We start from the raw sequence: 60948 nt of genomic DNA on the forward strand, positions 1-60948 counted from the left end.
GATGTTAGTTATTCAAAGAGTTTCTTTTGTCTTTGCTAAACTTTGAGGTGTTTTTTTTCACTTTCTTTCTATTGTTACTAATGAAAAATATACATACGACGCAAATACAAGACGCCCAACTCACAATAATAAAGGGTGCTGAATCCTTAAAGTAGTGAGAATGAATAAAAAAGGGCTGGAACAGCAAACCTAGTTTACTTATTTTTAATTGCCACACAGACGCTTTGGGCAAGATGCCCTTTTTCAGCGTGTATTCTGGCAATCTACAATAATTAACACAGGTGGGATTAATTATATATATCCACAATTCTCTCTTTCTATTGTTACTAAAAAAGCTTAAAGAGGAGTTTTTAACCACAAATGGCACAACGGAGCATTTTTTGATGAATGCTATCTCACTGATTGACAGCTGGTGGCAGTAACACGGGGATGCAGGATGCAAAATATTGCAAGATCCACTCGTTGATCACGTCCCCTTTTGAAAGCTCTCTACAGTAAATCACTGTTCACTTTAGCGACACATTTTTCATCTAACTTCATGTCAAAGCATTTCTTCTTTATTTCACACAGTACAGTTTCACACAGTACTTTATGTCACAGTACAGTGCTGCTCTAATGACATGTCATTTGCAGCTGTACTATTAACACAGATTTGTTGTGTTTTTGTATGCTGACTTCTGTCAGCAGGACTTGAAGCTCCACAGCATGTAGATCTTTTTACCTTTGGGTGACATTTCTATGAATGAAACAAACAGAGAGGAACAGATAGCCTTGTACAGAGATTTAGGAGCATCTGTAAGTTTCTGCAGTTAAGAGGGTTTGAATCTGACTTGGAGCAGTCGTATGAGCAAGCTTCACAGAAAGCAAGAAAGTAAGAAAGGTTTTGTTAAGAATGCAAAAACGTTCCTGTGTGAGGTCCAATGTATTTTGGTGAGAAACCAGCAACAAAGCCTAACAGGGTACCTTTAACTACAAATGTGTTTAATCTTTCTAACAATCATGTCATTTGTTCACATTAATCACTGCAGTCGTTACATAATTTTCTTTTTTATTTTAATAGTTCAACTGCCAGAGGTAAAATGTGAAACAGAGCACTTTTTTAATAGGATAGATTTGGAGAGCAATCAGCCTCAAAAGTTGAATCTGGTGTTACAGTAACTAGTGCAGCAGGCCAGAGGTTGGCTGCAGGGGAATAAAAATGGACGGGGTCTCACATAGAGAGCTGGAGTCATGCAGTAGCTCCACTGTACGTATATGTAGACATCCAGAGGGAGACCAAGGTAAAGGCGTAGATGAGAGAAACTCTCCTTCCCTCCAGAGGGACTCACAGACAGGAGCTGCACTCTTGACTCACTGTAGCTCCCTATATGTATGTCGCCTCACCTCCCAGTATTTAAAACCTCTCTCATTTAAAGAGGATTTTCTTTAACGTATCCTATAGGAGCAGTAGCTTCTTACAATATATTGCTCTTCTGTCACATGTACACAATCGCCTCTCTGTGGTTTTATCTGTTCTCAGTAGATTCACAGAGGCTGTCAAAGTTTAATGCAGAGAAAGCAATCATTTTTTATACACACAGTGTCAGGGCTCTGTGTGGCACCTGTCCACCCACCAAATGCAGGTAGAATTCGGCAGTGGCATGTAACACAGTTGATCTTACTAGCCACTTTGGAGCAGCGCTGCAGATTGATCTGAGGAAAACTGCTGCCTGCCTGCCTGCCTGCCTGCTGCAGCTACGAGAGCATGGTCAGGTCACTTTAACACTCACACAGACCTTACTGGTGCATCTACACACAGTTCACATCCACTTGTGAGGATATAAACCCCTCTCTCTCTATCGCTCTCTCTCTCTCAAACACACACACAGGATTCTGACATTTTAAATTAGGAAACAATTGATTATTGTTGTTAATAAATACTTAAACAGACAAGGTTTTTCTCCTGCTAGGTTTTTTCAGTTAAGTTTTGTTCTATTCAATTAATCATCTACACCCCTGCACCACTTTTATTACATGTAATAAGAAGCTACTCTTTTTATGTCTTAATCTGTTGCATGTTTTCATACCAAAGGAGCTTTGCACAGAACCTTATCAGAGCTGAATATTTGACTGTAGTGTTATATATTTTATGTTGTCTTGATTTGGGTGTTTAGAGGGATCATTTACATTTAAAGGGTTGTAAATCAAACAAGAAAATTGTGGCTAGTGAAAATGCTGACTGGCAAGTAACTTGTCTCTTTCTCCAATCCTTCACCAACTTCTCCTCCAAAAAGGCCATCTTCACCCCTCTTATATCTCTTCCGCTCCTCCTCCTACCTCCACTCCCTTCAATTTCTTGAATATGGCATACTGTAAGTGGTGTACAGCTTCTTTTTTTTTCTTACCCTGACAAAAATGGCAGTGCTATTACTTCTCTTACTAAGGGAACAGTCACTTTTGCTTCATTTTTTTAAATCAAGTCTTGAGTATCCAGAAATTGCTTTTTGATTACCCCCAAAAATGACACTACACCACCACCACTATCATTAAAACCTTTTCTATAAAGTGAATCTCTGGTTATTTGTCTGTCAAAAATGCCTCATGGAATTTGTAATCATATATAATGGTAACTAGTGGGGAGCTTTTGCAGTGGAAGGCAATAATGTGAAAAAAGTGGGACCAACATGAACACCGCTCCTTATATGAATGTACACTTAGTTTTTAAGTAATTGCAGCAAAAGTACAAGGAGCACTCCTGTTACATATTAACAGACAGCAGTTAATGCAGTCGAAAAGTTTTATATCTTGCAGCTGTCATACACTCACAACATGACACTTCTAACTGTCCACCTATACCTCCAGGCCACACGTGCACCTGTTCTGTGTAATACGTCTGGGTATACACGTGTATCGGCACTTCCAGCAATCCAATTACATCCATGACTGGAGGTCGGCAGAGGGAACATGCACATAATGTACCAATATAATCGTCAGACAGTCATTCATATGCCCAATAACAGCAAGGCTCTCTAAACATTTAAACATTCACATATTCACATCTCATTTTGTCGAATGATAGGACATGCTCCACAGCCGCTCGGCATATATGATTATATCATGTGATATTTTAAGGCCTCATGGGAGATTAATTCCAGAATAAGTTAATATTATGGGTTATACTGTAAGGAGTTTCCAGAAGGGATTGGATACTGTATTCAAACAAGGGTTATAAATAGTTAAGAAAGTGGCGTTCAGGGATCAAATGGGAGTTCATTAGTTAGATAATTCTATAATAACCTTCAAGCACATGGGGACATCGAACAAAGAGCTACCTTTAGCCATGAGCAATGGCTAAAGAATGGCTAAAGAACAATGATTAATCGATTTTCAGTGTGGAGGTTCATTATTGTGAAAAAAAAGTGATCAATGTCGAAGGGAGAGATAATGAGGGCCATTGGAGAGAGAAAGGAAGAGGAAAAATAAGAGAGGCAGTAAAAGATTTAATTCCTACAACATGTTTTGTCTTCTTTAACCTCTTCCACTCCCCGCAGACACTGGTGTCTGCAGGTGACATTACTGTCTTTCAGAGGCTGTAGTGGGCTCATTTTTAAAGCTACAGTGAAGATACTGGTATCATATGAAACTAGACGATCTAAGGAATCATTTGGTAAAAGGAAAAGGGCTAAATAACACTCCAAATTTAGGCTAAATTTTGGCAAGGGAAAAACTGGCATGGCGAGTCTCCCCTTTTACACACATGCCAGTTTTTGCAAGCAGTATAAATGTGTTATTTTCACCTATTCTAAAAATGGTGTATTTGAATAATTCTGCATACTAGGGTCCCTAAACAGTCTTGGAATTGCATAAATTGGGTATGACTGGAAAGCTGAGACTTTGCGGATTCAGTGAGCCTGATTGTATTCATGTGTGATGATGTTAGTCCCCATAGGAGCCATTTGCCATAGTGAGACCATTTTTTGGTCTTCTTGACATCACTGTATAAAATGACCTATAGTGACCTCAAGGATAATCACAGCCTCATGAAACTTTACAACCACAGACCAGAGACCGAGGGCATTCAGAGGATGTATGGCTTTCCTAGGTTAATTGACAATAAGGGAGTTTCTGAGCAATTTCCAGAACAGAAGTACTTGCCATCCAATTGCTGAAAAAATACAATTCTTATAGAAATCTCCAAATGTCTTAATGGGGTATTTTTGTAAATTCTCAAGTGGTCAAAATGGCTAAATTTTGCACCAAATCTGTGCAACAAATGCTATCAACCCAAAAATTGCTGCAACAACTTATGAGACATAACTGAGCATGGCGATGACTGTCATATACTTCCATCATAATGTTCTAAGCTCTTATACACTCTAAACTTAAAAATTTTGAATAGGTGCCTAACCAAAACACAATGTTCATTACAGATTTATTACTAGAAAAACTTGACACACAGTGCTGCATCTCAAATTAACCTTCAGGCTCACATCTTTCAGATGATGTAAACCACTTCTATGTGTCATATACTGTTGACCTCCCCCTGAACATCCCCTGTCCCCCCTAAAAATGGATCTATAGCAGGGGAGTGGGATTGGAAGAGATTAAAGCCCCACAAGGGCTTTTTTTTAGTTATTTTGGGTGTTAGATCTTTGTTCAGGTTGAAGGTGGGCAAAACTATGCTGGAAAGTACATGAGTCTACTAGACTAATAAGAAGGGGATGTCAGTCAGCCATACTGTCTTGAGAACAGGTCTAATCTGCCAGAATAAGTAAAATCACCTGTGTGGGTGTAACATTGGTGTGCAGGGCTTTTAAAGCTGCACTAATCAATATTTTTATATTAACAATGGATCAAAAGACTCTGAGTAATGTGAAAGGAATTGCATGGAAACAAACCCACAGAGAATTACAACCAACTCTGCAGTTCCCCTCAGCTCTACAGATTGTTTTAGCCACTTTCAGCTCAATGTTTTGGATTTACGGCCCACAACCTTATTTTTTTAGTTCAGTCTCACTGTTCTCATCCACATAATTCCCAGCCAGCTAAATGCTCTGATAAACTCACAGTACAAAACCGTACAAGTGGAAATAAAAAATCACTTTGCTAATTAGAATCGTTGAATATCGTCCCAACATCATTAGCGATGGCTGTGTTTAAGTGTCCCAGTAAGCCAAGCCAGTGAGCGAGCATGCACAATACCAGGACTGGGAACTGACACATCTAAATTGAATGCAGCTATCATTAAAGGGCTGGGGTTGTGGAAAACAAGAAAAATGGGCCTTGGGATGGATTAGGCAGATGGTAGGGGGCCTCCTGTGCTTTAAAAGTATAGTCCTTTCTTCTCAGTCTTTTTATGTTATTTGAAATGTTGAAATTTGCAGCTCAAGTGTGAGTGGTGTTGAGGCGGAACACACTAGAAAGTCACACCAGAAAGTCAAATCAGATGTGCTAGGAAGTTTTAGCATGAGCCGACCCCTGCCGTAACTCCTGTAGTCGGAGTTTGCATTTCAGCCAGATAACAAGCAAAGCAGGACACTTGAAGTGTTGCTGGTTGTTCAGCAACTAAAAAGACTTAACAGCCTTCCAGACAATGGAAATTTACATCAAGAATGGCTGAAATTCAGTTTTGGAAACATTCTTCCCTCCGCATGTGGTTGTGTGTGTATGTTCCGCACATTTTACGGCCAACAGTCTGCTTAACGAAACTCAGTACGGACAAAGTTTTAAAACACAGTTCTGTTACTCAGCTAAAAGAATATATCTGGGCTAAAGCTAAGCTAGCAACCTCCAGCTATGTTTGAAATAATTACTTTTACTTTGAGAGGAAACGTAGACAATTTATCAGTTTAATTTACCTAAACATCTGGTTGAAATCTCAACTGTGTAACAGCAGGTTTTTCCCCTTTGTTCATGATCAGGCTCTAGTTCATAACCTGCTTTACTAACCCTAACCCTGCAGACATTACTCCAGGTAAAGATGTGGCAAAAGGGAACTTCCATTATTCATTAGGTAGTATTCCGATTGGCTGGGGGTGAAGGTGGGGGCCCCACCTCCAGCCAATCAGAGTGGGTGATCATTAATAATGCACATTTTATGTAAATAGCTTCCGAAACAGTCTGCCGGAGGACAGAGGGGAATCTAGGCTGTAAGGAAAGATGGATTTAGAGAAATCTAAACAACCTTTGGTGAATAAAATGTCACAGGTGTGTTTAAAATAGACTCTATTTATAAAAACGAGTCAAAAAGGGCCGCGATACCAGATCTTTAATGATATTAGCTCCACCAGGTGCCTCCAGGTGGCTGGCGACTTATAGGCCCATTTGTGTTGTTGCAATAATTTTTTTCTGTCGTGTGTGTGTGAGCCAGTGTGGCAAAAATAGACTTTGTGAGAAAAGATAGTGGAGTGAGGAAAAGAACCGGTCCCTGCAGGCTATATTGCTTTTTAAATTATGTCGAGCAGTGCCAGCTTTCCAGGTGATTTCTTTATTGTGTGTTGTATTGATGTATGAGTGTTTACTTTAACCATTAGAGAGACGTTTCCATGTTCACAGTAATGTCACTGCAGCAAACATTGTGGGACATTTAAGCAGCCAGACTAAAAACTGTATTAACTTGACAGGACAGAGGAAACTGAATTAAACTTTTAGCTTCTGAAATAACAAATAACATTTTTTTGACAGCTTTGATGGAGCTCAGGATTTATCAGGAGGACGGCTACTTTACTCCAAATGATAGTCAATAAATAATAGTCAGCACCCCTGCAACCCCAACTGAAATCATGTTGCCTCAGCTATGGCCCCTTGCATTTCCTGCTGTGACAGTATAGTGTATACTGTAGTGTGCTTTCAGTCACCGGTGAGGGGAGCTCCACTGCTTAAAGTTACTGATTTTCCTTCTTTTCTTTCTCTTTGACTTCTCAAAAGTCTCTCCTGTGTGCCCTCCCTCAGTCTGTCTCTCTCCACTCCTCAGTTGGCCGATCCATTGCTCAGTAAAGGTTTGTGACTGTGCTATATGCTCAGCTCCGAGCTAAAGAGCTAAAGCTCTGAGCAACTCAGAACAACAGAGGATATGGTGAGGAAGGAACAAGACAGTCTTCTTGGGGAAAAATGTACCTTTGTTAAAAAGTGTATAATATTATAATATATTATATTATGTTATAAAGAAAAAGAGAAAAAAAGAGCAAAGAGAGATGTTGAAATCATATTCTACAAAGTAAACTGTAGACACACACACAGATAAATATATATGCCGGAGGATTTCTTTTCCACACGGCAGCACAAGGTAAACTCTTATCTGCTCCTCTGCACTTGGCAGCTCTCCTCCTGCTTTTTTGTCTCTCTTTTCACTTCATTTACCCTCTTCTGTTTGATGAAAACCACAATAATTTCTCTGGGGATTCCTGTGAGCCCATGGCTCTGGTGCCCAAAACAACAGGACTGGGTAATGGTACACATGCACACACACACAGACACACCCTCATTAGTAAGCAGAAGCTCCACAGCTCCAATAGCAAAGTAAAGAGAATAAAGATGATGAATGGTGGGGCAGTTGAAAAATCTCAGACAATGTGTGTTTGTGTGACTGAGGGGTTGGCAGTTTCCTACTCTTTGCCATCTTTTAAAATTTCCACCAATCCGTTCTTTGCTCTGCCACATCGTTCAGTTTTTATTCTGTGTTAATAGTATTTTATGTTTTATTGACTCAAAGGTGTTTTTCATCATTAGGATTCCATGCGTATCATCAATAAACAAATGAGTCCACGATATGCTCATTTAGGTCCTAACACACTATAAACAATTTATGAACTATGAACCATAAAGTGTTTGGTGCTACAGCAAATGGTACGAATATATAATATGAAGGTCAATTGATATGTGTGTTGTGAGGATCAATACGGTCGACACATGCAAGGTCCAGGGGTTTATTTTCTCACAGCGATCAAGGCCTTGCATTGTTGGAACGTCGATGATCACAAACACACAAACACAGCCTAATTGATTGGGATTGATCTGTCACATCACACGCACACTAAAGCCATGAGGGCTGGTGGAGGGAGAGTTCTGATAACTGCTTCCTTATAAAATCACTCACAATCCACTGCACGCACAGAGCTCAAAACTTTCATTTTGTTTCACTTGAATATTTCACTGTGCCTTGTAGTGTAATTTAAAGTCATTGATTTCGCTTTCCAGCCCTAAACTCTACTATTTTGGTTCACTCTCGTCAGTTTCCAGCAGCAGGAAAACACAAAAAAGCTCTAAAAACCATGGTGACAAATTAAAATATTAATGTAAAAAACATCACAAATTTTAAAAAATAATTTCTGTAAATGTGTTATCTAAATCATGAACATGAATACAAAACTCATTCCACAAATGTAAACATTAGCTTAAAAACTGAAACTTGCAAAGCTGGTCATGTAATAATGTATCCTCTTAATTACTGTATGAAATAGCCAATTTCCATTCTCGGACTGTTTCTACGTGTCTTATCTTCCTTTGCTCTCAGTCCTCAGATTTGTTTTCGGTAAAGTTTTCTCATTCTCCCTGCTGAACCTGTTTTGATGCTTAATGCCTGTAGGCCACCAAGCAAGTGATTGACAGCGTGTGTCCCGGCACTGTGCAATAAGCTAATATTGGCCGATATATAAACCTGGCCCGTTTCCCGTCCTAACTCTTATGACTTAGAAAGTCATGAAAAATGTCCATCACAAGTTCTCAGAGCCTGAGGCAGTGTCCTAAAAGTGCTTGCATCCAACCAACTGTCCAGAACCTAAAGTTATTCCTAAACATAAAAAGAAATGCAGCAAATCATCATGCTAGCATGCTGATTTTTAGCATGCTAGCATGCTGATTGATTTTCAAAATTGTCATTGACTGATAATCTAGGAAGTGAAGCGTTAGATACTGTAAACATACATGTTCCTGGAGCTTAATCCTGTTGTGGTGCTTATTAATAATGCTGAAGAGGACAGTAATGCTGCAGTGTCAAATAAAATGATTTTGTCAAAGCTAATTAGTCAAACTTTTGTTATATTTTAATAATTAGCTCTTATCCAAAATCCGACAAGTTCCACACAACCTGGAGGGTTGTGTGGAACTTGTCGGATTTACTAAAAAACTAAATCCAGGTAGCTTGATATCCCAAGCAGTGAACTCAAGCTCAATACTCAAACTGATCAAAGAAAACTTGAAGGTGATGTGAAAAAATCCATGAACAGGGAGAGAGGTAAAAAATAATTAACTCTTTAATAAAAAATACATTTATAAATTCGGCAGCATGAACTTCTCTTGAGCATTTCCATCAACCCAGGAGGAGAAAAAACGAGAACCAACTGTACAAGTAGGCATTTCAAATAAAACACATTCTGGGAAGCAAATACATATAAATGAGACAGAAATGGCAAGTTGGATTGAAGGAAAAACAGCAAAAACAATATAAGTGACTTAAAAACGCAGACAGTTTCAGAAGAAACCGATCTGGCGAACAAAGACTAAACAGAACTGAACAGAGTTTTCTAACATCAGAGTTTCAACACCACAACAGGAGAATGTTGCTTTGGGTCGATCATAACACCACAAGGTTCACTTCAGTCCTTCTAACACATCTACAGCAGCTTGGTATAAAGAGAAACAACACATTAACAGACTGTGGAAGCAGCCCTCACATCAAGTTGTCCTTATGCACTGGTTACCAAATGGTAAAAGGACAACTTCTTTCTACTTTCGGGAGGAAAAACTGACTCACCAAACACTTTATACTGAAAATGGTATCAGACAATTGTTTCCTGTGCAACAAGGATACGTAATGACGATGAAAGCTCTATTTTCACTGGATGGCACTGATGGATGGACAGACTAGGAGGTTACAGGTTCTACAGCAGCCTTATTGCACACGGGAGGAAGCTTTTACTGAAGGTTGTCATCCAAAATCAGTACTGTACATCCTTTATAAAATATATTTCCAACACGTTTTTTTAAACTCTGTATTAACTTCTTCAGAGGCCATTTAAAGTTTCTGCCCAAACAGAACGGCTCTGGGTTTTTGTGGACATATGGAGGGGCTTGATGGTTTGGAGCAAATCCAGGGGTCTACATGTGGACATACACGCTTATAATTTAAATAGATTAGTACCAGTTGGCAAAGAAGGTTCTCGTTTCCTGTGGAGAGAAGCACCGGAGGGATTGTGTGTCTAGTATTGTTTTTCAATGATTTGTTGACCACATTAAAGTGAATTTTAGAAGTCAAAGTCCTTTCCTCTTTGAACAAAAGCCGGAAGAAAAGTTCTCTGTGTTGACTGAATTTTAAACCTTACATATTGACCATTCATTGCTGAGGGCTGTGGTGCGATAAAACCCAGACAGAAAATGTACTGTCACGTCCAGCAGTGAGTTCACCCCTAGCTGACGCGTACTCCCCAGTTTTAAATTATTGCCCCTAAAGCTGCTGACCAAAATATCACAGTTGTGGTTGTAAGTGATGATTATGGGGCTGGATCTGTGCCTGAGGGTGAATTTCACTACATTGCTCTTATTAGCTGCCAACGTAGTCTAGGTGCATGCAGAAAATACCAAGTTGGCAGGAGTTTTCAGCTGATGCACAGGAGTTCTGTGTGGGCAAAGTGCTTAGACGGAAGGAATAAGGAAAGACTAAAGACTGGGGTGAAGGAAGTTTCCACTGACTGGGTGGCCGTTTTTCTTCTTGAACCACATGAGGCAATACTCACAGATTGGTGTTTAACTCAAGTGGAGACACATTCAAATCATTTAGAGAATAGACTGACTAGCAATGGACAAAACAGTCTTCTCTGGTCTCTGAGCTTTATATTCAAAACTAAAATATACCAATATTTAATACAATTGTTGCCACACATACTGTACATACATTTAGTTTTGTAGGTAAATAAAAAGTACATTTTCTAATCTTCTTTTCCCATTAATTTTCTTGATTAAGGTCAACACTTTGAGTCTTAGGTGAGGTGTTAATACTGACTAACTCCCCACATCAAATTGTAAAAATTCATCATGACTGAAGAGGTGAGCTAAATGTGTTTACACACACACACGTTCTCACTTTCCTGCACAGGCTTTCAGCAGCAGACAGTCTTCATAATCACTATAACCATTTATCTTTATAGCCGTAAACAGGCTAAATTACTTCTACAGTATGGCCTGAACAGCCAATTAAATATCGGTTTTGTATTTTGTTGTGTTTGGATGTTGAAGAGGTAAACTATACTGAAACACCCGTTTTCAGTCAAACTGTACTATTAAATAGTTCTTGGCATATTCTGACACGATATGATGATCTCTTGGCAAAGTGTGGACCTTTTATACACAGTGCATCTGTGTATTTGTGCTATTTAACTCATTTTCACCTCTTCATTTTCACCTCAACCTGACCGTTTAATGACTTTAACAAAAAGAAAAGAGTCTTATTGTGGCAGTGATGATAGTAGTAAGTGGATCTGAGAGAGTATGGTAGCACCCAGAATCTGTGATACTGTAGGGACCTGTTAGGGTGACTCATTGACCAAATAGCCTTGAATGCACAAGGACAGTGTCATTTGTCATTTTTGAAAGATGATGAATGGTGGTATGCAATTTCTTAATAAGTGCAACAAGTCTTTTTTGCTCCCAGGCTAAGTTTCTGTATCCATGGTGAGTATAAATGGAGCTGTAATGAAGTTTGGTATTTTGTGCAAGTTGAGTGAAAATGTGCTTGATTCCTACACTCAAATAACAGTCTTCTGATTGGATGTGTGACTGAAGAGTCAAACAAGAGGGTCAGGAGCAGAGTCACCCCCTCTGATGGTATTGAGGATGAAATTCCAATCAGAGCTCAGCAGCTTGAGATTTCTGTCACCGCCTGCAAATATGAAGAAGCTTTGAATTAGACTGAGAAAATAAAACAAAAGAGACGTACTTTTCAAGAATCAAAAGCATTTCCATAATATATATCATTTCTATAGAATTGAACTGTTCAACAAAGCAGACAACTTCTTCAGTCTAACAGCTTTAGCCTTACCCAAGACTCATTAAGAAAGCAGCAACAGTGTTCTTCTATGTCTGCTGGTAAATTTTTAGGTCACTTGCAGTTAATTCATATTTGGAGGAGGGTGAAATCTGCAGCAGGTAAACCCAGCTAGGAAGCAGATTTTAAGATTAAAACCCTCTTTATTGTCATTTCTCAGCACTCACATACATGGAACGAAATTTATCCTCTTCATTTGACCCATGTGACCTGCATTTGCATTTTAATGGTATGCTTCGCAAAGACAAATGTGATGAAACTGGCCTCATGTCAGCATGTGGGGCAAGGTCGCAAGTGAATGGATTCAATTTCCGGCAACAATGACCAAACATGCACTCAATAAGCATTACTGTCACAATGCCAAAGATGCAAGATTAAAAATCTAGACTCAATGTACATTAGACACTCTGGGTGCAGCTATAGGATATATACTGTAGTTGTACCTCTGTCTTGTTGTGGATCCATAGTTATCTAACATCTGAGTGCTGGCCACCTCCAGGTTCCAGTCACACATCTCCAGCAGCTTAAGACACTCAGACCTGCTCCTCAGACCCAAACAGAACAACTGCTCCACCTGCAGAGAGACATTAAAAAGATGAAAAACTCTAAGAAGCTGGGTCCAAAGTAAGGGAGAGAGAAAGGATGAGATGGGACGATATAGTGGAGTCACAGGGTCAGATACAATAAGACAGAATAATCTTTTAACTTATTCATGTGAGTGTGATTTCAGCACCAGTAAGCACATTGTAAAATGATTACATCTTTAAACAAACACACTTCTTCTGTTTAGATTGCATTTGAGACTTTTAGATTGCATTTTCTTTATCCTCTAGACTAGCTGCTACTATTAAGGAGCACTCAAGTGTTCCCTTGCGCCTGCTGCCATCCAAACACGTTATGTATCCTGCCTCAGTGGCCCCATACACAGCCAGCTAAGAGGGTGCTGAAGACTGCTGTAGACACATTAGAGTGTCAAATGCTTTTTTATTTATAGCAGGCTCATTGCTGTAGCAATGACCTGATTTTCCTTGAGGGATCAACAGAGTAGCTCTTATCATAACCTGATATGACCCTATTAAGTAAAGATTACATTCAACAACTTTCAATGTCTACCTGTTTGCAGTTATATCCTTTATTAAGCAGAACTAGGTCAAAACTTGGTATATATATGGCTGGACCGTGTATGAAGAGGGCTTTTAGTTTGTGTGTTGCCTGGTTACTATCAGACATGGACATCACAGCATTTTTAAGATGTTTGTTTTTATGTTTTTATGAGTTTGAGTTTATTAATTTGTATTGCACTTTTCATACAGTAGTTGTAACTCAAGGTGCTTTGCGCGTAAGAAAAACATTAAAAATACTTAAAATACATTGCACCAGATTTTGGGTGTAGACTATATAGTGTTGTTGTAAGAAGGGCTGAATTAAGATTGAGGCTATTTTTTAATGTTATATATTATTTCACTTAACCACAATCCGAAAAATAGTTGCTGTAACTATCAAGATAATCATTAATAGCTAAGTGTTTAGTGACGGCGCACAGATCCTCTCTTCTCAAATAGGCGTGGATAAACTGACCACATACTGTAAATATAAATGTTATTTTCTTGCCTGGAAAAAAAAAAAGACACAGTGACATTAACAGTCCAAGAGCAAAAATTACAATAGCTTAATCTCTGCCATTGCTGTCAGTTGCTGCAAAGCACATCCTGGGATACTTGGCTTCGACAGCCTTCGGCCGACCAATGGTGTAACTTCATCACTCAGTCAGTCAGTCAGACAGTGAATGACTCAGTGATGGACAGATGGCACCACTGTTGCGGTCCAGCCAAAAAAAGCTTATTACAGAAAAGGACTCTAAGGAGCACAGCAATGTTTACCACTGAGGACTCTAGTTGTCCTTTAATAACTGCAGTGCTGCAACGTAATCACTCATCTGTATCATGGGGCTTTTATTCTCATGGAATGAAACCATGTTTGTCGTACTTATGTTGCCTGTAAAAAAGTTTGTTTTATTAAATCAGTTTGTTTTTATTGTCTGACAGCTTACTTTATTATTTAGAGACTAGTACAACTAATTTAAAATAACATAACTAACTTTGTGAGACTAATATTACTTTTATTTGCTCCTGACTTTATATGTAACCATTTATTTAATGTCTGGCATGTATTAACGCTGTTAATATATTTACTTCAATATTATGGAGGCCCAATGCTGACAAAAGGTTTTCAGATGAGTCAACAATGTAACTAAATTAAATGTAAAATAATTACTTATATTCATTTTTATTATATTTTATTTTCACAAAATAAAGCTTTTTACTTTCCCTTTAACTTCCAATCAGTTGGTAACAAAAAAGAAAAGCTTTTTCCTTATGTTGCCTCCGATCAACTTTTATGAAATAAGTTTTCAGATTATTTGACATGATGAGAAAAGAGACACCAAATCACACGCTTCTACAAAAAAATTAAGAATGAGTCCAAGACTTATTTCCATTCTGGTACAAGAGATATGCACTTGAAGATGAAGATAATGATATAAAGCTCCACTGATTTTACACACACATAAAAAACACACACACCCTTGACATCCAGCGACACATCCTCAACCTACCATCTCATTATCATATAAACATGAAGGAAATGGATAATGATGTGCAGGGAAAATAGATAGATAAATGAATGAATGTGTGCCGGTTAGAGAAAAAAAGAGCTAGTAACAGAAAAATAATAGAATAAAACAGAATGTTATTTAACTGACTGGAGGTTAAAAAAACAAAAAACAACTTAAATTTCTTATAAAACTAATTTTAATTAACAATATTATTTATTGATGTATTCAGTTATATTTTACAATCGTTGGTCAGTTTTGGGTCTCCATATGATACACTGATGAAAACTGTTGATAACTGTAATAACTATAGAATCATGGTATCATGATATGGCAAACATGGTTTTCAGTAACTGGCTGCAGTACATAAGCTTCTCCACAGCATACTAATAAATGCTCTCACCTTCAGGTAATGCACAGCTTTTTGAACATTCCAGTTGTGGTTCTGGAGGGCGGTTTGGCACTCCTCTAGTGTCACGCCGTGAACTGCCTCCTGCACCTGAATCACACAACAACTGTGTAAGTCACTTTGAACACACTCTGAATCCCCACTCCTGTTCATGGACATAAAATCATCTGTATCGTTTCAACATTCATCATTCACATACGGGCACTTCCAAAACTGACTTTCAGGTAAAAATATCCTCATACTTATTATACTTAAACAAGGTTTTTACCATTTTTGGCACTGTGAGCTGACAGCAGTGTTATGAGAGAGCTTTACTTTACTTTACTTGAAGTTTCCCCTGAAAAAGCATCACATTGCTGAAATTTGAGTATCACTGTATTTGAACAGTCACTGTATTTGAACAGTCTCCTATCTCATCACAAAAATATATTTGTTCTGTATTTTATATACACTCAAAGGCCATTTTATTAGTTACACCTGTGCAGTCTAATGCAATCCAATACAACAGCTCTCAATAATAAACAGAGTAGAATTATCACCTTTCTGACAAGGTCAACAAAAACTGAAGATGTACAAGCTTTGTAAATATAGAATTTATGGCAGAGCTCTTTTATTAGACTGCATTAGATTACACTGGTGTACCTGATGAAGTGGCCGGTGAGTATATAAGTTAACTCTAATTTCAACAAGATGATACTTGAAGTGTTTCTGAGTGTGATGGACTTTCCAGAAGAATAGCTGTGGATTTTTTTTTTTATTTGTTAACAATATTTATTTTACTAGATTGATGCCTATAGTAAAAATATTACTGCATACTGTAACCTCCTCCTGCTGCCTTTACCACAAGTACTGCAGCTAGTAAATGTCTGTTGCCTATGTCTATGCTTTGCATTGAACTCCTCTGCGGTACAGGTTTATATATGATCTCACCCTCCCGCTGCACCTAGTTTACAGCCACAGATCTCAGTATCCACCACAAAATGCCAAGTGCCTGATCAATGTACTGCACAGCCTTTGGCGATTCGGACTCCAGTTCAATCAGGTTCAATCGGTGTCAAAATCTATTGGCCGGCAAAAGAAACAAATCAAACTCTGGCCCCTTGTCTTTTAAATTCAATTCTCAGCAAAAATTAATACTGGCTTTGTCTCCAAGGAACACTGGCATATTTTCAAATAAGATAGGAGAATTTATAACATTTTTGTGCTTTTTCAGCGCGAGAGAAATGGAAAAATGCATAAATGGTTTGTATGCTACCAAGTTTGAATTGAATAGATATTCAAATGGAACTTTCTTTTAAAATGAGTCTAGTTCAACGTGTTCATAAGTACGTCTCTAGTTTTAAAATTACATTTTTCAATAACACATAAGTCATAATTTGTTTTTGATAATGAATGGAAGTTGAATGGGGAGCTAATCTGTTCAGTTCTGACAGATTTAAACGGTTAAAAACCGGTATGTGCCAGAAATGTGAAATCACTCATTTATTGTCTCTGTTTCTTACAGAGAGAGAAACACACATCTGCTCCTATGCATACACACACTTTTCCCTACAGGTTACTGACTGAGTGGACAACCTAAAAAATGACCTTGTGTTGCCCCCTTGTGTTCACTGTATGATCAAATGTAACAAACTGTACACCATAATGTTTATATACACTAAAAAGCTACATTAACTGTCACTCTCATTAAAATGTAAGATTCAGCTAAGAGGAGTCAGGCAAGCCATGCATCAAACATGCATCGCACCTTATTACATCACACTTAAAATTTTCTTCTTACTTCTTAGTGCAATATTAAGGCTAATCTAGTATAATTTGTCTGATATTTCAGTTCTTAGCTGTATGATAATGAAACCACATATTCTTAATATAGAGATAAAGTAGAGAACAGGCAGGATGGCAGTCTGAATTAGGATGGTATGTTTGGTCTAATATACAGAAAACAATCAAAAAGTAACATTCGTGAGAACAAGTATGTTCTGTAAACAGAAGATACACTTCAGTAAGTACCACACCGCAAAGGTTAGACACCCACCCTCAGAGAAAAGGTGAGAATGAGCTACACTGCTTTCCAGCACTCACTGACAACTTAGATCATAAAATGCATATACATTTCAAATAAGAAATTGCAAAAAGCATGCAATCCAAATATCTATGACCTCACCATTTTGACCCTGTCAGCTGAGTTTCCTCCTCCATCGGTCCTGGTACAGGAAGCAGTGACAACCGCCGCTGTCAGCCCATCTGAACACACACGAGGGAGACTGACTGATGTCTTCATCCCTGACCGTGTCCCACCGAGACTGCTGTTATTGTTGGAGGAGAAATTAGCTTTCAGCTCGCTCTGCTGGACGAGCCCCTGCCCCTGGGCGTGTCCCTGGAGAGTCTGGTTGCTGACCACCATGGGTCTGACGGTGGCGGTATTAGCTTGCCGCACATGCCTGTCCTCCATGCCGCTGGAAGTCAGGCTCTCTGCCTCCCTGAAGAAGCGGCCGTAGCGGTCAAGGTATGGCGGCCTCTCTGGCAGAAGGTAGTAGTGGGTATTACTGACTTTACGTCCATCACGAACGATGGGGAGGATACAGGGGCCCTTGCTGGCGGGGTCCTTCCCCTGTGCCTGGGCCTGGATCACTTTGGGTGCAGCATATTTAGGATCTGAGGCAAAGCTGTGTGTAGTAGGCATGAGTTTACCTGGAGAGGTGGAGAGGTAGGAACCGTAGGTGTGTGTGGAGGGGCAGGAGGTAAGGGGAACCTGCATGATGGTGGGGCTGACAGAGTAGACTCTCTGCTGGGGGGAGCCCACCACCAGGCCCATGGGGCTGGGAGTCCTGGAGCCTGGCTGGGACAAAGGATCCCTGGGAGGGATCTGAGGTGGTCGGTCCTGTTCTGGTCCTGAAACGTCCTCTGTGGTGTCGGCTGGCGTTGGGGACAGGGAGAGGTCCCTTGACCAGCGAGCAGATGTGTAGTCGCCCCTTTTTATGGGGCGAGGGGGTATGGGGACACGGGGAGGGATCTGGGGTTTGTCCTCAGTGGAGGAAACGTGTCCATCTTGGGTCTGAGGATATGAGGCCAAGCTCTGGGTCGGCACATTGAGCCTCCTCATGCACTCTTGCTGGAGTGCATGGAAGATCTCTGCAGACTGGGAGAAAGAGGAGGACGGGACCTGGCTCTGTTTGTTGGGGAGAAAGAGGTTGTCCTCCAGGCCTGGTCTGTCTGAACCCCTGGAGACAACAACCTCACCCTCCCCCCTCTGTCTAGAAGAGAAAGCCTCGTCTGGGTTACAGACATCACTCTGCTCCTCTTCGTGCTGCTGCTCAGAGCTGTTGATGGAGCTCACCTTTGTGGAGAAAGAACATTTAACATTTGTAGTTGCATTGAAACCTCCACTGGTTCATATATTGATCATCTTTAGACACTTTTCAACTTCAAAACATTCTGTTAATGCAACTAAGTGACAACCAAGCACGAGATAAACATTCACATTTTCATGAAATTTTGACATTATTTGAAATGTGTTGTGTCACTGCCTACCATACCTCCATATCATCTTCGTCCCCGGCTACATCGTCATATGCTGGGGGTGGGGGTAATGGCCGGGCATCCCAGTCCACTACTGGTGTGGGGTGCAGAGGGCGGGGCAATGACCTGCATGGACTCTGAGGTGGAGTCCGGTCAAGGATATTCTCTGCTTCCAAAGCCAGCTTCACCATTGAGGGGATCGGAATTTCAATGACAGGTGAGGGGGAGGGTGTGGTCGGGGCGAACTCCTCCCCAAAGTCAATGAGGGACACTTCACTGTTGGGGTTGTGGCCTGAGCCTGCAGTCCTGACACTTCCCTGTCTGGAAGCAGAGACCCAAGCAGCGGGTTTAAGTTTGAGGCCTTTGACGGAACCCGTTTTCCGAAGTGATAATCTCTTCAGTCCTGCAGATGTCAGATCCTCATCCTCGTTTACCGGATCATAGCAAGGCTCTGAAGAAAAACACACGATACATTTCATCACTTAACTTGTGTGATGCTGGAAGAGTTAGGAGAGTGATGACACTGGAAGATTACTTCACACCACAAAATACAAGACACACACCACTCCAAAAAACTCTGCAGGTTCCAAGTTAATCCTAAAGTGCAGCAAGGACACTGCACACCTGTTAGAGGGACACATGGGTGGAAAGGTGGAGAAACAATGATGAATGATGAAGGGAATGAAAAATAGAAGTAGATGACAGAATCACTGCAAAAACAGGCAAAGGACAGACAAAACAGACAAAAAACACAGGATGTACCTTTGAGGAGCGGAGCTAGGAGGGAACAGAGAGGGCAGGAGCAATGGGTGAGGAGCTGCTGAGAGAAACCAGACTTACTCTTGATTAACACTGCTGGTTGAGGAGGGCGGGGAGGAGGCTCCTCTGGAATAATAAAAGCAAATACCGCCACCGCAGAGGGAAGGAGAAACAGAGATAAAAAAAAAAATGACAGCAGCAAAGATAGAACGATTAGAAAAAAAGCAGGAGATAAATGATTGCATATGAAAGCTTTTCAAGCAAGTGTCAGAAAGAAAAGAAACAGCAAACTGTTTTAAAAATCAGGCTCCAACCTTGACATTCAACTGCACAATCCATGATGCAAATGTAAACAACAGGGTCTCCTGACACTGAAATTGACACAGGTTTACAATATACTGCTCTGTAATTGGTTGACATAATTAACTATTAATACAGGGACTGACAGTAGGCAATTAAATTTATTGACATTTTTATAGAAGTAAAACAGGCCTGTATTTTCAATTATGATCAGCCGTGATCACTTAAGAAATGTAAATATTAATGTTTTAAACTATATATGAATAAGCATCTCTATTTATAATATATGATGAGAAAACGACTGAAGGGACCTTCATAGTGAGGCCTGGACATCTGCTGTTTCAGTGCTGGAGCACCAGTTCTGTTCTTTCCAGACTTTTAGGTCATGACATCAGCATAATGTCAAACCTACATGAGTCCTGATCAATAGTGTTAAAAAAACGTTTTGACCCCTGAGATGGCGGACACTGATTGGTACATCAACAACTCAGAGTATAGGTCTGGCTGAGGAGCTTTGATACAAGTCATTCTCCATCTCTCTCTCTCCCCTCATTTCTTGTCATGCCTTTCAACTATCAAAGTCATAAAAATGACCTGCAAATAAGTGGAGAAAAATAATGCAGAGCATATGGTGTTCGTCAATTAAAATGGTCCTGACTGTGGCGTGTTTTAAGTCTTTGTTAAGAGCCCCTCTACTCACTTGTAGCTCTCCCTGGTAGCTGTGTGGGTCGAGCAGAACTGAGGTCTAAACCAAGAACATCAGGAGGGTCCATGGGATTCCCGAGGTACAAACTAGAGGGAAGAGAGGAACAGACTTAAATACAGTAAATGTAAATATCTTCAGTCTGTTGGCCTTTTATAAAGCCGCAACGACCTTCTGGAAATGTACTGCAACTTGCTACTGCCATCTATTGGTGAAAGTGTGGCAGTGCTATTGCTCTAATTCAACATATCTTCATCAGACAGATTACAACCATCTTCCAACATAGAGCAAAGTAACAGTACAGTTTTATAAATTGAAAGATTATTAACAGTCTTTACTCGTCAATCCTGTCAGGGAAGCCCCAGCAGCGATGAGGGTTGTTGTCTCCGTGGCCTGTGTGGATGAAGCTGTTCTTGAGTGGCCGGCTGATGTCATGAGCTGACAAACCCGCAACTGATGTCACAACGTTCCTGGGGAACTGCCCGACCTTTTGGGTACGTTTGTTTTGACCTCGCCACCAGTAGTTCTCTGCCCTGAAACATGTAGAGAGTTAGGATGAAAGAGGGCAACCCACACTTTATGACTTGAAGAGTTTTGTTTTTAGATTCAGTTTAATAGTAATTTTTCTTTTTCATTAGGTTTAAAAGTGAGCCACATGTGTCCAAATACTGGAAAAGACCCGCAGGCTGTGATTATTGTTATGTACAACATGTACAGTGTATGTGTTGCTCAGCGGTGAAGACAATGTGATGTTGAAGGCATTCAATAATAATTAATAACAACTAACACATATAGAAAATCATAGACAAATGCAATCTCTAATTAAATTGGCACATTACTTTTACAACCATCATTTTGTGAAAGGCTTCTATTAAACTGTATTTAAAATTCCTGATTTTAAAGACTTCTAGTTCAAATTGTAAAACTCTCATTGACACCCACCTTCCCTCAATGATGGTGATGACATCATTGACCTGGATCTGGAGTTTGTCTGGCTCGTCAAAGTCCTGCAGAGCACACATGTCTGTGGGCATGGTCTGAGAAAGACACACATACAACACACAAATACTTGAAACAACAAAGTACACAGGTGAAGACACAGGCAAAATTTGGGACGAACTTTTATGTGAGAACCATTGTAAGATATAATTCTTGCAGGTGTGGATTTTCAGTTTGGAGTATGTCCACTAGGTGGAGGTAAAAGTCAATTTATGCAATAATGGATTGCTGAGGGAACATTGTGAGGCATCAAGTCTGGCAATTAAGAGTCTTTTGCTTAGTAATCTTGCATGGCAGAATGAGTAGATTTATTGAAAACATAAGATCCATAAAGGTTAAAAATAATAAATCATATTTCACATGAACAGACACCTTTGGTGATCCAAAATGACTGCCGCCCTACCTCAAGCAGGAACTCTCTCAGAGCGACAAAGGTAGGTCTGTCATCTGGTTTCTGAGCCCAACACTGCAGCATCACATTATAGATATCCTGCGGACAGTCCTCTGGCTTAGGGAGGCGTTCACCTTCTTTATCAATCTTGTGCAGGATCTGGGATACAAAACAAGGACAATGTATAGGTGTACATGTGTGTAAAAGGGACTAGATGTGTGGATATTTAAGTTTGCCTGTATGTACAGTGTACATACATGTTTTTTTCTGTGTGTGTGTGTGTGTGTGTGTGTCTACCTGGCTGCCATTAAGGCCAAGCCAAGGCTCCTGGCCATGTGTGAACATCTCCCATAGAGTAACTCCAAACATCCATGTGTCTGTAGCATGGGAGAACGTTCTGGTCTTTAGACTCTCAGGGGCACACCTGAAGCAGGACAGACAGCAAACTATAACATGGACTACACATTAAACCAAGTATCTACATATCTGTTAATGAGTAATACCCACTTTCAGCAGAGAATGCATTTAGCTTTGGGGCTGCTCTGACATTTAAAGTATCTTTTAAATGTACTGTGTTCGGAAATGTAAACTAAGCTCATACTTTAATATGAATAAAAAGTGTAGGAAGAAAGCTAGATTACCAGCTAGCTGTTTGGTTGACACATAATTTGGCAAAGAAACCAAAGTCCAGCAAGTCTGGCTTTATAACAATTACACAACTGAAATGCAGATTTGACTGATCAGATTTCTCTGTGGGAACTTTCTGCAATATAATAAATCAGATTCCCACCCTAACTTCTAAAACCACTCATATCCATCCCTGGATTGTATCCATCTCAAGATCTTTAGCTTGTGTTCCTCCTTCAGTCCACCCACCATGCAAAAGGGACCTTGCGATGTTCCTGCATAACATAGTGCTCATGGTTGTTAGGCAGCGCCCTCATCAAGCCAAAGTCACCGATCTTCACTCTGTGAGCTGAGGCCAGCAGGATGTTCCTGATGATAGAAGGTCAAACATTGAACATTTTTATGTAAATTTTAAAACTGTATGAGGTGCTGTATGAAATTTTATTGTTGTAGGATTTTTTATGACTTATATAATAATAGTTTGACAACCTGATATGAAAAGAAGATGAATAAATTGAACTTCACCTAAAAATAGTCAAGTTATTATGTTTTGGTGAATTGTTACAAGGAAAGAAAAGGAAAAAAAACCTAAGAGGTGCACATTTAAACCTGTGGATGTGATCCAACAATATCACATATACTTTATGTGTCATACAGCTACACTCTGTGTGTAGAGTGTATAGTGTGAGTAGTGTGCTATTCTGAACGCAACTCTGGACTGTATGACGAATACAATTAACCAAACTAGAAAATCAACAGGACCTTAACCTCAAGGATAAAGGAGTGAACACCGCTGCTTGAGAAAACTTCTTTGTGCTTGGCAGTCTCTTCCGAAAATGTGCAGTCATTACTACTTTATCACTACTCTAATTGGGAAAATGACTCATTTTTACCAGCCATTTAGGTTTTTCTCAAGCATCCGTACAGTGTCAACACTTAAGTGAAAGTGACTAATTTGGACAAGACCACCCAGTATAACCAGCCAACCAGTGAGTCATTTTGCTTGTAGGCCAAGTCTCCCTGTAATGGCCTGTAAATTTCTGGGTGGAGGAGTGAAAAGGAGAGGCAATCTAAATAATTCAACATGCTATTAAAAAATCCCAAAAAGGAAAAAGAGGGAACAACAAATGGAGAATAAGATGAATACCACCATTTTTAAAAGATTTTGAGCCTTGCAGTAAATAGCTTCCTAAACTTACGGTATTAGTTCCACGTTTAAAAAGCTTTCTGGGGCCTACCTGGCTGCTAGGTCCCTGTGGATGAACCTCCTCTGCTCCAGATAGGCCATGCCACAGGCCACCTGCACGGCATACTGGCACAGACTGTGGATCAGCACAGGGCCCTGTGGACGAACACAGCGCAAACGCTCCAGCAGAGAACCCAGAGGAGCCAGCTCCGTCACCTGCAGAACATAGGGAGAGAGAGAGAGAGAGAGAGAGAGAGAGAGTGGGTGAAAAGAGGAAGGAAGAATGTTGGATTAAAAAGCAAAACATTTGAAGATGAAAGGAGGAAAAGAAAAGGGAGAGTGAGAATAGAAATGTGTGGAACAAAAAGGAGACATTGGAGACAAAAAAAGAGATGTTGGCAAAAAGTAATCATAACATAGTCCATAAACTATTTGGCAATCTGAATCCTAAATACCACAGAGGAAATGAGTAGAAAGTAACACTGGATTGAAAACAACGAGGCAGAAACGTCAGCCCTTAATTTCTTCCATTCACTTGCTCTCCTCCCTTCCTGTCTCCTTTCTTTCCTCCATCCTCCCATCTGTGTGTGTGTTTGTTTGTATGCGCACAGGGATTGTTGGTGACAAATCATATGTCTGTAAACTCCCTGTGTGTGTGCGTTTCTGTGTGTCCACTACCATCTTCATTGGGTGTGTGAGCACCACACCGTAGAGGCGAATGAGGTTCTGGTGGTCCAGGGAGTGCATGGCATTGACCTCACAGATGAAGTCCTCCAGAGCGTCGGGCTGGCTGAGCACATCTGTCTTCAGACACTTCACAGCTACGTTGAGCTGCAAAGCAGGAGAGAGATTTAAAATGTCAAATACAAAGTTTGATTTTAGACATGTCCACAAAAAAGAGATTTAGGATTTTTACACACTTTGAAATTCATTCATAGTATTCAGTTTTTTCCCTCCACAAATTTTATGGCAGAAGCAGTGCTAATCAGATTCCCAGAAACTCATCATAAAGGCAGTGTAGAGTACACAGAGTTATTACTGCATTACTGCAAAATGCAAACATTTTAAGCAAAAAAACTGCAGTAGTCTGAACATGCCCCTAGCCTCTCATTAATATCTCCAACATATAGGAGTTTTCTTTCTTATTTAGAGAAAGTAATAGATTTTATATCTCCTCACCACCTTTCCTGCAGGCGTCAGCCACTCTCCTCTCTTCACTACACCAAAGGATCCATCCCCGAGCTTCTCAAGCAGCGTCAAGTCCTTCTCTGGGATGAGGCAGGTCAAAGCTTGCTGCTGCCCATCAAGAGGAGCAATTCCACCGGGCTGTGTTGCCAGGACTCCCTCTCCCAGGCCCAGGGGAGGTGTGGGAGACAGCTTACGGAAGGAGGAGGCTGGCTGGCCCTGCTGGGGGAGGTCTGCTCCGTCTGGGCGCTTACCGCTAAACACCTAGAGAGGAAAAGAAGGAGGGAAAGACAGATTGAAGCTGGCTGTGCAATGAGGTGAGCAAAAGTGGAAAACTGAACACCTATAGAGAGAGAAAGAGTGTGTGTGTGTATAGGAGAAAGTCCAAACCTCCGACCTGCACTATACATACACACATATGCACACGTACATACATACATACATACATTCATATATGTGTGTGTGTGTGTGTGTACATATACGCACATATATACAGTACATACATAGATACACACACATATACACAGGATGGAGGAGTGTGTGAGTGTATGGGGTGGGATAAAGATGGTACTGGTGGCCTTCACAGCTGTTTTATCCTGCTGTCACAGTTCTTGTTGTACAGTCTGATGGCAGTGGGCACAAATGGGTGTCTGAAGAGCTCTGTCTTGCTCTTTGGTGGAATTAGTCTGTAACTGAATGAACCAATGTTCACCGTAGAGCGAGTAAGAGGGATTGTCAAGGATGGCACTGATCTTGTCCCTCATCGTACTCTCTGCCACTGTCTCCAGTCTGTCCAGTTCCTGCCCAACCACAGATTTGGCTCTCCTGACCAACTTATTAAGTTTGCTGGCAACACCAGCCTTGATGCCTCCTCCCCAGTACACAACTGCAAAGAACAGTGCGGTCGCTACCACAGACTGGTAAAACATCCTCAGTTGCTTGTTAAACACATTAAAAGGAGGAAGAACAGTCTGCTCTGTCCTTTCTTGAGGAGAGCATCTGTGTTGTTTTTCCAGTTGATTGTTGATTTGCACCTCTGTGTATGTAGCTCATATTTGTACTGTTCTTAAATTATTTTGAAATTACACTGGAATAGGACACTTAAGCTTTGACAGGGCCCTCTACATACCTACTGCACCACTACATGTACTGTAAGTGCTGAAACACCTTGAAGCAGAAGCTAAAGTCATCCTTCATCAAACAGTGAGCCTCTTCATCCTATCTCCTTCCTGCTTTCACCTTCCACCCATTTGAATTCACATACACCGTGTGTGTGTGTGTATCTGTGGGAGTGTGAGGTTGGAATGTAGAGTCCAATTCTGGCCAGCGCCCATCAGTCGGACCATTTTCACATGAGGAACCATCACCATCACACGGTGATCCCCAGGCTCTTATCTGGCCCTGGAGCAGCCCCATTACCCCCACCAGCAACACACATACACACACACACACAAATCCACTTCAAAGCATAACTATAGGCACAAGCTCTTATGTGCACACTAATGCTAATGTTATATGTGTTGAATAATGAATGCTCAACACATATGGTGGAACGTTTTCAACAAAAACTAATGGCTGTGCAGTCAGTAAGCGACTATGCATATGTACCAACATGAGCGCGCGCACACACACACACTTATCATTAGTAGAGAGAGAGAAAGAGAAATTTCCTGCCTCTTGGCTGAAGTGCTGACAACACAGCAGGAATTACTTAGCTGTTAGGAAGTACTCATTAGGATGCACTATTAGATTAAGTGACCTGAATATTTCTGTGTGTATGTGTGCGTGTTTGTGTGAGTCTATAAGACTTTTCCATTCCCCTAAATCTGAACTCATACAATGTGTGTCCTGTGCAGAGCCATTAAGGGAAAGCTTTGTTTAGAGGCTCTAAATAAGACTGTTTACCAAAATAGGAATGCACAGAAACTGGTGCTGCTGTCAGATGCTGGAGGTAATTTATTATAAGGTAAGATAATCAAATATAATTTCCCAAAACAGTAATATCAAACATCAATTAATTTTTTCCTCAAATAAAAGACAGGTAGTAAGGTAGTCAGATAAAAGCCTGGTTGCTGATAATGGTTGGGGGGTGGTCCGCATGTCAGAGTAGGCCAGGTGGATTACCGGTAATGCAGTAACAAAAATTTAACAGAGCAAATGGAAGCAGATCAGAAAACAAGGAGGCTTCATACTAAAATATGCGCAAATATACAAAACAAACAGGGAATTAGAAATAAAGGCCTCTCTCTAATACAAGCCTGCCTCAAATAAAGGTCTGGTGCCCTCTACAGTTGAGGTAAATAAAAGCTCCGGCCACTATTTGAGGAAATACGGTGAGTTAATGTTTGTCCAATAAAGTGAATGAAACTAATGTGGACTAGTTATTGGGTGATAAACAAATGTCAGTACTCAGAAACGGTATCGTCAGTGAAAAAAAAGGTGTCAATGAATCCCCAGTGCCAAACATATTTGACTGGCCAGATATAAACAGTAGCAAGCGGTGTGCGGTTTCACATTCACATTGGACCAGACATGACATAATGCTGCAGACCTTTTTAAAAACACCACATCTCTGCGGTTACTGTGCACGTATGTGTGTGTGTGTGTGTGTGTGCTTGTCTTGGTGGTAAGCGGTTTTCAAATAGGAGGCTCGACATTCAAAAGATTCTGATGATGGCAGAGCAGCACGCACAGACGTACACACACAGAGTCATGCGCGCACATGGGGGCTGAGGAAGCAGATTACTCTAGCTGAGGACGGTGCCAGAGGCGGAAACAGACAGGTGTAATTATAGACAGCAAGCACCCTCCTCTGGGCTTCCACTGAGAGCAGGCAACACACACAGACACACACATACAAATATACACACACACACATAGTATTTCTTCACACACTTCATTCCTCTGAGCCTTGATGTGTGTAGGTGTATCAGTGTTTGTGTGAGTATGTGTCTAATGTACCTTTTAATCAGTTTCATTTGTCTTTCAGCCTTTAGTATATTACAAGGGGAAGAAGTGACGGTCATACTTGGTTCTGCCTCTTTAAATGGAAACTTTATGCTTCATGAGACAACATTTCTGTGAATGCAGCATGCTCTGAATCTGTTTGTCACCAACTCTCATGACTTGACTTTTGTCTGTGTCTGAATGTGGACGTGCTCATTCTCATGTGAAGGGTCAAGCTGTTCTGTTCTCTGGAGGAATGTTTACTGAAAACGCACTCGCACACATTTTTTTATTTAAAAAAGAAAGAAAAAAAAGCCACAAAACCAATTGAGGAATCACATCCGCCATAATCACCATAGGCCTTCACTCGTGCACACTCTGTAGCATTAATAAAATAAATCACCCAAACAAGGAACGCCTAAATATTATTTGAACTGTAGATATAAAGAACTAGATGTGATGTGTCATAATGACTTGCAATTCTGGGATGGCACCCTATGGCAGCCATCTTACCTGGGTCCAGTTTTAAACTTGCTGTAGTTGGAACCTGTGGTGCAAGAGGCTTATGTTGTTTTTATAATCCTTGTATTTTTCTACCAATACACCAATACTGTTTTTTATTCAAAGTAATGAGTGTAAGACAACTGTGCCTGTCTGGAATTAATTAAAAAAACAAAACAAAGATTTGGGTAGAAATTTTGATAATTATAGTTCAAAGAGAACAAATCACGCTTTCAGTCAATCAAAACACACCTACTGTAATATATTAATATATTTATTCATGTCATAAATTGTCTCCCTCTTGCTGACACACACACGTAGCTAATATTAAACAATGTTTGCTGGTTATAGCTTATCTGTTTCGCTAACAGATCAATGCTGTTGAAAGCTAGCAATCAGCAGTAACTTTGACTTAAGAATTAAACTGGTCTGTTACTTGGTAGCTAATTCGCTAACTTTTTGTAGTAGTGGTAGTTGACGTGTGAAAAATGATGCCAGCCTCCCTGGTCTCTTTGGTCCTTTTAGTAAAGCAATTAGGTGCTGCACAGTCAACAACCATAGTTGCTGTCCATATGTGGCGATTGTAAACAATACCCAGGTAAGATGGCGGATGGTTATCCTATGAGTTATGACGTAACAAACTAGCATCATATTAATAGATGTCATCATGGAGAAGGCAGAATTTTAGTAAATATGTTAAAGGAATTATTAAACATTCTGGGAAGGCTGTTAAAGGAGGAGACTGATACCACTCTCATATCTGTTTATTAATATAAAGCTACAACCAGCAGCCAGTTAGCTTAGCTTAGCACGAAGACTGGAAACAGGGGGAACAAGCTAGTTATATCTTGTTACTTTAATCTGTACAAATACTTTTTGCCTATTTGGCATACCAAAATGGAAAAGCTTAACAGAAGAACTGTAAGGCCATGATGCATGTATTAGGCTTCATTTGACAAGTGACATCTTCTAGTTTCTGGAAAAGTGTTTGTTTAGCATGTGGCTAAAACACAAACAAAACTACATCAGTTCAAATAAGGCTCAAAAAAGTGTTTTTGGTCCTCGTCTATAATGAGTCATATTTGAATAACAATAATTAAGACATACTTTATGCCATTTATATGCAGAACACCTTATACCTTCTACATCTTGTCAACCTGTCTAAAATTCTAGACCTCTAGGTCTAATCTTATGGGAGCTAGGGAGTTTTTAGTTTGTGGTGTCACTGGTGTCCCCGAACCTCTCCAATCATCTCCAATTGGCCAAATTGTGCCAATTGCTTTGACTCATTACTGTATGATGCTACCGCTTACAACTGGCTTAAGCAGGTCGCTGGCAACCCGGTGGATGTTAAAAGGTTAAGTAATAAAATGACAATTCATAGTTTTATGGAGGGTATGTGCCAGACTATTACAGCTGCAAGACTCCAGGAAGTTATTGATCCCAGCCAAGAAATAGTCCACAATAGCTCCTTTTTAAAACCACAATGTGTAGTTTTTACACTCTGGATTAATCAAACAAGATATAACATGTGAGTTAGTGTGCTTTTTTTTTGACGTTTGGACAGAGCCAGGCTAGAATTTTCCCCTAAGCTAACTGGCTGCTAGTTGTAGCTTCATGATGAATGGGCATGATAGTATAAAAGGAGTTGAAGCAGTTTCCAGAAAATTGCTTTTCATCTGTACAAGGGGGAGCTGCAGTGCAAATGTTTCCATCATGTATTGTTCATGACTTATTGTGTTCACATACAGACAGACTGAAAGACGAGATGCCACTGCGGTGACATAATGTCAAGCATACCATGTACCATAATAAATGAGTTCTATATGTGTGTGTGAGTGTGTGTGTGTGTGTGTGTGTGTGTGTGTGTGTGTTGTGTCTGTCTATCTCTGTCATGCTCCACCTTGCTCATCCAGGACTTGCGCTTGCACATGGCTTTCCTCCTCTTCACAGCCTCCCACAGTCGTCTCTGCCCTTTATCAAGAGAACAAAAGACAAAAGTTAGCACAGTCAAAACCTACATTATAGGATCAGTTAGGATTTGAGTAACAGAAGAGGAATACTATACAGAAATTAATTAGCATGTAATTAGCAAACCCTTCTCACAAATTAAAGAAGAAAACTAAGAGCAGGACAGGATAAACTAAAGAAGACACACCCAGTTTGGATATAATGTGAACAAAGAGAAAAGACAGGGAGGGAGAGAGAGGAAAGGAGGGAGAACACACTCATTCTGCACTGTATGCGAGCAGAGATTGGAGATATGAAAGAAAAGAAGAAAATACTAAAGAGGCCGTGTGGAGGAGAGAGATGTGAGGGAATATATGAGCAGAAGAAGCGGGTGTAATTAGTCTTAAGCAGCTCTGTAGTCGAGGCCCTAAGGGCTTCAGTAACTGGATTTACTGCTACCATCCAGTTCACACACACACACCACAAGCAAAAGACTTGGCACTTTAGTGTCCCTTCCTATTGTGCCTAATCACCACTTGTGACTTTAAAATGATATTAGGGGTATTAGTAATGGAGGATTTGTTCCAGCTATTCTCAGAGTGAGCCAAATGAAGCACTGTCATCACTGACAAAAGTAATACTTCAGGCTATATATATGTAGATAAGATGGAGAATGTGGATATATATAATCATACAAAAGAAAAATGAAAATTGCCAGGAAACTATTCATCAAAGTTGGCTTTCATTATGCTAAAACGTATAATTAATCCCTAGTCCTAGTCCCTAGTTATGGTAGAGGCCCTGTGAGGCTGCACTTGAGCTAAATGATAACATCAGCATGCTAACATGCTCCCAATGATAATGTCAACCATGTTCACCATCACAGTTAAGTGTGTTAACATGATAACATTTGCTAACATGACACAAAGTACAGTAATCTTTTACAGTTATCTGATCATACACCAAAGTACTGGACACTTTTGACCTGCTGATGACAATACATGAAAAATTAGGAGATCATCAAAGTTATTATTAGGATTTATCCTTTTAGGACAATGGATGTCTGTACAAAACTGACAGACTGTTCCTGCCATTCCTAAATCCACATTGCTAATGTGGTCAAATAGGAAAGAGGAAGAAAAGGCCTGCAGAAGAGAGTAAGTGGACATTTGGACTGGGCAGGCAGCCAGTGGATAGAGGAAGGAAGGTTATTACCTGGATCCAGAGGCAATATCACAATATAATTAGATGTTTCAAGCTTACCAGGGAGCTAGGTCAGAAACTTAACAGTAAGGCTACCAGTTCATTTGAACACATTTATATGTTCTCTATTATGTGATGTTGTCTTGGCTCAGACACCTTTCAGGATCTCAGCAGAAATGAACTAAAATTTGGCCTTTGAGTAGACTGGATGCACAAATATATAAAAACACATATTGTGCAAATAAACTAATATTTTTCTTAAGCACAACAAAACTTGTGTGCACGTTCACAAACACATACACACACACACACACACAGTTTCTCACCAGGTCGACCCATGCCAATCTTCTCCAGGTCTTCGTTCTTGACATAGTCGAAATGTGACAGACGTGTGACGTTAAGATCATCTCGGATACGCAGGAAGTACTGCTGCAGCTGCACCTCCATCAGCAGCTCCAGTAGCCATTCTGTGCCTTCCTCACACTGCATGCTGTTGCCCAGTTTCTGCAAAAAAAAACAAACAGACACAGAATACAGGAAACTGAGTTGAAAGTAGTCATTTAACAGTTTTCTCAATGCTTGGACCAAAACACTGCAAGTATAAAAGTAACTTTGAATAAACCATTCTTTGGTGCTGACTATTTTCTGTAAAAACAGGTCAACTTAGCTCAGAGCCACTGTGTGCTGTGTAGTAACTGTTTACTGCACAGTAAAATACCTACTTAGATGCTCAGACATTTACATCACTGTCCAAATACCATACACATATGGCCAGTCATAAACATGCACGCACCTTCGCAACACACACACACACACACACCATTGACAGTCGCCCAAATTGACATCACATAAAGGAGGACATAGACGGTAATGGGCCAAATATAACATGAGCTGCTCGTCAATTGGCCAAGAAATGACTGTACACTGACTTAACTTTAAATTTACCGGTAGGTATTGATTACACAACTCCTATATCATTGTGGTGTTATACCACCATGACAGTAATTGATCTTCTTCAAAACATTCAAATGACATCAAAATAGATTAATAAATACTCTGGAAAAAGAAGGTGGTATTTGGGTCTGCAGACATCATAGTCTTACAGCAGGCAGAGAAACATGAGATGGATGATGCACATCTGGTGTCAGTGAAGACAAACGGGAGGCTCCTACACAGTCTGACCACAATACCCAGTACATAACATCCCTCCATACAACATCGAGTCAGACCATCAATCATCAGTGTCAAAACACAACACCCCAGCTGAAAACATCATCCTTCACTGTCTCCTTAATGTAACCAGCTGAAACTACCACAAAATTTTGCAAAGTTTCAGCATAAATCCTGATGTGCTTCTTTACAAGGCTATTAGTCATGATGATGGAGTTACATTACAAGAGTTAGCCTGCTCTTTTATTACACCTGCTCATATTGGTCTACAACATTATTCCAACAATGGGAAAATGAAACCCATAAACCTAATGAATCAACACAAAAAATGACAAACATTCCAAATCTGCAAAGATTGATAGGGAGACCTTTAGGGTGGATGCTTTGGGGCGCAGGGGTCAATCAACTGAGTAATAGTTAGAATGTGAATGAGGAACTTCCTGTGCTGGCTGAGGCAAGGTCCAGAGGGAAGTGTCACAAGGTCACAGCTTCCTCTTGGTCATTTATACATCTTAATGGACTTGCTTAGAGGTCACTTCCTATTGCTTAATGGCTGCAACCTAAAGAGTAAAAGAACATCTCTCTTTCACACACACACACACACACACAAATATACACCCAATGTTAGGTCATATAGTTTTCATGTGAATATGTATCTACCGTGCCTTCTCAGAGGAAAGATTCAACAAAGTGAGTAGTTTTGTATTTTCCATGAATTTCTGATGAGAGGTCTGCCTGAGGCCAGTCTGCTGGGAGGGCTCAATCCCCAATGGTTATGCCAGATGTCTGTATCCTGATACAAATTCATCCTATTGCACATAAAAGTGGGTCGGCTGATATCTCTGTTTCAGTGTCCGAACGTGCAGCTTTGGCTTTCCGACTCAGCAGGAGTGCGCTTTAACAGGTCAACTGAAAATAGCCAGGGTTTGTTTCTGCTCGAACTTGTACTGTGAGAACATTCTTTCATGTTAGCTTGAACAGAAATCCTCTGGTTTGTTTGAAGTAGGTACAGTACCACAAGCAGGTCAATAACTTAACCAAAAATATTATTATAAGCTGTAAGAGCCTGTAGAAGGACGCAGGCTGAACTGAATGCCTGTGGCTTTAGGATTAACTACAGCTGCAGTCATTTGAATCCGTTTTCATATTTTGCATTTTGCTGCATCATGCCTGACCCTTACCCTGAGAAAGACGATACAACAGCCTGTTTGGCAAGTCCACTACAGTGCTAAGCTGTGCCAATGTTGCATGTTCATATGGTCTGCAGTTCAACGCTGTGAGAGTGTGAAGCTAAAGTTTTCTCTGGAAGCATTTAAACAAATCAACATTTTTCTTTGTGTTTTTGCATACATGAAAAACGCATTTTTGTATTTAGTACAACATATTCTTATACAGGATGTACACCATGAACTATTACTCCGCTTATCCTCCACAATGCAGCCCCGAGTCTGATCTTCCCTGGCAGTCAACATGTGAGTGTTATTTCACTGGACGGTGCCAAAGACGCAAGTCAGCTTCCTCTCAGGCCTCTTTCCATGACAGTGTCATATCTGAGGCATCAGGGGTCAAAATCAAGGTGCTCAAGCCCACATATTACATTTCTCTGCTAACCCGCTGATTTACAAAACTTATTTAACAGACGTATGTATCACACATTCTGTACGTTTTTGAGACAGGTGCTGCGTGGAAATAAGTTGTCATATATCCAGTAATAGACCAGGTTGAGGTACTTGGTTGCTATATAACAACATATCTTGGATTCTCCTTTAATAAGATGAAGAGGAAGATGCACATTGGTGAGGTGTGAGGGCAGCAGGAGGAATGCTGTGATCTACTGTTGGGTGCGACTTGTGGCAGCACTCTGAGGAATCCCAACCAAGGCCAGAAGTCCAGGATCAGGGCTCTAAATACTAGGAAGTCCCATTTCCATGAATTTATGTTTATTAAACAGGAAGTAGTATTAAAAACAAGGAGCGTAGCCTGGTGTACTAACTTTCAATTCAGAATAGATCCCAAAATGTTTTCACTTGTTGCTGAAGAACAGAGAAAGAAAGGCAGAAATGAAAAGAATGAGACCGAAGGGAAGGAGCGATGTAGTAATTTAGATGCAGAGAAACAACATGATGTCCCTGGTGAGAAATGCCTCTGGCCTGAACTCATTCCTCATGGTGGTAGAGAAATGCACGCACACACTCACTCACACACATCTCCTGGCCAAAGCCATGTCCTGTATCAGATCTGTTCTGCTCCAACATCCTGCTGCAATAACAACAACCCTCCCAGTGGACCGCCTCGGTCCAGCTGGAGGGTCCACACACACGCACACACACATACACACACACACACACACACACACACACACATACCGACCACTGACCTCCACCATACCTTATTCATGATACAAACGCTGTATTCTAACATCTGAGTTAACCACATGATGCTGACTACAGCTACAACTATCTGTGTCATATTACCAAAGACAAAAAAATCCCAGACTGGACAAGCAGAGTAGACACCAGACTTACTCGATATACATGAAAGTGTGCCAGGAAGGGGAATGACTTTTTCAGCTTGTCAAAGCGTCGCATCCTGAATTCCTTAGTCTGGATGAGTGTAGGTGCAAAAAAAAATCTGTGTGCTTGTTTAAATGGCCAGAGGTGGCTGCTCGTCTTTACCGGAGCCACAGTCCTCCCAGTCTGACGTTCCCAGTCTCTGAGAAAATTCTAAGAGGCGCGCAATCTCCTCGGATCCAGATCCACAGCTCCGAACCCGAGAGTGGGAAGAAAAACTTCCTACGATCCTGTACGCAAATCTACAACATTCCATGGCGGGGCAATCCTCCTGTAAGCCCCTTCTTTAGCTTCAGCTCCCTCAGGAAGGCATTCAAACAGTTATATAATATGTGAGAAAATGCTGCAGAGCGATTAAGAGCTGCTGTTTGTGGCAGAGAAATCCTCCCAGCTCTGCCTTGTGTCCAGTCCAGCCATGTGTTCTCCACAGACAGCAATGAGCCAGTGATCTAAACTTGCAGAACTTCACAAATAAGTCACTCCTCCTTCCTCCCTTCCTTTCACTCGCTCTCTCACACAGACTGTCTCTCTCTCTGTCTCTCTCAGATTTGCGTGTGCAGCTACTGTCTGTTTGCATTTCCATCCTTCCATCGAGCGTGGGGCTAAAAATAGGTGCGACTTCTCCCCGATTCAATCGCTCGCCAGTCAGGCAGGCAGCAGAGACGTGGGAGTCAGAGTGAGTGAGTGTCTCTGGTTTCACATTTTAGGCTGCAACAAGATGTGTGTCTGGGTGGTTTCAGAGGACTTTCTCTGTCCCAACTCGATCCTTGCTCCATTGTTTTGTCTCCTACTGTCTTCTCCTACTTTCTTCTCCACGTACGCCTTTTCCTACCTCCTCTTGCAGTACTTTTCTCTGTACTCCTCACCCTATCCTTCTGTCCTCCCTTCCTCCTCCCCTCTTGCAGTCAGTCAGACGGTCCGTGCAGTGCAGAGCAGTGCGTGGTGCAGAGGACAGAGGCTTCATGGTATTCAGCCCGGAGGAGCATTTGATCCAGGGCCAAAGGGTCAAATTCAACTGCAGGATGGAGAGCTTGTTTCCTGTGATGCAACCCTCCAAACACACACACACACGCACACATAACCACCACAAAACCACTCCTTCCCCTCCCCTTCTCCATTGCTGCCTCTCTCCTCATCCCCTTCCCTGCTTATCTTAAAATTCACCATGGTAGGGCAGAATCACTTTTGGAGTTTTTTGTTCGACTGTCACTGAACCACTGTCACTGTACTGTTGTGGATCTCACTCAGATGGGTACTTTTTATGGGAGATGAAATTATGATGATGATAATTCTGCTATATGTCTTATAAGATATGTACATGATATAGACAGATATGTAATTTGGATAATGTTTGTCTGACACCTGATGTTGAAAAAGCTTATTTTCACAATGCCTTTACAGCAATTTGTAATAAGCAAGCTCTTCTAAAGAAATTTAGGATTAGCGGTAGGACTAAATCCTTGGTTCACTGAAAAGTTGGCTCTTATGATCAGAGAAAGAAACGTTTCATGGATCAAAGCTCGAGCCACAAATTCTGTTGCTGACTGGTCTGCTTTTAGAACTTTAAGAAGTAAATGCGGAAGCATGACCAGAAAATCTCAATCAGATTACTATCTAAAAACTGTGTCAGAAAATGTCAATAATCCCTCTAAAATCTGGAAGCAAATTAAAGCACTGTCCTGTTCCAACTCTTCTTCAGGTCTCACTGAACATATTTTCACAAACTTGAGAAAAAGTTGATATTACAAAAGAAAATTATATAGTTGTGCTCTTTAATAAACATTTTGTATCAACTGGCTGTGTTTTCAATGAGTCTAAATCAGGTTCTCATTGCTCTAACTCCAGCACTGTGAGACCTTGAGTTGGTTCATGAGAAGCCTCTTTTGTTTTTAGACCCATTTTAAAAGAGGACATCTACATTGCTCTTAAAGCTACTGATCCAAAAAAGTCCCCTGGACCAGACAACCTAGGGCCCTTCCAATTAAAGGTTGCAGCTGAAATTATTGCTAAGCCTATAGCATACATCTTTAATTGCAATCTACAGAAAAATTCAATCACAAAATTATTTTACATCCTTCAGATCTTAACAATTAATGTCCAATTTCCAAGCTCCCTATTCTTGCTAAAATGTTGGAAGTTAAAGTACACTGACAACTGAAACAATTTCTGTCAGATTACAACATTCTAACAGATATACGGTCAGGTTTTAGAGCAGGGCACAGCACTGTTACCCCAACTGTTCTGGCACTAAATGATACTGTCAATACCCTGGACAAAAAGCAACACTGTGCTGCTTTATTTGTTGATCTGTCAAAAGCATTTAACTCTGTAGACCATGAGCTATTGCTAAATAGATCAGGTGATATTGGAATAGGGGACACAGCTATAAAATGGTTCAGGAATTATCTTACAGAGCACACACAATGTGTTTTTACAGATGGTCTTCAATCAGACTTTTTAGAGATTTCCAAGGGTGTCCCCCAGGGCTCAATTTTAGCTCCTATTTTATTTTCTATATTTATAAACAACATTGGAAAGGACTTGCAAACTGTTAAATTGCACCTTTACGCAGACGACACAGTAGCGTGCTTAGTTGCCCCTTCTCTGAACCAAGCCATTGAACTTCAGATAGCATTTCCATAGCTTCAAGTCTCACTACATGGGCTAAAGTTAGTTCCTAATGCAAAGAAAACCAAATTCATTCCCAATCCTCACATAACACTAATGTCTACACTCTAAATGGGGACTGAATTGAAAAGGTGTCATCTTATAAGTATTTGGTTGAATGACATACTTTTTTCAGTACAGTACACATTGAAAATCTTGATAAGAAGCTGAAACTAAGGATAGGTTTTTATTTTCAAAACAATGCTTGCTTTAACATGATCACCTGGAAAAAACTGGTGCAGGCTTCCTGTTTAAGTGTTTTGGATTATGGTGATGTTGTCTACATGCATGCTGCCTCTTGTTCACTCCACTTTTTAGATTCTGTGTACCACAGTACTCTACGATTTATAACCAACTCTGGTTCCCGTACTCATCATTGTACACTTTATATATTGGTAGACTAGCCGTCATTGAGTCTACGTAGACAACTTCATTTGTATACTTTTGTGTACACGCCCATGCTGGGTAAACTCCCCTCATATATACAGTGCTGCTTGAAAGTTTGTGAACCCTTTAGAATTTTCTCTATTTCTGCATAAATATGACCTTAAACTTGATCAGATTTTTACGCAAGTCCTAAAACTAGATAAAGGCAACCCAATTAAAGAAATGAGACAAAAACATTAAACGTCATTTATTTATTGAGGAAAATTATCCAATCTTACATATTTGTGTGAGGCAAAGTATGTGAACCTTTGCTTTCAATAACTGGTATGACCCCCTTTTGCAGCAATAACTTCCGCCAAATGTTTCCGGCAACTGTTTATCAGCCCTGCACATCAGGAGGAATTTTAGCCCAATCCTCCTTACAGAACAGTCTCAACTCAGGGATGTTGGTGGGCTTCTTTGCATGAACTGCCTGCTTCAGGTCCTTTCACAACATTTCAGTAGGATTATGGTCAGGACTTTGACTTGGCCATTCCAAAACATTAACTTCTTAACATTCTTTGGTAGAGCGACTTGTGTCTTTTGAAATGTTGCAAAAAAAGAAAAAAAAAAAAAAAGAAAATGCTGATTAAGCATGTTTCCATCAATTGGTTTGGAGCAAATAAACTAGGCTACACAAAGCATAGTTTTGTCAGAAGTTGGAGGTATAGGCTACATTACGCATGGCTGTAATACACAGAATAGAAGAACTGAGCAAATTGTAGCTAATTGTTCTTTCATGTCAGCTAGTATTGGCCATTTCTTCGTGTGTTATGGGAATATCTGGGAAGACGCCGACATCGGAAACAGCTGATCAATCTTGTGACTTAAATGTTCACTACGTCAGAACTTATTCAGCAAAGGTGTTTCCATCTCCCATTTAGCACATTAACTCTTTTTCAAAAAAGGTTCTTTCAAAAGTTCTTTCAAATTTTGCCACTTCCATTAACGTTTTCTAATGCGATACTACAAAATGCACATAAAAATACGCTGATGGAAACACGGCTACTGACAAACCCTGCATTACATACAGTAACAGTATCTGCCAACCAAAGGTCATACTTCAAAAGCTACAAACACATCTGCAATCTAAATCTTTAAAGTACCTAAATGTTATTTTCAATATAAGACACTTATCTGCTGCATAAACAATCACTTCATTAATATACAGTTTATGCATTTACTTTCAAAACATAATTAAAAACTTATCATTGACTGGCAGCAGAAACACATTGTTAACCAAACACTGACATACTATTATCTATTAAGTTGATATTGTCAATGAGTTAGCAAACTGTACATCAAGCAGACATTAAGCAAAATTAGCATTCATTTGGAGACATGTTTCTGCCCCCCTGAGGAATATAAATCCAATGTTCACTCTCCTTTTAGCTTTGTTTTACTTTCTGTGTTCACCAGCTTGTTCATCCTAACTTTGTCTGTCTGCCATCTGGTGCCGGGTGGGTAGTTTACAATCGTTTTTTTATAGCTTTTTCACTGAAAATAGCTGCCTGCTGCAGCCACAAACGACACTATGAGAACAATGAGAATGAACCAAAACAGTAATGTTTCAGGCAGGAAACTCAAAACATGAGACAAAAGACACTAAAATGCTCAGTAGAGCTGAGGGGAACTACAAAGTGAGGTGATAATTCAGTTGATCATTACAAGCTACCCCTTTCACATTACTCATAGTCATTCAGTCCATTTTTATTATGAAAATATCAATTATAGCTGCTTTAAATTTCAGCTACAAGTGAATGATCTAAGCAAAACCTGTCCTGGCCACCTCAGTGCAGGCAACTCCCCACTGCATTTCTGTCTCTGACGTCTTTCCTGTCTTTTACCAAACTGGCACTCCATCTTACACTGCAGCATAAAAGTCTTAACCTCACCCTTTCTCCTCCCTATCCTTTACTCCTTCATTAATCCCTTCTTTTTCACTCTGCTCCCCCTCCCAGTCTCCCCTCCCTCCCCAGGGTCTGGCCAACCGGTTGCATTTTCTTCTTTATTTGGTGCTGCCTTTTATTTCCTGCCTCTAATCCTCCAAAAATGTTATCTCTCTCCCACTCTGCTGACTATAAACAAACCCTTACCAGCTGCTTTTCAGACCCTTAATAGCAGCAAGCCTCCTCTCATTCAGCCTCTCTTCAAACACTCAACTTTTGGCTTTCTAATCTCACAGGTTTATTCTCTCTGCTCTCTCTGCTTCCCTCTGTGCTTTGCTAGTTAATCAATCTATACAGCATTTGACGTGGCTGTTCTCTTTTTCCTCTGTATCCTTCGCTCTCATTCACTGCAGCACTCTTCTGCTTTTAATTAGGAAGTTTTCTGTTTACTAGAGGAAGGAAGGGAGGTGAGCAGACAGAGGAGTCAAGGAGGGGAAGGAAAGAGAACATCAAAATGGGGGTTGTTGTCATGAAGTGTCCGACTTTAATTAAAAACAGGACAGCAGAAATTTTTGAGGAGCATGTGGTGCTGTGTACTGTGGCTTTATGAGTACGTTGGTATGTTAGTCTGCATGCCTGCATTCACAAAAACAAAAGCAGTGATTTTTTTTAAGTTATACGATTTACAATAAAGTATTCTGATTCAAGTCACTGACAAAGTAGGTTGGATGTGCTTTAAGATTTCTGCAAATAGAGTTTTATGTGGGTGTATGCAAAAACATTTTATATATTCGTATCTAAATAACACTGCTTTAATTTTTCTCTTTTACTCTGCTTCATGATAGTAGTCTAAGTTGAACTAAGTTGAATTGAAACAAATGTGCATGTGTGCATGATGAGTGGAATTTTTACAAGATTTTTGCTTCAGTGTGGTGGTTAATATACTGCTGAACACCTATCAAGAGTATCAGAGCCCAGATGTGTTTCCTTCTCTGTTTGAATTCCTAATCAATCACATCAAACTCGAGTCATCCACATCTGAAGAAAAGGTTGTAAGGTTCATAAGATAAATCACAAACACTGACGTCATACACACACACACTTCTACAGTTCTCTAACAATGTACAGTATGTATGTTGTAGTGATAGTTGGCCTCCTCAAAGGTCCAAAGTCTCTTTTAACAGTTTAAGTCTGGATTCCTTCTGGACCTCATCAGCTGTCTCATTCTCACAGTCACTCACGGGCAGAGGTGACGTCATCAGTCTGGGTCTAAATCATTAAGCACACAGGATGTGACAGGACAGGAGGAAAAAAAAACAAAGACCCTTCCCTCCTCTCTCTTTCTCTCTGCACCCACTAACCCCCCCACACACACACAGAGTCTGGAAAAACAACTCCCTAAAGTGAGTTATTCCATTAATGGCATAAAAATTCCCTGAAGTCCACATGATCTGAGAGCACATTAGTCAACTATAACCATCCCGATGTGCTTCAGGAAGGAATGGGTCACAGTAAAGCCAACTTTATTGCTATGACAAATAGGAAAATATAGCTTGTTTAAGTATAGGAACAGTTATGTAACTCACATGACTATGAAACAGATGACATAAAATAGCCAACATTCCTTGAATCAGCAGTGGAACAAGGCGCCAGTAACTGATTATTAGTACTAGTGCACTGCTGAATTTACAAGCTGAATACTTGCATTGAACACTTGAGAGAAAACCAGTCTTTGCTTAAAAGGACAATCCAAAAGAGAAACAACTGATGCTCAGCTGTAGAGGTGTGTGTGTATTTATGCAGAGCATGGGCTCAGCAGAAAGAGATGAAACTGGCCAACACTTTTCAATCCCATAACACAGATCCTTGGCAGGAGGAAAAGGATTAAAAGTGGTGGTGACAGTAGAAGGTATTGAGTGTAGTGAAGTAGAGAGCTGAATGTGTGACAATGCAGTGGTTGACATATAGTGTATGTAGAGCACCAGATATCTGACTTACATTGATGCCTTATAGGTTTACAAATCAGTGGAAAGAATGTGTCACAGTGCTGTCAGCTGCCTCCTCGCTAAGGAGATTAGAGCAATATGATTAATGGTCAGTAAGTCAGCCTGCGGCTGCATTATAATACCACTAGGTGGCACCAAACATCATGATGGGGATTACTAGCTTTGGTTGACTACTATTTAGCACTGTAGTTTCCTGAAGAGAATGTGGATTAAACCAGTCAAAAGAACAATGTAACAAATTATTATCTACTGGCTTTGATTCATATGGTGTATTCATATGTGGTAACTGTGGTAATATATTTAGGTGTTAATCACTGGGCAAGTTATTAGTGATGATTGTAAAGCAAATGTTCTGTCATTCAAAACACATTTGAAAAATGTCATTTACAAGTTCAACAGTGACATATTATTTTATATATCATATTAACTTTATCTATCGTTAGGTATGAGTTGGTTGCTTTAGTTTCTGTCCTTTTTGATAATTACAATATGACTGTGAGCATAGACATTGACTTTTTGGTCAGGACCAACTCATTAGGATTCATGTGGAAGCTCAAAACTGAAGTTATAAACTTCAGTTAAAATTCTGCTCATTGTTCATGCCATGCCTGTAGCTCAACTTCTAGTTTGGACATCACTTCATAGGAAACTGCCCTGTTGATGTGTCCATTTTCAAGTTAAAGTGGTTTGTATCTCCTGGACATTGAAATGAAAACCCTTAAATAAGGACATGGTGTGTTGCTGGTGCTTGTCTTGCTTGGTCCCTCACACTCACTCAGTGAAGCAGCTACTGTAGGTCTGTTCAGCTGGCCTTCATCTCCTTCTCTCTTTCTTGTACATGCACACAAACAAAGTCGTACAACACACTGACTGTACAGTTGGAACATGAAAGGATGCTAATACTGTAAAGCCCAAGTTAAACGTCCGACCGTGTAGATTGCATTATCATGAATTGACATCAAATTAGTGGCTTGGAGGCTAATGAGATTACGAAGAATGAGGCACTGTGTGAGGTCTGCATTATGTCTGGCCACTGCAACACACACACATTCTGTAATATGATGCTCACTGTACACACACACACAGGCAAGCAGAGGCATGCACTCACATCGTCTGGATTCACGGTGACGTGCGGTATTGGGAATTAAGATAGCTTAGTGGATACGGGTGGATGCCAGTGCATTTCTAAAATAAGTCGCAACCTTTCGGTGGCAAAACATCAGTCTGTGGTTTGGTATCTGGTGCCAAAAACTGGCAGAGCAGAGTGAGGGAGTAGTAGAACAAACATGATTAATCCCGCATACAACTCTGCAAGCAAAATATCTATACACACACAGGCACAGACGGTGCCTATGACGGATGCCTGCATGCACAGACACACAGAGATGCGTCATTCCTGATCTCACAGATAGTAGCCCTCTGCCAAGGTCTGGCTTTCCCGTTCTCCTTAAATCCCTTCGTCGTCCACAGCACCTCATCATTCAGAGAGTCAGGAGAGGAGAGGCGTTATGTGGTGGTGGGCGTCAACACGGAGAAGAACCGACTGTGGGAATGAAAAGAGCCTCGGATACAAACAGACGGCTTCCAGGCCGACACAGAACATATGTGTCCCCTTTTGTCAAGAGGTTGTTTTGGTCGCTTGGCCTAATATGCATAATGCCAGACTACCAAAACAACCCCCACAAACACTTCCTAATGTCACCTCCACCCTGAAAATACACCAATCCTAAGCCATCCCTTCTTTGATCCCCTAAAGCTGTTTAAGAGGGGAAAGGAGGGTGTTAGCGAAAAATATCGGTCAAATGTCAGATTGACCTACAGACAGTCAACAGTGTGTGAAGCAAAACTCCAGCACAGTTTGTGCCACAGCATGACAAACTGACTTTTTATTATTGCAATATCCACCATGTGCAAAGTGCTGCTGGACCAATGCAACATTTATCAGAGGAGGGCAGTGGTTGAACCACAGTAGCATGGCTAGCTCACTAATCTCCTCATGCTTCATAGGGGAAATGTGTACTTGAAGGGAGTTTGTCACAAGAAAAAGACTGTCCTCCTCATTTTCTGTCTAACCTCTCCCCATTCTCATTTTCCTTCTTTGAATTTCTCTCCTCATCTCTCTCTTAGTGCCTTGGTCCATCTATCCTCATCATTCTCTCTGTGTTTCTAATGGGGCTGTGTGCACTGTGTTCGGGTAGTGTGTGTGTGAAAACTAGAAAACCGCTGTATTCAGCACAAAGCTGCAGCTGTATAGAAGGACTCTGATCTGATTCAGCCCCCAGTGACCAGGACAGCTGCAGTGTCCACCGGCTTAACTCTGCTGAACTAGCACACAGACCCCGGACACACACAGTCCACATTCATGATATTAAAACTGTTGCACAGATCTACACATTCATCCATTTATCTTTTTTCTATACCCGCTTATCAAGGGCAGGGCTGCGGAGCGCTGGAGTCAATCCCAGCTCACAGTATTTTGATAGTAGTGCTGATATAATACTTGAGTTTCCACAACCACTACCCATACAAAAACAATTATTAAAACAAAAAAGCTAAAGCTCTAACGTGTTTTTCTAAAAATAAGCAGCCGTACAAGAACTTTGCCTGAAGAGAATACACAAAAAACTGTTAAAATTCAGGATTAAATCAGTCTAAAGTAAAGAAGAGTATGAATCTGAGTGAGCATTGGGAGACAACTTTTAGTATTTCACAGCTGTTGATACTCAGTGTAACAAGCACATTTTGGTTAGCACTAAAAACTTTGCTGCCTAGCCCAAAACTACAAATCTATGAGAATTATTTATCACCAACACACACAAACACACACACATACTTCAGTAAATTTATCAGTCTGGTGCGTACCAAAAGAAACACCTTCCAAGATTCAGCACATGTTCTTGCCAATATTGACCACATCAATAAGTTAAGGCAAAAAAGGCATCTCACTGACCTAACGGTATAATGCATTTATGTTTAGATATCCAGCTGAGAACCTTTTTGTACATCTCCCTCTCTCTCAAATGTCCTGTCTGCCTCAAAAATACTGCATAATTATTGTGAAAAGTCAAAAAAATTGTGTGTCTGTATCGGTTTGTAGTGACAACCAGATTGCTGGCTCCATTCAAACCAAGAAAGCAGGCCTGTCAGTACGTTAGGGGGTTTGCGAAAGGACTTTGGTCTTTTGCAGAAGAGGTGGGAGGGTATAAAATGTCCTACTCTGCCTGTCACCGGGCTCATTCGGCAGCTCTTCATCAATGGCCTCATGGTTCTGCATTCAGTAACTCAGCGCACACAGGGGCTGGCCTTGTGTGTGGGTGTAAAGTGCTGTGTGTGGTGTGCATGAGTACGTGGTGGTTGAGGAGGGTGCTGGTGACATATTGAGTGTAAAAGAGCTGGTTCTGTGTGACAGATGAATGAGATTTATGATACAGAATGTATTTGCACAATCCAACGGGCCTGTTTACAGCAGACTCTAGCTGGAAAAGCACAGGTGTTTCTAATTACATCAATGATGATCATATAATGATCCGCTCTACTCAACTGTCCCAATAAGTCACGACAGTGAGAAAGTGAGCCAGCGTGCACAATACCGGGACCTTGAAACTGAAGCAGCTAAATGGAATTCAGCCTTCACTGATTTTACACCTGAGCTTTTCCTGCTGTGACAAGTGAAAATGTTATCCGCTAAAAAGGCCTGTCTTGACAAATTTTTTACAGAATAAATTACTTGAAATAATACTGTACCTCCCTGCCTGCTACTTAATCAGGAGCTAACCCAAAAACACACTGGAAAAAATACACATAAGTGTCATGAATGTCACAGGAAAACCGTTCCTTCTGAATATTAACCAAATGTTCTTTCCTACGTAAAATTCATTTTCTGTTCAGTTAAAATTATGCTTTCCTCAGAAACCCACACAACAGAGCCATCATCTCACACCATTTCATTTTCCTGTGACAGGATTCATAATACCAGTTGAAATTTCTGCTCACTGTTTATACTGTCTGATACAAACATCCATGTTTGACCAACACCGTGTGACAGGATCACCACTATGATGAAGGAAACTATATAGGTCTACCTCTTCGTCATCGCTGGGCAGGCGTTGGTAGTCAGACTCTGACGTGTCCTGCAGCCTCTGGTATTCTGCCGTCTCCCCCATGGTGGGGCTCTGACACCCAGCCGGTACCTGCCCGGGGCTACGCGTCCTCAAAATCCTCAAATAGCCACAGCTCCAGTCGGATGGCCAGCCAGCAGCCAGTGAGCACGCTTAGTCGGTCGGTCGGTCAGTCAGCCCACTTCAAGCTTTGTGCTGTCATTGGGAAGACAAGTACAGTACTCTGCATGACATCCACAGAACACTACTGCTTTATTTTAGATAGCCTCAAACAGTATTTCTAATAATCCATGTAATATACTGTCGCTCTACACCTGCAATACTCCCACCTTCATTGTCTTCCTCATTTAGGGTTGAGTCAGCTTTCCATGAAAATGGCCGGACAATGGGTTCCTCATATTTTCACAGTGATAACAGAGCTGTGTTCACTGACCGAACAGTCTGTAAAAGGTAATGCATTCCTCCGGCGAGCTGCAGATGATAATTCTTGCAGAATGAACATAGTCCCCATTTTGCATTGTTGTGTGCAGGCAAGAATTCTTCCTCTTCTGAAGAAAAATAGAAGACGATTCGTTTTTTTTAAAACAAGCACAGTTTGTCCTCAAATGTCAGTGGCTTGAACATTCAGGAAGCATCCAAGGTGCAAAACAAGGTGCAAAACTGACCTTTTAAAATTAACTTATTGATTGTTATTGTCCTTCTAGATAAGGAAATCTCATTTGTGGGTCCTCAGCAGAGCTGCTGCAGTGCTGGGATGATGCAGCCAAGGTGTGGCACTGGAGGTGACAAATCCGGCAGGCTCTATTTCTGTCGTCCCATCTCACACCACAGTAATGACCTCTACCCTCAATCTCCCACGCTCTACCTCGCTCTCCACCTCACTCATCTCTGCTGTCACTGTCTCTCTCTCTCTCTCTCTCCCCGAGTCCTCTTGTGTGCCTTAGTGCTGACGCATGCTCTTCATATCCAGCGATGCCCCTCTCTCTCTGTTTCTATTTCTGTGCTCCAGGCATCACTTCGGCCAGCTTACCTTCTCTCACTCATCGCTGAGAGTGAAATATCACAGCAGCAAAGGAGAACGATCATCCAGGAGCCGTTTTTCATTTTTTCACCTGTTTTATTTCATCCTTCCTTTGTGTGTGCGCTTCTCTTTTTTTCCCCCCCCCACAGATCTTGAGCAGTTGTCCAATCTGACTGGCAGCTCAGCTCTGACGATCACGACTAAAGTCTGGGAGGATTTTTAACGCTGCTTTGTCCTAAATGGACTTCCTGATTGCTCGGTCAATGCCTAATCCCTCGCTGTTGTTGTTATTGTTTTTACCCCCCTCTCCTCCTTTCAGTCCCTCACCCTCTAACCCGCTTTCCACACCCCTCCACTTGATTTTTTTTTTTTCCATTTCAGCCCCGGCTCGATGGTTTGGTGAGTGGTCGCCTCCTCTATTACCGTGGCAACATCAACCCCATCCCACCTCCTCCCCGCTCTCCTGTGTCCTGTAGTCGCTGCGATCCAGTCAGCGGTGGTCCTGATAGAAGCAGCCAATGACGGCGAGGCAGGCCGACAGGGGAGGGAGGGGGAGGAGAGACGAGGGCGAGAGGCGAGAGGCGGGGGAGCCCTAATGAGGAGAGTTAATCTTCCCTCTGAGAGGGAGAAAAACACGGCCATGCTGCTTTGTGTGTGTTTGCGTGTGTGCGTCAAAAGCACCTCTCTACTATAGAGAGGGTATCCAGGCCATCTGGATCCTTGCTGAGTGGACATCTGGATGAAGGGGAAAATAGAATAAAAGAACAATGTGTGTGTGTGTGTGTGTCTGTGTATACGCGTGTGTGTGTGCACGTGAATGACAGTACCTCCTGGTCTTTCCCAAGTTGTAGTGTGACTAACATTGCAGTCGAAGCAGTGATGCCACAGAGCAAAGCCTTTAACGCATCTAAATGACAGCATTACACAGTGCTCCCTGACTCATACGCCTTCTTCTCCACCCTTTAGTCCATGTCATTCACTCTTTATTCTCCATTTTCCATCCTAAACACTTGCCTTCTTTCTATCTCCCTCCTCCCATCTCATTTCTGACTCTCCTTTTGCCCCAACCATCCCTTTATTCTCCCTCCCTTTCCCTCCCTCTCCCTCTCTCTCTCTCTCTCTCTCTCTCTGTCTCTCTCTCTTCATTCCAGTCCTGTTGATGTCCTCAGGCCGGTTATTCGCAGCCCGCTGAGCAACATTCACTTTTTTGCTCTCATTCCTCTGCCTCTCGCCTGCTCTGTTGTTGAATCTGCTCCTCTGGAGGCCTGCTGTCACATATGTAAGCAGCACACAATATCACACTGCAAAAAACACATGCTTGAATGCAGAACGCAAATATTTCTATAAAACTGAAACACCAAAACACCGGCTACAACACAAAACACATGCTATGCATGCATGCAGACGCAATATACAGCTATTCAGTCAGACCCCTAAACCTCTGTGGTAAGCACTGGACATAATAATATTTTCTCCATGCTTTAGAGGCATCAACACCATTTCCGACCATCACAATTCAAATTACCACAATGTCATGCATGAACCAGGTGTAGGACTGAATGAATCTGTTTCTGGATATGGTTTTGTTTACTGGTTCCTCCAGTGTGCTGTTGTGTTGTTCACCTCTCTTTCTTACAGCTGAATCCAAAGTCAATGATCCTTACTGGTCAGGCTGGTCAGGCAGCCTATCCGATCTCAGTGCAAATCGCAAAGGCTTACAGCCTCGCTTTGCCAGTTTCACCAAGACTACAGACTCCTACTACAGAACCCCAACATCTCTGACACTCTCATTCCCTCCACAGTCTGTCAATGTATCCTTTCTTCCATCTCTTCATGTACACTCTACTGGAAAATGAAGGGAGGATTATGTAGTTTGAGTCTTGTCAGCTTTTTTTTTCAACCTCTCACTCCTCATGCTTTTAACTGCATGTCATTATTTCCCTTTTTAAAAAGATATAATTAATGGAACAAGGAATCATCTCATCTGCTTATCTTAGTGTTTTGTGTACACTATGTACAGAGGGAAAGATACGTTTAAGGTAAAACAAGTACAAAAAAAAAAAACTAAACACAATCCAACAACAATCATATTAAATATAAAATACACAAGACAGTGGACCAAAGTTACAAAGAGCAACACACAGCAGTAGATACGACAAGCAGTAGGGGAAAGACAGGAAGACAGTGGAGGGACATGTTGGCCAATTAAGGCTGTGATAAAGGGAGCCAGGCTGAGCTGTGGTGTCCCTCTGATGAAGTTAAAACACTCCATTACAGACTGTATGTTTGATAAGACTAGAGGGCAAGGCTGGGCAGTATGAAAATAATCATTTGAAAAACATTTTTCTTCTTGCTGCAACTTGAATTTGAAAGCGTTTCTGTGGGAAATATTTTGCAGAAGAAACTTTTTTTTAGCTGTCTGTGCTACAGTACACATCTAATCTTCATTTACATGAGGGGAGACAAACAGATGCTGCTTATCCTTCAGCACATTGTAAAAAAACAACTGACAACAACCCTTGTTGCTTCCTGGGACAATCAATTTTGTGGCCAGAAACTCTGATTTATTCATTAATGTACGAGGGGGGACCCAAAGATTCCTGGAAGCCATCGATAGCACAGGAGTAGGGTGTAGTTATCGGATTACGCTGCCTGACGGCAAACTGGGACTGAAAGGCAGAAGATTCGCCACCGTGGAAGAGATCTAGAAAGAAACGCAGGAGGCTCTGGACATGGTGACAAAAGATAACCACAGGAAATATTTCCAGGAATGGGAGAAGCGCAACAAATGTATTGCATCTCAAGGAGATGACTGTGAAAGGGATTAGATAAGTACTACTGAAAGATTTAATGACAGTTTTTTTTAACAATTGTGGGAATTTTTGGGCCCCACCACTCATATAATTCATTTAACCAGCATTCAAATCAAAGTGTGAAAATATTAAAGTCGACACAAAACACACACACTTCATGTGTTCTGAAATATACAAAAAAAAGGAAAAATATTCCCTCAATAAAAAATTTGCCTTTATTTGACAATAGTCTTTATTATGGAAAAAAAAATGTGTATTTGCATGTCATCATTTTCCACTTATTCATATTACCAAGCAATTTTTGTTCCTGAACTCTACGTTTCCTTTTTATACTATGAACTGTCTATCAATGGGAATGTGCAAATATTTTATTTCTAACAGTGAAAAAAAACATTTCTATGCTTGGTTCCAGTTACACATTGCTCTTAAAAAAGTTCCCTTTTAAAACTATTTTTGTATCTCTTTAAATGTGGCATAAAACTTTCCCAAAGATATCAATTACTTGGAGCACCACACCCCCACCGTTAACATCCCTGATTCCATAATACGCCACATTTCCCAAACCTGGAAAACCCCTTCAATAATGAAATGCTGGGGCTTCCACCTTTGACCCCAGCGGCTTCATTTGTCAGCCATCGTGTGTCAGGGGGAAGGTAAAGCTGAGCCTGTTAAAACATGTAAACGCCTTCTCTCTCCCCATGATGGAGAGCAAGGAGAATTAGAGCAGACAGGCTGTGGGTGTAACGATGCAACGTTCCCAGCCCCAACATCACAGGCCGTTTAAACCCTCCCTTTAGGAGAACTTTTAGAGTCCTTCATAACTTCAGGGACGGTGACTCCTCTGTCCCTCCCGTCGCTTTACGACTGTTGGTGGGTAGACCGCAGGCTCTGGGGGCAGCAGTAAGCTTTTGAACAGGAGCAGGATGAAATCCTTGATATCTACTGCTGGTGTGGGGCTCGCAGGGTGGAAATATAATCAGTGTAGTAACTGGACAGTACGGCAGAAGTAGTTATGGTGTACGGTATCTGTGTGTGTGTGTGTGTGTTCGCCTACATGAATGTCATGCCTCAGTGGAAAGTATTTTCTTTGGAGCTACTTTATAAATATTAGAATATGTTGATATATGTTATATCTGTTTTCACCGACTGATAAGGGTTCCAAGGTTAAGAAACAACAGGAAAAATATTTTCTGCTGTCTACTTGCTAAAATGATCATTTATTCTGTTGAAGAATTTTTCAGTTAACTAATTAATCATTTCTTCTAAAAATGAATAAAAAAAAAATAAAGGAATAAATAATGATAAATCACAATCACAAGTTAACACAGCCCAAACTGATGCCCTAAAATTTCCACAATCAAAAACATTTAAGTATCTTACTAAAGGTATCCTACGTAACACATCACTTTGGACTCTTGCCACATAAGAAATCAATCTAATGATTGAATAGGATATATTATACTAAAATATGTTTCCATGAGAAAATCAAAGAAAGTGACGACTGAAGTATAATAATCATCATCATCATCATCATCATAATCATTGTCATCATCATCATCATCATCATCATCATCATCACAAAAAACACGAGTTTCCAAAGATTTAATGTAATTTAGGACCCTAATATACTAATATAGATTTTCTGTACATCTCCAGTGATTTAATATTTCACATCCATGAAGTCGGGGGACTTGAAAGAGATTTAAAAAAAAAAAAAAAAAAAAGAGCTGCAACGATTAGAAAATTAATCAGAAACTATTTTGATAATCAAATAATCATTTTAGAGGCTAAGATGCTGGATGCTGACATTTAATCCCTATCAAGCTCCAGAAACACTGGATCCTACACTTCCCATAATTCATAGTGCATTTCATTGTTAGACTCTTCCTATCTGTTAAATGTGCATGTCTATCAATTTCCACTACCAGGTTTGTAACGCAGGCTTTCTTTATAAATGTAGTCATCAAGCCCAAGTTGAGATAACCCTCATGACATAATCAGCAGTTATTTTTTCATATTTGACAAAGCTCCTCCAGAATCACAGAAGACATTATACTGTTATAACTGTTTTCACAAGCTCCCAGTACTATCAATAACTAGTGAACGGACATTTATATGTGAAATTAGTGGAGTTCTTCCTGGAGACTTTATAAATTATAAGGCAACAATGCAGTTTTAAACATCTAAAGTCAGTGTTCAGTTACAGGCACATAAGACTTGAGGTGAGATCCATCACACAGTTTGAAAGATTTCTCTCTAGTCTCTCAGAACTCATTGTCAACACAAATATCAAGTCCTGCCAACATCAATACGCTTTGTAATCATGTACAATCATGTATTCTTGCCAAGTAATATCTGTACTAATAAAAGAAAAGGTTACTATTCTAATGATGACAGACTGATAGCTCAAGAAAAAAACACTTAAAAGGGAAACTTCAGTATCTTTGGGAAAATAAGAAAAAAGAGATGGGAAGTTCCCCTTTAACATCTGTATGATTCTAAGTGATATAGCAGTGAACTTAAAATGGGTTACAGACCTGTTTATGTTGGGAATATTCTGCCACATGAATCCTCTTTACAACCAATCTGGTCTCCTGACATTGAAAAGCGCCCATTCAAAAGAAATATTTCTTCTTGTAAGTCATAGTAGCAACACCCACCCACTAATTGTGGTCAGAGATCAAATCTTGTTGACTTTGGCGATGACTTCACCTCCCTGAGGGTGAAAAATGCCGGACATGCTACCAGATGATTCACTAATCACCATTACAAAAAGAGACGTTAAGATTTACCAATGTCTGTGCTGAGGTCAGTGCTTCTGAGAAAATGTTGAAAGTGAAAACGTCATCGGCCAGTGGGGAAGCTGATCTAGCTGTGATCAGGGTGTGGACTGTGGAGTAACGGTACATTCATCTTATATATTTTTTATCTTCACCTTCAACACAACACCAGTGGGATAAAAAACCTGACTGCTGATCCACGTGCCATCAGGCAAAACTAAACCTCTCTCTCCCTAAATCCTCACCATATGCTCAAAAACCTTAATAAGATTTTTAAGTACAAACATGGTACATCATCACTGGAATATGTCAGCAAATCCCCATTGTGGAGATAAAGAGTAGATTGGGGTCACACACAAATGTTTTTTCAAAGTCCATAATACCTCAATCCACATTTATCTTGGAAAAAAAGTTCCTAAAGGTTTAAACAATTTATCAATGAATAAGTGAGTTGATCAAAAGAAAATGAATGATCAACTATTGATTGATTTATCATCAATCTCAAACGCCAAACATTTGTCTGGTTCCAGCTTCTCAAATGTGAATATTTGCTGCTTCGTTTAGTCTAAAAAATATCAGAAAATAGTCAAAATTTCCTGTCCTAAGTTACCGTTCTTCAATTGTCTTTTGTCCAACCAATAGTCCAAAACCCAAACATATTCAATTTAGAAACAGAAAAAAGTGTATTAGTTAGTTAATACTATTCATTTTAACTTCCCAAAGTGCAACGTGACATATTCAAATGTGTTTGTTTTATCCAACCAACAGCCGGACCCCAAATATATTAATTTACTATCATATATGACAAAGCCTTTTTGGCCTTTTTGCTTGAGAAATGATTGAAACTATTAACTGAAAAATAGTTGTTAGTCGATCCATCGATTAACGGTTTCAGCTCTACATTCAGCCCATCCGACAAGGGATTAAAAAACACTTCTACGTCAAACATCAAATCTACAGCGAGATATCTTCCAGCATACAAAGCCAAAACAAAGACAACATTGCAGTACATCTATTTAGTGTCAGGTAACATTATGTAAATCTACAAAATTTCAGAAAAATGTGTATCAAATACCAGAAGAAAGGAAGAGAAACCAATTTTGCTGCAACCGTAACTTCTATCCTAATAAAATTCTTCAAATAAGCAGCTAATTTAAATGTATAGTACATACATTTAAGTAAACCTAATGATTAGGTTTACTTAAACACACTTGACATTAGGCTAATGTCGAGTGTGTGATTGAAAGATGGCCTGCCCTCTACCCAGCAGGTTCAGATTGGATCTATCAGGGTTAGGCAGAGTCAAACCTCTTAATGACTTCCATTTACTGTACAACTCACAATATAACCAATACTCAATCCTCAACAAATCCTCTCTCATCACCCCTTTCCCAGAAAGATTTCCACTTCGGCTGAATCAGAGGTGGAGGGGCACGCTCAACAAATCCACTGTGGACAGAGGTGTGTGTGTGTGTGTGAGAGAGAGATGAGAAGGAATATGTGTGTGAGTGTGTGTGTGTGTGTGACAGAGAGAGAGAGAAATAGACCTTCATGCTATATAATCCTCAGCTCTCATGCTGTCTTTGAAGTATTGGGACAGCAGTGTGTGAGGTGTTGGCTTTCTCCTGTCCCTTCAGGCTGAACAGGTGGGATTTAAGAGGCGAGCTAAAGCCTGCGGGGCAACACAGTTCTGTGCAGGGCAGCAGAGGACAGGATTAGGGGGACAGGAGGACGGGACGAGGGTCCCAATGTCTCGCTAAATCTATGTGTGCATTTGTGCCAAGGGCACAGGTGATGAGCTATGCAAATCATCAGGAGCTAAAGCTCTCAGTGTTTCACTGCCATCTGGATGCCTGGTCATACATCATGCCAGGGGCTTTGTGTGTGTGTGTGTGTGTGTGTGTGTGTGTGTGTGTGTGTGTGTGTGTGTGTGTGTGTGTGTGTGTGTGTGTGTGTGTGTGTGTGTGTCATTGAAGTGACACCGAACATACAAACTCATTCACACCCTGAGCTCACATGCCAACCCTGCTGTCCTGGCATCAAGTCAGCTCCCACATATGGTTCCTTCCATTTAAAGTGCACATAGGGCTGGGCAATATTACATCAATGAATATTATCAATTATCAACATTATGTTACTGTTCTACAAAGTTCTGTTGATCATATTACTGATTCTAAGCTAATTTGAATTAGATTAACTAATAAATATTGTTTATTAAGTTCTTTTACATCTGTGCTGAGTTTTTTTCTGACATTAACTTAATTATTTTATATGAGATGTTGCATACATTTGCTGTATCAATATAAAAAAAATACTTTTACCACTGTGACATTGATTTAAACCATGTTGTCCTGCCCTACTAACCTCTGATCCTCCATCTCTAGCTTAAAATTGCATCAAATCCGAGCTAACTATGAAGAGGGACTTTTGTTTATTTAAACATACAGTAGCATATTGTTAGACACCATGCACACTTCTTCTTAGCAGCAATGTCTGGGTAATATGAACGTGCAAAGTTAGACGATCACAAATTTCACTCTGGAATAAAGCAAGTATACATATGTGCAGTTATGTTGTTGGTGTATCTGAGACAACTGTCAATTCCCCATCTGGCCACATGGGGGCAGAATGAGGCAATGATAAGAAGAAAAACTGGCATAAAATCAGACAACATTTAAAACTGGCACTAAGCATTTATGTTCAATCTGCAAATGTAAGTAGCTCAGATTTCACCTAGGTACTGTAACTTTTAAAAAATCAAATTTAATCAATTTAAATCCCGATTTAGGCTATTTTAATAGCATTTGGTCCTTAAGTCAGTCTGATAATAATCAGCACACGTGACTTTTACATCATTCTAAAGCAACTGCTGTTGTCATTTCTCCACAACTATGAAGGAGGTGTTCAGTGAAGAAACATCAAAAAACTAAAATCACATTGGAATAATATTTGAATTTCATTCATTTTCAGAGCATTTAAAAAGTTAGTCCAGATGGCAAGTGATTCATTCAAATGCTGCAGGCTGTTGCTCAAACAGACACCAGAATGGATGTTAATAATTCTCTGCAATGTCTGCAGCTTCCAGATAGGTCATCTCCTCCATATCTGGAAAAAAAACCGACATCCCTCTCATGAACTGACAAACTGTTTATCCAGCTTGGCAATGAGAAAAAGTCAAATGTCAGCTTAATGATTTCTATCCACACGCTCACCACGGCTTCAGAAACAGCTTGACAGATAGCATTTTAAAAGGAAGGAACAGGACATTACAACACATACAACACAAAATCTATACCTATATATTTATATGTACAAACAGCCAAATCATCAATCAATTCATCACCTCCACAAAGTGCAGTAAGAGCATCTACAGGTTTCGGAAAGACCAATTAAATAAGTTAGAAAACTTCTAATGTCCCGGTAGTCTACTGGTTAAGACACATGCTGTATAAACGCAACGTCTTCACTTCTAGCAGCAAACCTTTGTTGCATAATTCCCCATCTCTTCCTCCCCTCATTTCCTGTCATCTCTATACTGTCACTCTCTTATAAAAAGGTATAAAAATGCCTAAAAATATATAACAATAAAGAAAGATTACTAAAAAATAACCCGCCATTGAGAAAAATCAAGATATTTTCCCAGTTTTAATGCCTTAAAATGCATCATTTAAGATTGTTATGGGAGTTTTGATCCCATTCTCTGTTCACTAACCTGCATCAAACTGAAAACAGATGAATGTAGTTTTGTCTTTGTGTGGCAAGCAGGGGCACAATAAGTGTGGGCGTGCAAGTATGCGTGTGTGTGTGTGTGTGTGTGGGCGATGTAGGCTCTGTCACGGACCTGCCACAAAGCCAGCAGAATTGCATCATCACTCTACACTGGTGTGGGTGTAGAATGTGTGTGTGTGTGTGTCTGGTCAATATGTAAGCTGCTCTTCCGGTCCCCCTCTACGCAGAAGAAGTGAGTGAGTGAGCTGAGTAACAGTAGATAAGAGAGACAACAAAACACACTGTACCCTGTGGCCCTGAGTGTGAGTGTGTGTATGTGTGTGTGTGTGTGACAAACCAAGAGAGAGAGGGAAACTTAGACGATAGAGCGACAAAGAAAAAACAGTTTGTCAAAAAAACAGAGATGTACCAGATCTAGATAATACATTACTGTATGTCTGCACCAGATTGTGCTTACAAGACTAGGCACAGGCAAATAGTTGAAATTTTTGTTTCAGATATAAAAAGAGAGCTTAACTTTCAAACTATGGGAAGAAGCTCTAGTCTTTCAACCTGTGGCTGTGAGTAGCCCAGTGTTGGGGCATGGAACGATATGAACATTTCATGTTTATGACAATTATCCTGTCCAAAATAATTGCAATGAACCATCAAAACATGCTTAAAACTTGGCACACATGCTTGGTACTAAAACTGGAATACTGGAATCACTTCATCTTAAATACCTCACTTTTTTTTGTGAAGATCCTTTTTAGTGAAAATCAAATAAGGACAGATTGAGACACTCGCCAACACCCAGCAGCTAATCACAATGAGAGAGAAAAAACAACCATTAATAAAAAGAACCTAGCTACCTGATATCCAAGCGTTCACATTCCGAGCCTTCAGCCATGGTGACGAATGACTGGAGAGATGCAGACTCCCCTTTGTGGTAAATGGCAGTTCAAAATAAAATCAGGAAATCAATAGTACTGTACGTTAGTGAACTAGACAGCTTTTTAAAGTCACTCATGTGAGGATAATTGAAATTCAGCACGATTAAATTATCTTGTTTTTATCCAGATATGAGATAAAATCTTATATCCTCCTATTTCTACCCAGTGTCACAAGCTGATCTATTACAGGGTCACCAGATCAGGAAACCTTATGCGTTAACAAAACAGCTAACATCTAATACACCCGGAAGCGACAGACAGTACGCCAGTCCTCAGAGGGGCCGGTAATGCAATACCTGAGTATTTGTATGGAGGAACAGAGAAAGAGAAAGGATTCTGAAGAAAAACAACTGCTAAAGGTGAAAGGAGAGGAAAACTAGAGGAGTAAGGACGACAGTGAAGCGTGTGACAACTGATCTGCAGGTGGATTGATTGAGGAGTACGCAGAATGCAGCAGCAGGGGGGGTATGAAGTGACAGCGGGATGTAAGTTCAGGGTTAAAATAACACAGTCCTCTCTCTCACACCCACACACACACATACACACACACACACTTTGACTCCTGGAGGCTCCCTTTCCTCCAAGTTCTCCTCTGTCAGTGTGGGCCCCCGAGGCCCTCCAAGTATTCAGAGACACTCTCCACAAAAAGCTCACTCACTGGTCGCTGCTGCTATTCTGGGAGGTTCCTCTCCGCTCTGTGCTCCCCACATCCCTGTCCCTCCATCCTCATACTTTCTCTGTCTGCCTGTCGTCCCACTAACACTTTTTTTCTGGTTAAAAAAATAAACTATGAATGCCAGTGACAAGTAACTTAATTGCTAGTTTTCTAAGAACCATGACTTCAGTTCTTGGAGCATCAGGTGCAATAATAGAACAAATTTCATCTCCAAATGTAGGGAAGCAAGTAAGATTTTCACCATCAAGTCTCAATAGCCTGTGAAACCAAAAATTGCCGTCTCTTTACCATTTAGATTTGTGGGGAAATGAGTCATGAGGGAACTCTTTCTTAAGTGAATGATAATCTTTACAGGATTAATATATCTCAAGTTTTGCACATAACTAGAGTTAACTTTCCAAACATAAATAAATCTGGATTCCAAAAGCTGTCCCCTTCTCAGTCTGGAACTCACCGTTTCTGCTCTTTATTACCAAATGACTGAGTGGTCCTGCCTGGGAAGCTGAGAGGAATTTATTTCTTGGCCTAAGAAAATCTCTTTAATTAACTGAGAAATATTCGCTCAGGCCCAGTCAGGCACTCAACCATTGTAGGGACGAGGTGTTTATATATAACACCTAAAGTAGAGGTTCCACCTTAAAGATCTATATGATAACCTACTCTGTACAGAAACAAGATGACGCTGAACAAACATGTGCTTCATGGTGAATGGTGGATCAACAAACATACATGGAATGATAGTAATATTGATTTTCTGTTCATATAAACATAAAGAGCATCACTTTCTGTGCAGCACTAGAATTTCATGCCAGTGTTATATGCATAAATCCAAACTGGCAAGTCTGGGAGCATTAGAAAGTTAAGCCAAATGTTTAGTTGTAGGAATCAACTACTGTACAACACTGATAAAAAGCCTTAAATTACAAAACATTTGTACAATGGAAAAGTAATCACAGACAGCTATTGACAGACTTTACTTCACAATAAGAATTGTTACTGAAAACATAACACTGAGGACAGAAATGACCTGACAAGCTGACTATCTACTATCGTCTCAGTGGTAGAGTATGGAGAGCAGTAAAATGTAGCAATATTGTGCAACCACTACCTATGCTGTATAATGTTAGACAAGGAAGATTTTAGAAGCCCTTTTAAAATATTTAGAACTACTGATGTTATCCAAATCTGTTGTTGGTAAGGCTATAAACCTAAGGTTTTGGTCAAAAACAGCAGCTAAAAGGAGTAAATACCCTCTGACGGAGGAATGAGGCCTAGACTGACCTTAATAGTAGTGAGATAAGCATAGTGTGATGGGGTCTAATGATCAGAATTTTACCTTTTCATTAAGAATTATAGAGAGCCTTTGGAAAACAATGAGAAAAAATGGCCTGTTGAGAGCTTTCAATTGTAGTGAGATAAGCATCTTTAATAAGGCTGCCACTCCTCCTGCCCTCAATCCTGCCCCAATTATAGAGCCATTTACAGACCTAAACGCTGATTATCTGACTCTGATAAGTAAACAACCAGCCTGGCAACAGTGTTCGGTCATTCGTGTGCCATTTCACAAAACAAAAGCATATACAAAGTGTCAGTGAGTGCACCCACTCACACAAAGGCATGCTGGCACAATCCCCACATTCACAGGCACACATACTGTACACATTCACAGTTTGCTCCTCTCACTTTCCCTTCATCTCAGCTCATAAACGCACCCTCCATCATTATTTCTCTTTGTATTGAGGCTTGCAGACACCTGCTTGGGAGTGTCTGGCTGGCCAGCATCCTGTGCGTGGGTCTGTTTGTGCCTGAGGAACAGGGGTTTCTATTAAAGCCACAGTGTGACTCTCACTTCCTCCTACTCTACCTCATCAGCTAAGAATTGTTATTCTCTGACCATGTCCCACAAATAGAATCAATCTGGGACATAACAGGTCCCCTTTAGATACATAAACATAAGTCTGACAAAACAGGAAATGGGCAACCACAGCCATCCTATGTTTCTAAGTGTGTGTACCTGCAAGAAAACCATTTAAAAAAGCATTTCTATCATAATTCATACACGAAAAAACCAAAAGTATGATCCCGGATGACATCATTCCCGGTGTTTGCTCCTCTGCATTTCAAAGGTGAATAGTTCCCATTCAGACATACAATGAGCTGGTCTGTGGACCTTCACGCTCTGAGGAAAGCACAGTCACTGTTTGGCATGATCTCATGTCTGCATAGCTCACACACACACACATACACACACACATACACACACACTCACTGAGGCAGAATAACAAACAGAAAGTATAGCAGATAAACTTTCAGACATACAACCAAGACATGTGTGTGTGTGTTTATACTGTGTACATACTGACAAAAGCAGGCACATGTGACACAGTCACACCCAGCTGCACTGGATTCAGAATAAAAGGCATCAATACAGTGCTATTGTTGGAGACACGTGCACAAAATCTTCTTACCTGCAATATTTGAGCCATAGAAGCCAGCGTCTGCTGTGACACCACAGATGCTGCTCTCAGGTTGATGACAGAAGGTCAGCCACATGCAGACAAGGCCCCCAGTCCATTTGCCAAGTTACAGGTCCATGGCACTGCGAGGCTAGGACATGATTACATGATTTCATCTCCATCCATTGGTCAACACAAACCCAGGAGTATGTTGCCTGAAAAGGCAACAAAACAGAAAATGATCACCTTATAGTCTGATGGGGTTTAATGATCACAATTTTATATTTTCATAGAAGAAAGGAGAAGAGGATAGAAGAATTATGGAGAGTCTTTGGAAAACAATGCAAAGAATGGACTTCATGGACAATCAGAGCTTTCCTAATCAGCTCT

At 40.6% G+C, this 60948-nt stretch overlaps 1 protein-coding gene across 8 annotated transcripts; it reads right to left on the bottom strand.

The window, feature by feature from the left end:
* Window positions 1-9212: 9212 nt before the first annotated feature.
* On the bottom strand, window positions 9213-60591 carry tnk2b (tyrosine kinase, non-receptor, 2b). 8 transcript variants are annotated; one of them, XM_044367730.1, is made up of 19 exons: window positions 46481-47459; window positions 46116-46346; window positions 31632-31809; window positions 30056-30126; window positions 24703-24969; window positions 24199-24351; window positions 23573-23736; window positions 22584-22703; window positions 22005-22131; window positions 21720-21866; window positions 21260-21354; window positions 20656-20850; window positions 20315-20406; window positions 19396-19440; window positions 18573-19006; window positions 17201-18373; window positions 15031-15126; window positions 12460-12590; window positions 9213-11851 (listed from the first exon to the last, which is right to left on the bottom strand). In XM_044367730.1, the coding sequence occupies exons 2-19, from the start codon at window positions 46194-46196 to the stop codon at window positions 11845-11847; spliced, it is 3576 nt and encodes a 1191-aa protein (XP_044223665.1). In that variant the 5' UTR covers window positions 46197-46346; window positions 46481-47459; the 3' UTR covers window positions 9213-11844. The 8 variants fall into 8 exon arrangements, with proteins under 8 accessions (XP_044223665.1, XP_044223664.1, XP_044223661.1 ...); XM_044367729.1 differs by having other exon boundaries at window positions 24700-24969; XM_044367726.1 differs by having other exon boundaries at window positions 19318-19440; window positions 24700-24969.
* Between the last annotated feature and the right edge of the window lie 357 nt (window positions 60592-60948).

Source organism: Thunnus albacares, chromosome 12 (genome assembly GCF_914725855.1).
Source record: "Thunnus albacares chromosome 12, fThuAlb1.1, whole genome shotgun sequence".
Taxonomy (NCBI): domain Eukaryota; kingdom Metazoa; phylum Chordata; class Actinopteri; order Scombriformes; family Scombridae; genus Thunnus; species Thunnus albacares.

What these genes read in the sequence shown, in the direction of transcription:
- tnk2b (XM_044367726.1), bottom strand. Translation starts at nt 46,196, where the DNA reads ATGGGGGAGACGGCAGAATACCAGAGGCTGCAGGACACGTCAGAGTCT. An exon ending in ATCACCATCATTGAGGGAAG is followed by an intron (nt 20,851 to 21,259) that starts GTGGGTGTCAAT and finishes TACATGTTTCAG; the next exon opens with GGCAGAGAACTACTGGTGGC. An exon ending in CCTAGCTCCGCTCCTCAAAG is followed by an intron (nt 19,007 to 19,317) that starts GTACATCCTGTG and finishes GTTTTTCTTCAG; the next exon opens with AGCCTTGCTATGATCCGGTA.